General features: G+C 35.7%; 16 protein-coding genes across 18 annotated transcripts; 9 read left to right on the plus strand and 7 right to left on the minus strand.

The window, feature by feature from the left end:
• The first annotated feature begins 7,297 nt into the window (after nucleotides 1-7,297).
• LOC18020048 lies at nucleotides 7,298-8,322 on the plus strand. The gene is made up of 2 exons (XM_006402511.2): nucleotides 7,298-7,506; nucleotides 7,834-8,322. Exons 1-2 carry the CDS (start codon nucleotides 7,406-7,408, stop codon nucleotides 8,123-8,125), a joined length of 393 nt encoding a protein of 130 aa, XP_006402574.1. The 5' UTR covers nucleotides 7,298-7,405; the 3' UTR covers nucleotides 8,126-8,322.
• Nucleotides 8,323-11,827: 3,505 nt separating this feature from the next.
• On the plus strand, nucleotides 11,828-15,043 carry LOC18020049 (3-hydroxyisobutyryl-CoA hydrolase-like protein 1, mitochondrial). The gene is made up of 14 exons (XM_006402512.2): nucleotides 11,828-12,007; nucleotides 12,096-12,176; nucleotides 12,434-12,502; nucleotides 12,620-12,683; nucleotides 12,963-13,042; nucleotides 13,143-13,226; nucleotides 13,368-13,452; nucleotides 13,735-13,820; nucleotides 13,915-14,036; nucleotides 14,127-14,187; nucleotides 14,273-14,371; nucleotides 14,467-14,568; nucleotides 14,657-14,698; nucleotides 14,807-15,043. The coding sequence occupies exons 1-14, from the start codon at nucleotides 11,894-11,896 to the stop codon at nucleotides 14,921-14,923; spliced, it is 1,206 nt and encodes a 401-aa protein (XP_006402575.1). The 5' UTR covers nucleotides 11,828-11,893; the 3' UTR covers nucleotides 14,924-15,043.
• Nucleotides 15,044-15,454: 411 nt separating this feature from the next.
• LOC18020050 (exosome complex component RRP45A) lies at nucleotides 15,455-18,091 on the minus strand. Of its 2 annotated transcripts, none has more exons than XM_006402513.2 (10): nucleotides 17,988-18,091; nucleotides 17,684-17,833; nucleotides 17,287-17,496; nucleotides 17,105-17,200; nucleotides 16,881-16,995; nucleotides 16,695-16,775; nucleotides 16,406-16,594; nucleotides 16,064-16,317; nucleotides 15,928-15,986; nucleotides 15,455-15,826 (listed from the first exon to the last, which is right to left on the minus strand). In XM_006402513.2, exons 2-10 carry the CDS (start codon nucleotides 17,818-17,820, stop codon nucleotides 15,642-15,644), a joined length of 1,326 nt encoding a protein of 441 aa, XP_006402576.1. In that variant the 5' UTR covers nucleotides 17,821-17,833; nucleotides 17,988-18,091; the 3' UTR covers nucleotides 15,455-15,641. The 2 variants fall into 2 exon arrangements, with proteins under 2 accessions (XP_006402576.1, XP_024012848.1); XM_024157080.1 differs by having other exon boundaries at nucleotides 17,684-17,836; nucleotides 17,988-18,082.
• Nucleotides 18,092-21,599: 3,508 nt separating this feature from the next.
• LOC18020051 (ethylene-responsive transcription factor ERF035) lies at nucleotides 21,600-22,418 on the minus strand. Its single transcript, XM_006402514.2, has one exon. It carries the CDS (start codon nucleotides 22,416-22,418, stop codon nucleotides 21,672-21,674), a length of 747 nt encoding a protein of 248 aa, XP_006402577.1. The 3' UTR covers nucleotides 21,600-21,671.
• Nucleotides 22,419-25,766: 3,348 nt separating this feature from the next.
• LOC112087166 lies at nucleotides 25,767-26,565 on the plus strand. Of its 2 annotated transcripts, none has more exons than XM_024157188.1 (3): nucleotides 25,767-26,055; nucleotides 26,154-26,235; nucleotides 26,318-26,565. In XM_024157188.1, the coding sequence occupies exons 1-3, from the start codon at nucleotides 25,801-25,803 to the stop codon at nucleotides 26,341-26,343; spliced, it is 363 nt and encodes a 120-aa protein (XP_024012956.1). In that variant the 5' UTR covers nucleotides 25,767-25,800; the 3' UTR covers nucleotides 26,344-26,565. The 2 variants fall into 2 exon arrangements, with proteins under 2 accessions (XP_024012956.1, XP_024012957.1); XM_024157189.1 differs by having other exon boundaries at nucleotides 26,334-26,565.
• A 461-nt stretch (nucleotides 26,566-27,026) lies between these two features.
• LOC18020052 (UPF0481 protein At3g47200) lies at nucleotides 27,027-28,512 on the minus strand. The gene is made up of 2 exons (XM_024157146.1): nucleotides 27,381-28,512; nucleotides 27,027-27,301 (listed from the first exon to the last, which is right to left on the minus strand). The coding sequence occupies exons 1-2, from the start codon at nucleotides 28,510-28,512 to the stop codon at nucleotides 27,027-27,029; spliced, it is 1,407 nt and encodes a 468-aa protein (XP_024012914.1).
• Nucleotides 28,513-29,720: 1,208 nt separating this feature from the next.
• Nucleotides 29,721-31,047, plus strand: LOC18020053 (transcription factor DUO1). Its single transcript, XM_006402516.2, has 3 exons — nucleotides 29,721-29,920; nucleotides 30,040-30,304; nucleotides 30,392-31,047. The coding sequence occupies exons 1-3, from the start codon at nucleotides 29,721-29,723 to the stop codon at nucleotides 30,848-30,850; spliced, it is 924 nt and encodes a 307-aa protein (XP_006402579.2). The 3' UTR covers nucleotides 30,851-31,047.
• LOC18020054 lies at nucleotides 31,023-32,666 on the minus strand. Its single transcript, XM_006402517.2, has 4 exons — nucleotides 32,242-32,666; nucleotides 31,834-31,992; nucleotides 31,628-31,736; nucleotides 31,023-31,354 (listed from the first exon to the last, which is right to left on the minus strand). The coding sequence occupies exons 1-4, from the start codon at nucleotides 32,572-32,574 to the stop codon at nucleotides 31,134-31,136; spliced, it is 822 nt and encodes a 273-aa protein (XP_006402580.1). The 5' UTR covers nucleotides 32,575-32,666; the 3' UTR covers nucleotides 31,023-31,133.
• Nucleotides 32,667-34,834: 2,168 nt separating this feature from the next.
• LOC18020055 lies at nucleotides 34,835-36,392 on the minus strand. Its single transcript, XM_006402518.2, has 4 exons — nucleotides 35,997-36,392; nucleotides 35,617-35,775; nucleotides 35,392-35,500; nucleotides 34,835-35,220 (listed from the first exon to the last, which is right to left on the minus strand). Exons 1-4 carry the CDS (start codon nucleotides 36,390-36,392, stop codon nucleotides 35,045-35,047), a joined length of 840 nt encoding a protein of 279 aa, XP_006402581.1. The 3' UTR covers nucleotides 34,835-35,044.
• A 977-nt stretch (nucleotides 36,393-37,369) lies between these two features.
• Nucleotides 37,370-38,788, minus strand: LOC18020056. Its single transcript, XM_006402519.2, has 4 exons — nucleotides 38,411-38,788; nucleotides 37,993-38,151; nucleotides 37,772-37,880; nucleotides 37,370-37,658 (listed from the first exon to the last, which is right to left on the minus strand). The coding sequence occupies exons 1-4, from the start codon at nucleotides 38,750-38,752 to the stop codon at nucleotides 37,444-37,446; spliced, it is 825 nt and encodes a 274-aa protein (XP_006402582.1). The 5' UTR covers nucleotides 38,753-38,788; the 3' UTR covers nucleotides 37,370-37,443.
• Nucleotides 38,789-39,684: 896 nt separating this feature from the next.
• LOC18020057 lies at nucleotides 39,685-41,982 on the minus strand. Its single transcript, XM_006402521.2, has 4 exons — nucleotides 40,902-41,982; nucleotides 40,744-40,815; nucleotides 40,555-40,647; nucleotides 39,685-40,066 (listed from the first exon to the last, which is right to left on the minus strand). The coding sequence occupies exons 1-2, from the start codon at nucleotides 41,853-41,855 to the stop codon at nucleotides 40,747-40,749; spliced, it is 1,023 nt and encodes a 340-aa protein (XP_006402584.1). The 5' UTR covers nucleotides 41,856-41,982; the 3' UTR covers nucleotides 39,685-40,066; nucleotides 40,555-40,647; nucleotides 40,744-40,746.
• Nucleotides 41,983-42,660: 678 nt separating this feature from the next.
• LOC18020058 (transcription termination factor MTEF18, mitochondrial) lies at nucleotides 42,661-44,506 on the plus strand. Its single transcript, XM_006402522.2, has one exon. The coding sequence runs from the start codon at nucleotides 42,704-42,706 to the stop codon at nucleotides 44,384-44,386; it is 1,683 nt and encodes a 560-aa protein (XP_006402585.1). The 5' UTR covers nucleotides 42,661-42,703; the 3' UTR covers nucleotides 44,387-44,506.
• An 8,373-nt stretch (nucleotides 44,507-52,879) lies between these two features.
• LOC18020059 (homeobox-leucine zipper protein HAT3) lies at nucleotides 52,880-54,766 on the plus strand. Its single transcript, XM_006402523.2, has 4 exons — nucleotides 52,880-53,203; nucleotides 53,482-53,840; nucleotides 53,959-54,038; nucleotides 54,326-54,766. Exons 1-4 carry the CDS (start codon nucleotides 53,011-53,013, stop codon nucleotides 54,633-54,635), a joined length of 942 nt encoding a protein of 313 aa, XP_006402586.1. The 5' UTR covers nucleotides 52,880-53,010; the 3' UTR covers nucleotides 54,636-54,766.
• A 2,076-nt stretch (nucleotides 54,767-56,842) lies between these two features.
• Nucleotides 56,843-59,324, plus strand: LOC18020060 (enolase-phosphatase E1). Its single transcript, XM_006402524.2, has one exon. It carries the CDS (start codon nucleotides 56,997-56,999, stop codon nucleotides 59,214-59,216), a length of 2,220 nt encoding a protein of 739 aa, XP_006402587.1. The 5' UTR covers nucleotides 56,843-56,996; the 3' UTR covers nucleotides 59,217-59,324.
• A 156-nt stretch (nucleotides 59,325-59,480) lies between these two features.
• On the plus strand, nucleotides 59,481-61,354 carry LOC18020061 (peptidyl-prolyl cis-trans isomerase FKBP20-2, chloroplastic). Its single transcript, XM_006402525.2, has 7 exons — nucleotides 59,481-59,610; nucleotides 59,714-59,801; nucleotides 59,907-60,088; nucleotides 60,196-60,305; nucleotides 60,388-60,496; nucleotides 60,617-60,693; nucleotides 60,998-61,354. The coding sequence occupies exons 1-7, from the start codon at nucleotides 59,562-59,564 to the stop codon at nucleotides 61,115-61,117; spliced, it is 735 nt and encodes a 244-aa protein (XP_006402588.1). The 5' UTR covers nucleotides 59,481-59,561; the 3' UTR covers nucleotides 61,118-61,354.
• Nucleotides 61,355-61,669: 315 nt separating this feature from the next.
• On the plus strand, nucleotides 61,670-63,822 carry LOC18020062 (probable U3 small nucleolar RNA-associated protein 11). Its single transcript, XM_006402526.2, has 9 exons — nucleotides 61,670-61,836; nucleotides 62,080-62,153; nucleotides 62,235-62,325; nucleotides 62,545-62,636; nucleotides 62,767-62,860; nucleotides 62,959-63,038; nucleotides 63,179-63,259; nucleotides 63,345-63,444; nucleotides 63,574-63,822. The coding sequence occupies exons 2-9, from the start codon at nucleotides 62,098-62,100 to the stop codon at nucleotides 63,664-63,666; spliced, it is 687 nt and encodes a 228-aa protein (XP_006402589.1). The 5' UTR covers nucleotides 61,670-61,836; nucleotides 62,080-62,097; the 3' UTR covers nucleotides 63,667-63,822.
• The last annotated feature ends 786 nt before the right edge of the window (nucleotides 63,823-64,608 follow it).

Consider the following 64,608-nt stretch of genomic DNA (forward strand, 5'->3'; position numbering starts at 1 on the left):
TGTAAGTAGTCACCGTTGAGCACAAGTGAGTCGTCAGCAACAAACATGAATTCGTCCTTAAACAAACTCATTGCATTTGAGTTTGCTGTTGCATTGTCTACTGTGATCGAGAAGATCTTCCGGATGTCCCACTCAGCTAAACACTCCAGCAGTACAGCAGCTATGGTTGCTCCTTTGTGATCGCATATATGCTTGAACCCGATGATGAGATTCTTTAACTGCCAATTAGAGTCGATGAAGTGAGCAGTGATCACCATGTAGCTGGCCATTGTGGTGGGAGCAGTCCATACATCAGTCGTCAAGGAAACCCTCTGATTGGTGGCGCAAAGCCACTTCTTCAACAAAGCTTTCTTCCTCACGTATATCTCCACTATGTCTCGAGTTGCAGTCCTCCGAGAGTGAGGCTTCGGCAGCTTAACTCGATGGCAGAAATGCCTCCAGGCCAGACTGTCTACGAAGGACAACGGCAGCTCACCTAACACAAGCATCTCGTTGGAAGCTTCTCTGATCGCCGCATCAGAAACCTTACACACTTGGAGACCTGCTGCATTGTCTGCATCTAGCTGTTGTTGATCATCTGGTTTCTTTGCAGCTACATACGCCAGATGCTGCTTACAGAAGAGGAGATGCTTAATTAGATTGGAGGTCCCCGATGTTGATGCACAAGCCATCTCCTTCCCGCAGTAATGACAGTTACACTTGTGATAATCAGTCTTCATTCTTGTGTAATGGTTCCAGACATCAGACCGTGTTCTCTTTCTACCCTTCTTAGACCCAGGTGCTTTCTGCTTCCCTTTCCCTTTCCCTTTGTTAGCAGAAGTAGGAGTCTCAACTTCGTCATCAGTTTCATGTATCTCATCCTCCATAGCAATATCCGGTTGTTCATCATTGAGTGGTGGGTCTTGATTAGAATCCATCTGCATCACGATACACACACAATAAACACACACAAGTCATTTACATTGTAAAACATAAACATAAACATAATATCCTAATTCGATTTTAACCATTAAAACCTAAGTCCATTTCAAGTTATGAGACTCAAATTTTAAAGACCAATTTGTTTTATAAACGAATGTACACAGATGAAATGAATTCAATTTCACTATAAAAGAAGAGAAATCAGAAATCCCCAAATTTTTTAAAACCCTAAAAACCCAAAATCGATTTTGATTAGGATAGAACATTAATCAAGAGAAATTTGTTTAATTAACACATATACAAAGAGGAAATGAAGTCAATTTCATTATAAAACAAGCAGAATTAGAAAACCCCAAATTTTTCAAAACCCTAAAAAACCCCAAATCGATTTTCGATGTGAAATTAGCATCAATCAACATAAATTTGTTGTATGAACGATAAAATGAAAGAGGAAATGAAGTCGACGAACTAATAAACCCTAAGAATCAGAAATCCCAAATCGATTTTTACTCAGAAACCTATTTCGACTATCACCATGAACAGTAAGTGAAGGAAACTTACCTCCGATCGATTTTTTGACGTCACAGAGACAGCAGCCGACGAAGATACGCGACCGCTTGTGGGAGTGTGGGATTCCAGGTTTTCGGTTCTAATTTTGCTAGGGTTTTGAGAAGAAAGGAAAGAGATTAAAGAGAGATTAGAGAGTGTCGTTTTTTTTTTACCCTAATTCGTCTAAGTGTGTTTCATCATGTGTAGATGGGCTGGATTTGAAAGAAAATCAGCTTGGACTCATAAAATTGACGAGTGGAAACAAATTTTTATGGACCAATTAAAAATTGTTAAAGCCCAAAAACTTATCGGGTATTCGGTTCGGTATTTCGGTTTTCAGATATTAATCGGAACCGAACCGAGATCCATGGATATCAGACACAAGATCCATCGGGTATTTAGGCAATAACCAAATCCGATCCGAACCGTTGATTTCGGTTCGGTTCCGGTTCGGTTCTTCGATTTCGGTTTTTTTGCCCAGGGTGAATTCTTTCCATAACACATTCGAATATCATCATCATTCATCGTGGCTCAACTTCAACAATTCCTTGTTGTTTCCATTTTTCCATTTAGCTTCTTGAATCACGTGACGACGGTGATCCCAAAGCAAACACGTGCAACCTCATGTGCCCATAATGATAAACTAATGTTCTTTCATTTGTTGTTAACTCATTAGAGTACGTACTTTAATCACCTCTTAAGTAAATATATAACCATATATTAATTTAATTGAGATAATGTTACCCTTCTGACGAATAACATGCAAATATGATGACCTTATGCTCATCCTCTGTCCTTCTTGTCCCCCTTTGTTTAATATTACGAATAAATTGTTATGAGTTTGTGTATAGAACATATTAGTGGCGGAGCTAGAAAAAAAAATTACGGAGGTCAATTTTAGTTTATAATGTATTATAAATAAATTTTACAGAGGTTATTTAAATAAATTATCATATTTTATCTTTTTTTTAATAAAAATACAAGTATATATTAAAAAAATTTTGGATTTCACCTGGGTTATTTGACCCCTTCCCAATATGCTCCCTCCGCCACTGGAACATATTCATGTTTTGTTATTAAAATTCGCTTTCTCGAAAGCACTTTGTACGTCTATGCAGGATTTTAAAAGACAATAATAATAGATACTGGCAATAGCTAGTGATCAGAGCCGAATCTGATCAATGGGCTACTCAATAATGGAATAAGTAGTCGTAGTTGCTTAATTTAATAAACGTAAAACAGTATCAGTGCTTAATAAATTGCACTTAAGTAGTTAAGTTGTGATATTGTGTTAACAACCTTAGAGATATATTGTACTAAACACAAATAAAAGATTGATTCCTAGTGACGTACACTCAGCCATTGTAATCCAATCAAAAAGAAAAATCTTCATTAAATTTGTGGAATCTGCAGCCAAAGGCTTGCACCAAAGTACTATAGTACACGTCGATGATTTAGTGATCGCAAGCTTTATAGTCAACAGTTTCGAAGATTGGTCTCCGAGAAGATGATGTAGAGTGGGCTTTTATGTTTGTATTGTGAATATAATTATGGGCCGTGGGGCCTAGTCTTCCATAGATTGCGACAACGACCACTTGCAAAAAATGCTTGGCACAAAAACATGTGCCGTAAAACGTTTACGCCGTCGGATAACCATCATAAATGTTGCTGTTCGCTGAAAATTTGACAATCAAATTTGATCTTGATCGGTCCTGGATGAACCGGTACGTAACTATTGAAATTCGGTCTTATGGAGTAAACAGATCAGTATCCTTCATAAATTTAGAAAGGTTTGAGGCGAATTATAAAATATATGGTTCATGACTTCATGTTAAATAAAAGGTTACGCAAACAAAAAAAGACTAGGAGTTCTTTTCTGACTTTGGCGGTTAAAAAACTTAATTTATATATAGATATGTGAATGGACTCGGATGGTTTGGTAACTTTGGTTAATATTTTTTAATTTGGTATAAATAATACTCCTAGCATTATAGTTGTTTTACCTCCGGTCAAATATTTTTGTTGGGTCCCCCACTATTAATAAGTCTTTTCCCTTACTAAATTTCTGCTCTTCTCTATTCCAGTTTGTTTGCTTGCTTTTTGTAAGTTTTCATCAACAAACAACTATTCCATGTATATAAGTTCTCTTTTCTTTGATTAACAAGTTTCAGGATTAATTTAAATTAAAAAAAAACAATTCCAGTGATAAAAAGAGAGTAACAAAAATAAGAAAAAAAATTGAGTACTTGACCAACTGAAACAAACGATTTGCACAGAAATATCAAATGTGACCCTGAATTTTATAGACTAATTAAGTGGCCTAATTGCCTTATTGTTGGCGGTCGCCAGTCGCCACAACAATTTCAAAAAGCCACCATCTGAGTTAAGGAACTGAGTTGGGCCGTTAAGTCTAGGTCTAAAACCCATTTATGAAAATTAGCTCCATTATTGATGAAGTAGGATGACGCAATGTATTTGATTTTAGCAACATGTACTATGATTACTTTTCCGAATTCTAATTTTTATTTCAAGGTATTATCCAATTTCAGGTTACAGTGGCTTCCTCTATCCTCTGATTAGCCTGGATTTGACTTACTTTTTTATTGATCATAAAAACATATTTTTCCCTTTCACAATTTACAAATTATGAATTTTTGAATGTATTGAAACAGATTCAGGGATTTTGTAATTGCAGCACTACTTTAACTTCAAAACCCATTTACGGTAACATTTGCGAAATCAAAACAGAAAATATAAAACAGATTTTGTTGTTTAGATTTTAATACAACTTATGAACTTTATTCCGTCGAGCCAGCCAATCCACTAATATGCTGGTACTGCTCAAAAAATATTATGATAGATAATAAATCGAATCATTTCCTTTAGGTTAAGGTTAAGTAAATGTAGATTTTGATGAAAATATATTCTAGAATATGTTAGACCGAATTGATGGATGGTGCCAATGCCTTATGGGATGGAGATGATGACGTGTGAATGTGGTTCCCACACAAGGAATTGGGTGAACGATCACTAGACTCGATACTTCTTTCGCCGGACCCATTCGTCGCCGATTTGGTGCCACGGGGGTTGGGAGAGTGGGCCACACGCGCTGTGACTTGTAGTGAAACTTGCCGTTAACACAACGCCATTAAGCTTTTACGATATTTCGATACGCAGATGTTACGCGGATATGATGGACACGTGTAAGGTTGAGATCAATGGACAAAAAGGTGTTCAGAGAAATGGTCCCCTTAAAGGGTAATAAGAGGGATGCACGGAACAGAGCCTTCTCATGTCCATATCTAAAATTTATCTATATGTCCTCTCTCGCATACTTAGCCTCTAAGAGGGATTTATGAATATTCCCTACTTTCTCAAATTTATTCAGTGTATCTCTCTATCAACTTATCTTTTAAATTTGTATAGCAAAAAAAATTATCAAAATTGATAGAGGCATCTTTCTAATTAAAAAAAAAAAAAAACTCAAGATAGAGGTAACTGATCAGTTGATTCTTTTCACTGTTTTTTTTAACGATTGATATCTGATTTTTCTGTTGGATTTTAGATTCATACTTGTAACCACGTATAATCTAAAGTCAACTATTTGTTTAGCAGTTCTCTACAATGTACATCGATCGTTCATGTTTTTGAACCAAATGAACTCCTACTATCTATATACACAGGGTTTCCGAAATAAGATAAAACTAAATATATATCTATATATTAATTGTATACAAAATAGAGAAAGTAAATAATTGACAAAAGAAAAAAGAGTTAAACACTCTCAACAATTCTTTGACCATAATCAATTCAGAATTTTAGGGATATTAAATGTTAAATGAAAAATGTACACAAGTTATATTTGAATCATAAACTAAAAAATGATGTTCTAATTAGGATCGTATCTGTAAGTTTACATTCAACTTTTTCACAAAATTATCTTGACTTCAGATATAAACTATTTAAGCTAAATAATTCACCTGAGCTAAAGCCTAGGGTTTATGATATTTTGTTCTTGTATGAACACGTTATATAGATGTGTTCTTGTCGTTAAAAAAAAATATATAGATGTGTTCTTTGTTTTCTTGCGTGAATTGGCTAACATATTGGAAAATGCTGTCAGAGTTTGACTGGCATTATCATAGCATGATTCTCGAATTGGCTGTTTTTTTTCCTTCTATAAATATGTTTTACCATCAAAATTACATTTCCAAATATGTATATATACACATCCAAGAGCAATATAAATTCTCCAAAAACATGGGTTCTATTTCATCAACTTATACTAAACCATCGTGTCTCAGTTTGATAAAACACAAATTTTCCAAAAACTTGAACCGATCACATTTACAAACGTCGAATTACGCAATTGCATAAATTTAGATGGCACACGAAATTTAATACTAAGTTGTTATAGAAAAAAGCATAGCTTTACAAGATTTAGTTAAATAGAGAGTTAAAAATGGTGTGATGCAACTCAAACAACAAGATTAGTTTACTCGGTCATGTGAATATCAACTTCGATCTTGTATTTGCTAAGATTTTTTTTTTTTTTTGGGGTAAAATAGTTGCTTAGAAAGGCCCTTTAACAAAAAAAACAAAAAAAATAGTTGCTTAGAAATTTCATAAGTCATATTTATTTTATACGACTTTGGTATAGAAAGTAAACGAACTAAAGACTTAGGATTCGATAAAAGTTTATTTAAGAATTTAATGTTATGCACGAGAAATTGAATGAGTTGACTAGTCTGTACGTAGTCTCTCTTCAAATTTATTATCCTGTGAGTGCATATGTGTATAAACACATGGATTCATAAAAGTAGATATCTTCAGCTCGATGTCAAAAAAAAAAAGATATCTTCAGCTCTTTTTCATAGTTTTCTAACGAATTAATTATTATTTTTTGTTGAAATTACACAACCATACTACTGTATATACCGTGTAAATTAAACGGTGATCAAACTTATTTGAAAATAAACAAAAAACTACAAATCTTGGAGACTGATACGATTAGTGTTTTTTTGTGTGTCTTTCGCCTGATCACAATATTAAAAATTTATGAGAAAATTACTGTGGACGATTACAGAAATCAGTTGTGGTACAGTACCACATCATAATCAAACGCTCAAACAAGAAGAACAAAGCCGAGAAAAAACAAAAAGACTTATAAATGCATGAGAAACTTACAACAAAAGCAAAAGAGCAAAGCCAAAAATCAAAACACGTAAGGCCAAAATTATCCACGTTAGGAACAAAGGCAATGAAACCATTAGATTTCTATCTCATGTTTTTCAACACTTTCAGCTATACATTTTTATGTTGGTTATGCAATTCACTTTCATGATGAAATCAGATTTTCTTTCACCAACTACGACGTTTATTAATTTTTAATTAATAAAATAAAATGGAAATTGTGATTTATGTCTTGTGAGGCTTCTAACCAAACGAGAGTGTCTGTCACGCTCTCTCAATATACGGAGAAAAAGTCAAAGAAATGATATCCCACAAGTTTCCCTCTTCGTGAAATCCCGAAAAGGACAAAGAAAAGGCCCCGAAAATTATAGCCGATTATAAATGGCAAACAAAGTTGCAAGGATAAAATAGTCATTTCTATAAGTCGATTTTTATATTTTAAGGTTCTTTGTTTCTCCACCTCCCAAGCTCAACTGAAAACGACTGCAAAGCAACCTGCGGTCTCTACCCGCCTTATTACGCTATTATATATTTTTATTAAATGTATTTTCCTTGGTTTTATAAAATTATTATTACTTATGGACCGACTTGCGAATATAATATAAGATTAATAACCCATTTATACTCTTTTTCCATTCCTTCCTTTCAGAATCAATTCTCCTTTTTTTTTCTCTCGCTCTCTCTCTCTCTTCATCCTCACCTTCATATTCTCTCCATCGTCTGCTAAATAAGGAAAACGAAAATGGTGGATCTCGAAAGAAGAGTATGTTGCATGTGTGGTGATGTGGGTTTCTTCGAAAAGCTCTTTCATTGCAGCAAGTGCCTTAACCGCTATCAACACTCGTATGTATCTACATATATTTTGTATTATTATAGATTCTATACCATATGTGTAATATCATCATCATCATGATCATGCATATTAACAACATAGAAATAGATTTAACTCGCAGTGGACGCTGAGATTGCGTGCCACGTGCATTCACTGTATCGATTTTAAAACATGATCATCATACATCAAATCACAAGCATGCACATATCATGTAATCATGTATATGAATATGTAGGATGTGTGACAAAAGGCCCAAAACAAACAAGTAATGCTTCAACAACTACCATAAATACATAATACATATAAATTCATCATATATGTGGTAATTTTTGATACAGGTACTGTAGTAGCTATTACAAAGAGCAAGCTGATCCAATTAAGATCTGCGATTGGTGTCAGTTCGAAGCAAGGAGTCGAACCGGAGCAAAGCACGGTGTTAGCGGTGGATCGTCCAAGAGATCGTACCGGTCCGAATATTCTTCAGCACACCAGATTAAACAGCAAGAGATTAACCAAATTACTACAAGTAGTAGTAGTATTCCTCCAGCAGCCGACAAGGGTAAAACCGGCGTACCTTCTCCTAGACCGGCCACTCGCAGGTACAAGCTTCTCAAGGATGTCATGTGTTAGTAATGTTTTCGAAATAACCACGAGTTAAGAGGGTTATCGTGAGCGAATTAGGATCTGAGATAATAAGACACATATGTATATGTAAGATATAATTAGGGTGCCGTAGATTTTGCTATATAAGAGTGTGAGAAGCAATGTAACTTATGTCATGGTTGGTCAATTAGCGAGTGCTTTAATTAAAATTATAGTTTTTTGGACTAAATGATTGGTCAATTAGCTATGCATTTTGTTGTTGTTATCCCTCGGCATTTGATGACACTATTTAAAAGCAGGCTACTTAGTTAACAATCATTCTAAGTTTCTAACATCGTTTTCTTGCATTGATAACGATCGTTGTTTATTTTTTTTAATTTTCTAAAACCAATTAGTGTTATCTAAATACTATAGATGGAGCGAATTCTGCTAAACCTACGTTTGAGCCACTATAGTCTACTATTAGATTAAGTTTTCTTTAAACATGGAAAAACATGTTGCAAGGATGATAGTTTTGGTTATTGTAAATCATCTGTCGACTTATAATACAACAAACACAAGATTAACATGGAAAACATGTTCCGAAGATTGATAGTTTGGTCATTGTAAATCAGCTGACTATATATAAAACAAAACAAAATATTTGTTTCTACAAGTACATGATATTGTGTCTCGCTACCATTTTAAGAGAGGTTACATGAACTTCGTGTATACATTGTGAATTTGTGATGTTTTGATTTCTGAGAAGCTAGATAGGATCCATATTAAAAAGCCAGTTTCTCATCAAGATTAAATGGCATATGGGAGTGTGCATGATAACTCCAGTAATTTTTGCGAGGAGACTTCAGCCATTATTCATTAGTACACATGATTTATATGCTATAGATTTTCCGAGTGGCTATTGTACATTAAGTGGGTTTTTTGTTAGTTATATTCAAGTGATCAAATCGATATATTCATCATCCTTACACAAATATTTAAAATATCAACAGAAATAGTTGTTGTACAAAACTAGTAGAGTCAAGAGTGGTCATATCAATAGTCTTAGTAAAAAACGAACCACTAAAGAAATGATATAAATTCAAAACTGTGATTACATATTCTTTATCTCCATTTCTGTTTGACAACATCTCTAATTGGTAATGTAGCAAATCAAAATATAAAATCTAAACTTACTGAACATATGACCATTAGAAATTCGCATGGTGATTTTGCTTTGCATAAACTCGACTTAGATCCAAACAAATTTAGCTGTTCATGGACTCACCGTGTGCAGTCTAAAAGAAAGTTCCCAATCTGATTATCACAATTACATGGATTAAGTCACAAGCAAAGCAGTGTCACGAACATCGATCCACATATATTGCTGAGATTCTTCAGGAGAAGTTAATGCATCTTCTCTAGCCATTTGTCTTGTTTCCTCTTTTGGAGCAAATTATAGTAAAATATGATAAAACAAAAACTGAAAGCTGCCACCTTATTTCTCTGCCACTTAAATTCGTTCAACGTCCTTGCTTTTTTTTTTTTTTTTCCTTTTGCCACTAAATTAGTACCGCTTAAACGAGTGATAAACATGTGACTTGTCGAATGGCATCATATTTTCTTTTTTTAGAGGCATACATCAGATAATCACATGACAATTTTGGAATTTTCCAAGTTCATGATAATATTATGAGTAACAAAAAAATGTTGTCGATGCTTTACCAAAGAAAGAGGTGAAAAGAAAAAGAGAAAAAGAGCGGGGTCATTGCGTCACGACACCAAAACGTTGAAATATCCGAATATAAAGGATTGGTACAAAGACTACAAGAGTAACAACTAAAAGTAGTAAGGGTACTATTGGTAATATAATATTGATTGATTTATGGGAGGATAGATATGATAAAAAAAAAAAAAAAAAAAACGCGAGATTTTCGTGAAGATTAGATGCCATGGGACTGTCTATATATGATTATCCTAATACTTTTTCCCTTCAAACAATAGTAACATTTATTTTGAGAAAATTAGTCTCCTACTCTCATTAAACTAATTCCAAAATTAGTATAGTTAACCTAATGCCAAAACTACTACTGGTATCTGGTCTTCTTCTCTAGTGGACTAGTCGTACATTCCTTTTGTGTTCGAGAAATGAAAAAAGCTCCTAAACTCTTTCTCGTTGGACTGTTGTGTGTGGAAGGAGAGTGGAAGGGCATTTTGTGCTGGTGGCGATATTGTGTCTCGCTACCATTTTAAGGGAGGTTACATGAACTTCGTGTATACATTGTGATGTTTTGATTTCTGAGAAGCTAGATAGGATCCAGTTGCTCATCAAGATTAAATGGCATATGGGAGTGTGCATGATAACTCCAGTTATTTTTGCGAGGTATGCGAGTTTTCTATACGTAAACAGTTGACATTGAAAACAGAGTAATGAGCCATTTGATGAGTTATGTTTTAATGGTGACAAGGGAGTACGAGCTTGATTGATAGACAAGGACGAAGCACCAACGATATTGTTAATCTTTTCAATAACTCACTACTGTAGTCTGTATGATAAGTACATCATTATAATGTAATTAAGGTTTAACGATACAGATTGATATTAATCTACATATAAATTTCAATCATATCGCGCGTGCACATATAGCAAGTGATGAAGACATGACCACTGTAGCTCAACTTCATCATCAGTGCTGATTTTCATAATTTCATTGATCGTCGATCCTACTAGCATCATAATCCGTGGAACCTGACATGCATTTTACGCTTTCAAGTCTTTCTGCCTTTAGGATCAATATTTTTGTATCTTCGGACAAATATTGTTGCTACAAAAATCTAAGAGTCCGATGTTGTGTTTATACAATCTTTTAAATTAGATGGTAAAAAGTAAATAATAAAGATAATAAAATATGATATAAGAAAACTAAAAGTTGCCACCTTCTTTCTCTGCCACTAAAATTCGTTCCACGTCCTTTCTACTTTCTAATTTCCTTTTGCCACTAAGCTAGTACCGCTTAAGCAACTGATAAACATGTGACTTGTCCAATGGCATCATTATACTTCTTCTTCTCCTTCTCCTTTATTTGGAAAGCATACATCACATGATTTTGTTTTGGTTGTATTGCTACATATGCTTCTTTTTTTCAAAAGTTCATGATATTATTATTATTATTATTATTATGAGTTAAAAAGATCGTCATTCAACTAGCTGGGGATCTTCGCTACATGGAGGGAAGGTCACCTGGTTCGATGCTCGAGGAAGACAATAGATATTCGAAGGAAGCTAAAAGCCCAGGCTCTATGTTTTTAGATGTAATCATATTCCTTTCATATTATTTTCTTTAGAATCTCATATGTAATTTAACATTTTTTCAAAAAATAAAATAAAAAGATCGTCATTGCTTCACAGTCTACACTAACAGACGAATATGTTAAATATTTTAAATGGGGGTTGATTTGATAAAAATGGAATTACAAACAGACAAGATGAGGTCACGAGAGTAACACAAAAAAAATGTAAAGCTATTTATGGTAGGCGACTTGGTAAACAAAAGGCCCATATTAAAGGATCTGGTGAACTAATTTTAGATTCGGATCGGCCCATCAGCCACAAGAGCAGGGACACGTCATCCGAGAAGACGATCCAGAACCTCTATTTCGTCGAGAGGGTTTTGCCCTGTGGGATCGGAGCCGATAAACGAGGCCACGACACATAATGATCCGCCATTTTTAATTTTGCCAAATAAGAGTAGAGTTAAGCTTTTAGAAATAAGAAGAGGAAAAGGAAGAAGACGAAGAGGAAGAAGGAGAAGAAGAATGCATAACGCGAAAGGATTTTTGGCGAGAATCGTTCGAGATAAGCTATGGAGATTCGGTTATCGGAGAAGCTTCTGCTCGGTTAAGGTCACCACGGAGGATCTTGATAACCAGGTTCGTGTCGTCATCATTATTCGCTGCATCGTTCCTTTATCTGTTTGCGGGAACTTAAAAAGTGATGATTGGCTCAATTTTCGATTAGGTTCTCGTTGAAGGAAGCGGTTGTTGCCGCACTGCGATTCTCAATCGACCACCTGCTCTTAACGCGCTCAGCACTCACATGGTCTTCTCTACTTTTTGCGCCTGTTTGTATATGCTTATATATATATATATACTTGTATCTTTACTAGCATTGTTAGTATATTTGAGGCTGGATTTTCATTTCCGTAATAGATTTGTATATTTTAGTCTGTCTCTCTCAAATTTGAATTTGGTGATATTCCCGGTTTTGTATGGTACATTGACTATTGGTTCTGATAGATGTGATTTCGTGGCTAGAGAAGTTTATTTGACATTGATTTGTCTTTTTTTGTCCAATAGGGAGTTAGGTTGCAGAAGCTTTACAAGAATTGGGAAGAAGATCCAAATATCGGGCTCGTGATGATGAAGGTGATTTGTGCAAGACATTTTTGCTTCTCCATCTTCTTTATTTCTATCGACGTTACTTGTGTTTGATAGGTGAAAAAGCTCCTAAACTCTTTCTCATTGAACTGTTGTCTGTTGAAGGGGAGTGGAAGGGCATTTTGTGCTGGTGGCGATATTGTGTCTCTCTACCATTTAAGAAAGAGAGGTACAGGAAATTCCAGTACGCATTCTGATGTTTTGATTTCTAGGAAACTAGTAGGATTGAAAAAGGGAGTTTTTTTTTTCTATTCATGAAGATTAGATGGCATGGGAGGGAGTATGAATAATCTACTTCTTGCCAGTTTTTGTGCTCCACTAAGTCTTGGTATACGTATTGGGGTTGGGAAATTATTATGCTAGGCACAATAGTCTTGCCTGTACGGTATCTTGTTTACTCTCCCTATTCACAGATTTGTTTCACTTATTTATCCATAACTCAATGTAGGTAGCCCGGATGCTATTAGGGAGTTTTTCTGGACTTTGTATAATTTTATATACGTGTTAGGCACATATCTAAAGCCACATGTAAGTGTTCTTTACCTTTTGATCCTTGACTCTGCAACGAGTAGGCAATAATAATGTCACCAAAACACACAAATGACACCATGGTTTTCTCTGTATGCAGGTGGCAATTCTTAACGGTGTAACCATGGGAGGCGGAGCTGGAGTTTCGATACCTGGGACATTTCGCGTAGCTACTGATAGAACTGTATGTACTTTTCCTCTATATGCTATTCTCCACTTTTCACCATCTATTTCCTCCTTCCAATTAGTCGTCTTAGCTGGATTCTTGTTTGTTCCCTTGTCGAGCTTCATGGAACAAGCAATAACTAGCTCTTGTATATTGTAGATTTTTGCTACCCCTGAAACAGTCATTGGTTTTCATCCTGATGCTGGCGCTTCTTTTAATCTTTCCCACTTACCTGGTCGCTTAGGTATGCTTTTGATATGTTTTGAACTGCTTTATTTCTCTCTAGGATTGTCATTTCACAGTCTTATCAATTGCCGAACAAATTATTCTAGATAATTACCATAGAAATTACTGATCCAACAGTGATGTTAAATAAGAAATGCTGCTGATAACTACCAACTTACCCCAACTTGCTTTTCTTTCTCTTTAAAATTTTCGTATTTCATAGTATGCATTATGTCACGGACTGATTCCGGCCTTGAAAATTAGCTCCTCTAGGACGGATGATTAAATAGAGTATATGCAGGGGAGTATCTGGGTCTGACTGGGTTGAAGCTCAGTGGCGCCGAAATGTTGGCATGTGGCCTTGCGACACATTATATTAGTAGCGAGGTAATATAGATGACATCAATCAGCTTTTTTTTTCTGTTTTTTCATCAAACTTATCTTACATGCTAGGTAGTGATGATTTGTTCTCCAACAACAGGAGGTTCCTGTATTGGAAGAACAGCTCAAGAAGCTGCTCACTGATGATCCTTCTGTTGTTGAAACATGCTTAGAAAAATGTGCAGAAGTTGCCCATCCAGAAAAGACTGGTGTTATTCGCAGGTTTGTTATCCTTTATCCTGGAGATAGAAAGCCCTGCTTTGTCTTCTCATATTAGCTTCTAAGTTTTGTTTTGTTCCCGAATTTTCTTAGGATCGATTTACTTGAAAAATGCTTCTGTCATGACACAGTGGAAGAAATTATTGATTCTTTGGTAAGTCTCTGTACAAATGTTTCGGCTAGTGTGACCAACTCGAGTCACTAGAAGTAATGGTGTTTCGGTTAACGGTTTTCGCCAGGAAACCGAGGCTGGGAGAACAAAAGACATATGGTGCACTACGACTCTACGTAGGCTTAAAGAAACCTCGCCGTTGTCCTTGAAGGTCGCATTGAGATCTGTAAGTTCACAATTGACTTTGTTAGTAAACATCTTTAAAGATCTCATTTTTCCTTTTCTCGACTTATATATAGTTTATTTAACCGAATCCAATAGATCCGAGAAGGAAGATTTCAAACACTTGATCAATGCTTGATTCGAGAGTATAGAATGTCGCTACAAGGAACAATCGGAAGTTTTTCAGGCAATTTTTGTGAGGTATGTGAGTTTTCGGCAGATCAAATTTGGACATTCGAAACAGAGTAAGTAATGAGTGATTTGATAAGTAACTTCTTAATGGTGAAAGGGAGTACGAGCTCGACTAATAGACAGGGACGAGGCACCAAAGGTATTGTACTATTGTTAATCTCTTCATTAACCCATTACTGTAGCACGTCATTATAAAGAGATTAATAATATAATTAAGGTTTAAGCGATAGAGATTGGTGTTGTGCAGTGGGATCCACCAAGCTTGGAGAAAGTTTCAGAGGACATGGTTGATACTTACTTCTCTCCCTTGACTCCTTCTGAACCTGATCTTGACCTTCCCATCAAACTCAGAGAAAGCATTTAGTCTCCATATTCCACTCTTAAAATAGAGTTCATTTAGACTCCATAATTCATTCTAAAAATAGAGAAGAGATTTACTTTCAATGGTTTACTTACATATTACACTCGAAAAAGAAATCTTAAATTTTTGTCTCTAGTTATGTAGTTTTAATTTTATTGATTGTTCTGTAATTGCATTTAATACATGTCATTGTTGCATTTTCAAAATTAAGATATATAACTAATTATTATTAATATAGTTTTAATTATAATATTGTACGAGCGCGCAGATTTAGAATTCTAGTTTATAGTGAAATGAAAATTCCAGTCACAATTTAATAAAAGGGAAACAGTAATTGAGACCGTTGGATCTGAGAAAAAGCACAACGATACAGATTTTGCGCCAGAGTGACGGCGGAACGAACGTGGGTAAAATACATGATCTATGGCTTTAAGATTTTTTCAAAAAAAAAAAAAAAGATTGATTGATATATATACGTTTTTACATATTGCCTTTTTGCTCCTGATTATCCTAAATTTTTAACAAGCATTTGACTTTTCAGAAAAATAGGTTCACCTTAAATCCGTATCCAGAGTCTCAAGGGAAGAAGATAGGTTTAAACGAGTGATTGGGACACATTAAACCTGGAATCTATTTTTGCTTTGGTTTGGTCTTTCCTATTTCCTTACAAAGGACAAAATAAATTTGTGCTCAGTGCTCACTACCAAAAATAAACAAAACACTAGACCTTTTTCACTGCTTTTGTTTTTCGCTTCTTCTTAGGTTTCACAGCATCTTTGAGTGTCAGCTCTCCATCCTTCCCTAAATCTTCGGTTAGATCCTCCATTGAACTCTCACCATCTTTCTGCGTATTTTCAGAGCCGTCCATCTTTTTCTTGATCGGTGACTTCGTCACGGGAGAAGCCCCTGGACAAGAACAAAACACGTTTCAGTTCCTCATCTCTCTCTCTAGGAGAGACAAAATTAGAAGGAAGAAGCTAACCAAATAAAAAAGGAACTTATTTTACCTTTTGAAGCAAGAGAAGCTTTCAGCGAATCAACATCCATAGCTTCCGTGTAAGGATCCCTGGAAATTTGTTCCATAACAAAAGAATCAGATGTCCGGTAGATGAAATACAGAACATGAGCGATTGAGATGATTACCAACTCGATGGACCGCCTTTGAAATTGGCAGGAGAGGCAGCAGCTTCTTGTTTCTTCCTGCCTTTTAGTTCGACTGAAGACAGGTTTAACCTTTCGACGTCTTCCCGAGATCTCTCTGCAGCTTTTTCCTGATCTGCGGTGGACTTCTTGTGTCCCTCCTTCACAACTACCATTGGTCCAGAAACTTCAGATTTAGCCATAGTAGGATGTCGCTTCACCTTCTGTAAGTTCTTCTCACGGTTATATGCTTCAACCTGTACCATGAAAACAAAACCACAACAAAATGTGAGTGTTTTTGTTTTTAGCCAAAAGAAAAAATGCTTTGGATTTCGCAACCTTTACCTCTTCTCTAATTATCTTAGTTGTTGCAGCAGCTCTTGAAGAAGCAAGACGCAGGCAATGTAGGATTACACTCTGGTTCACGCCTTCTTCTCCCGGTTTTTGGATTGCGCATATATCGCCATTGGCATTGACTGTCACAGTCATTCTCCCACACATAACCGCTTCTTCAACATAAGTTGGGTCCATCACCTGCATCACAACACAAAACCCGTTTCTTATCTCAGAAAAAAAAAGAAAGGGGGAAAAAATAGCTAAACTAGATTCTCAATAGAAAACACAAATCTTTTACCACGATGTTGCCTTTATTGAAAAATCCAAACGTGAAGGCTATTGGAATATGATGTATTATCAACGGAAGTGGCTCCCTTTCCTGCAAGACAAAGCAAAGATAGAACACACAGTTGAAGTTGAGAGCTTCCTTCTCTCCTTAACTGCTTTTAACAAGTTCCTCCAAACCGAAAAAAATGTGACTAACCTCCGGTGAATGTATGATCACGTCTTGACTGTTCTCCCCTCCTACAGTGCAGTCAGGTCTCCTAAACGTCATGAGCGCTGCTAACGCAGCAATATTTGCAGCATCAACCAAGTTCCTTTACAAGAACGAGTGATTAAAAACACACATAACACACCATCTTAAAAAAACCAAAACTTTCAATGAACATCAAGGAGAGGAGAAGTACTGTAGCCAATAAAACCTACCCTCCATTGTCCAAAATGTGAAGATCAATGCGAACGGACCAGACCATCTTTCCAGCTAGAACGCAGAGTGACTCTGTATCTACCGCACGGCTTTCTCTACAACCATTACAATGACCCATTTACCATTAATCCAACGAGAACAACTAGTATAATAGAGATAATCCAAAGGAGAGGGAATTTACCTTAGACCGCGGTCTATAATACGGCCCAGCTCCACAGCAGATTCGCCAGGACGACCTGGCTCAAACGATGGATCAGCCATTGGAGAAAATTCAGTGAAGATAGAGAGGGAGCCTTCGTTAGGCCTGTCTTTGTACGGTTGAACCAACTGAGCAGTCACAAAACCCATCACATGAGTCTGACCAAGTTGAACTTCTGAGCTACCATATTCTCTGTTGATTCACACACAAGATTACAAGCTCATCCAAAGTTCTCACAAAACCCCACACACAAAAAATAAAAATTGAAGCTCTACTGAGCTCAAAACAGCAAAGCTTAGAAATCTCCAAAGTGACAGAAACGGTATCCATAAGCAGAAGAGTAAAGTAAATGGAATGTGAAGAAGTAAAGAGCACTTACTTTCCAAATTTAATTGTGAGCTTGCGGTAATCATAAAGCCCACGACCATCAACTCTGAGCTCAGATTGCAACGCCGTTTCCACGAATTTGCTTTCGTTCACGGTCAACCTCCACATATTAGCCAATCTCCCCTCCATTATTTGCTATTGACTACTAACACGAATTCAGAAAAAAACAAAAACCAAAAAAATTAAAGTTTTGCGCAAATACAATATATCGAGCCTGCAAACTAAACACTCCATTGAATAAACATCTCCTCCTCTTAGGGCTAGAATCAACACGGCGAACTAAAACCATATCTAACCTATTGGAGAAAATGGATGAGAAAAGACTTCAACTTTCTTCTTTCTTTTTTTCCCTTCTCGCAGAATTCTTACCTCCGGCGGTGCTGGCACGAGGTTTTGGGGGTGAAACGACGTCTGAGAAATTTGATTTGCCCAGAATACAATTTAGGGTTCTTCAATTTCCAGGCCCGGCCCATTAGAGATTATTGTCTGGCCCTTTTGTGGTATCTGACATATGTCGTTTCCAGTAGTGGTAAAAGAAACCACAAATATTTTGGAGGAATAGTATAAAAGATAGAGGAAGGAGAGTTTTCAAGTCTTGATCTCTAATTCTAGGATCACCAGAAATTCAAAAGCAAAGAAGTTATCAAATTGTAACAATGAAGGGGTCATGGAGATGTGTCAAAGTGACTGAGATATGGCTGTATGACTGTATCATTGTCATCTTAATTACTTTACAGTTTGTTTACTCATACTTCGTTACGAAGGAGACGAATGTTGGTACTCGAACTCAGAACCAAAATTACAATACATCTGATCTTAGACATGTTTATGTTTGCTTCACGAACACACAAACCACATGGACTAGAGCAGGAGACAACTTATAAATATAGAAATGTTCAAATTATGTTCTAATTGGCTCTATTGGCTTATTAATCATTTCATTACTCAGACCAAAAACAAAAATTATTATAATGGAATTAATTGAGGTACCATTGTTTTCAATTGGTTTTAATTTGTGAGTTCGTTATTTTCACAGGCAATTTTAGTTTTCCCCCACATGCTTTCCTAGATTTCTCTTTTTCTTTTCCTGTTCTTTTGATTTAAATGCGAGGAAATAGTTAATTAAGTGAACAGTATGAATCTTTCATTATTTTCTTCTTCTGCTGTGGCTTTCACTTTTCTTCTTTCCGCTTGCTTGTTTTCTTTTTCTTTTTTTTTTTTTCTTTTTTTTGCCCACTGTATTCCAAAGATAAAGATCGCATGTTCTCTTTAACAACAAATAATATATCGCATGTAATATATATCTTTATTTTTAATCTGTTTTTATGATGATTCTTGGACTAGTTTCTGTGCATAACGCAAGATGCCAAAAGACGAAATTAGCTCCTTGTAGTTTGTAAAATTGTCATCTGTAAGTTTTCATTTATTGTTTTGCCCAAAGTCAAGTCATTCGTGTGGAAACGGTTATAGCTATTGTAAATTAATATATACAAAATAATCAAATTTTTCCCCCCCCCCCCCCCCAAATGGTAAAAGTACAAACATAATTACTTCTGTAAATATACATTCAATTCAAATCCTAACATCATGAGAGAGTAGAACAAGTATACACCAATTACACGACATGTTTAATATGCATGTAGAAATAATGTTATCGATAGTGATCTCACTACCACTTCCACTATCTTTATATGTTTCTTGATCAGTGCCCGCAACAAACTCATAAGTCTACCAAAAGAATATGCATGTATGCCTATAAAATTCTCTTGAGCAAAATAAAATAAAATATATATGCCTATAAAGTTGCTTTGTATGTGTTTAAGAATATAACTTGTTCTTAATAATGATTTTTGTGTGTTCCGGAGTCAAATTCAGGCTTCGAATCAAATTCGAATGAAGTTTGGTTTATCTATATTTCAAATCTCTGATTTCTCTAGGTTTCGTTTTAGGTTTTTACATTATATGGTACCTGGATTAAATATTCTAAAGGAGATATAGATTAACAAATGATTTTTAAAGGTAAGGATTTGATTTTGTAATTTGTTAGAATTTCACGATTCTATTCAAATATGCATTGTTATTATTATTACCACTTGTTGAATATCCGCACGTAATTTTTTTCAATTTTTTTCAAAATTTTTTAATATTTTTATAAAAATTAATATAATCATCACTTGTTACTTACTTACTTGTTAATATTTTATTTTTTATGTTATTTACTTACTTATTAATATTTTATTCTAAATTTTTTAAAAATATTAATTTAAAATACATATTGAATATTATTTAATAATTTAAAATTATATTAAAATTAATAAATATCACTCAATATTTTTAATTAGTTATAACATAAAGTTTAGTTCAACATTTACAAAAATATTAATTAATAGTCAATTAAATAAAAAATTAAAATTAATATAATCATCATTTCATTTGTTATTTGTTAGTATTTTATTATAAATAATCTTAACAAAATTAATTTAAAATACATCATGAATATTATTAAGTAATCTACAGTTATATAAAAATTAAATACATATCTATCAATATTTTTAATTAGTTATAACATAAATTTTTGTTTAACATTAATATAAATGTTAGTTAAGAGTCAATTAATAAAACAAACTTTCTATATTCTTTTAAGTGTTTTAAAATTTAATATTAAATTTTAAGTGACAAGTATCCACTTCTCCAATGCTGATGTGTCAAACATATGGAGAAAGTTGAACAACTTTTATATATAAAATTAGTATCGGATCCAATGAATGTGTTTGGGAATCCATAAACAGTCCTGCTATGCCTCATAACAGTGGAGAAAGTAAGATGTTGGGCAAAAGCATTCCCATTGTTATAGCATATATCCTTTCACCTTTTACGCAATTTAAAGAAATGGAGGAATGAAAAAAAAAAGTGAAAGGTTATACATTAGCTTATTATAACTTTAGAAAGAAAAGAATGCAAAGATGAACATGTGAGTCATGTTATATTCCCACCCTAAATAAAGCGATAATTTTTTAAAAAAAGCTTGTCTCTCCTTCACTTTCAATTTCGCAATCATCGTCTCATCAATTATGCACAAACTAAATATGACATATACATATATAGTATACCTGCGCTAAGCTCACTATCATTACTTGAAATATGTTTTATATATTCAGGACTTTATAAATTAGTTAGGAGAACCGGCCGGATTGGGATCTCATCGAGTAAATTTACAATTATATTGTAAATAATCTTAAGATAGCTAGCTAGGATATGCTTATATCTAACCAAATACATGTTTGCTTAAAATATTTCTATGCACTTTTTGTTAAATGATGTTAGTAAATTGTGAACTTCAAAGATATTAAATGAAGTATATGAATTTGATTTTATTGATTCGTATAGTTATATATTGAGAACTGTTTAATGTTAGAAATTTATGAATTTATAACTAAACATTAACTGTTTCTTGATTTCTGTTGTGATGAAAACCCTATTATAAATTATTTATTTAGGAATATGAGTATTAGTTAAACTAGGATGTATATGAGTGTCGTCGTCGATAACAACATAGATTAATAACGTTGTAGAAAACAAACACAAACTAGAGAATAATCCCGGTTCAGATATTGATATATAACATTCATAAACTAGTGGATGCTTGGGCTCTCGAAGTCAAAATTCGTCTACGTGCTTTAAGATTATTTTAAGTCTAGCCTTCTAGGGGCCAATTACCAACGAAAATACAAAAAGACTTAAAAGCTCGAGAGACTGAGACTGAGAGTGTCACCATCAACAAACGTTGCCTTCTTGTTTTTCAGTGTATTTACTTTAAATTACGTTTTTTGCCACTGCCACTCATGATTATATTCATTCTACATTACTTGAATTTCAAATTACAGTCAATTATTCAAAACGAACCTCGTAGTAACATACTCAAAAATGTAGAAAACCATATTGGAAAAACTGTACGTTAGTAAAGCAAACAGAGGGTGGTTTTAATTATTCCGCCAAGTAAACGGCTCTTCGAGCCGAAACCAAACATCATTTTCATAAAGATGCCACGTGGAAGTGTCGTCGTAGTAACGAAACGCATCGTTTTGGTTCATCAGCCCATCGGTGAAAAGATCCGGCAAATCAAACACAGTCTCTTCGTTGCTTTCTTTATCATGAGTACTTGAAGTCTCCGACGTGTCGGAAGAAAACACAACACTGCTCGAAGCCGACGACTGAGCCGTGGACAACTCGGAATGGCTTAGCTCATCAGTTCCCATGAGCCGCTTGGCTTTCTCATGATCATGAACCGGTTCTCGCCACGTGGCTTCTGCTGCTTTGGCAGCTGCGATTTGGATATCCTTGGGGGAGGAACTAACCGGACGAGGAAGCAAACCGGATAATTCAGGGAAATTGAGATAACCGGAGTTGCCTCTAATGGCTAAAGCCGCCACGTCATGAGCTCGAGCTGCCATCTCAGCCGTTGGATAAGTGCCAAGCCATATTCTCGATTTCTTCTTTGGCTCTCTAATCTCCGACACCCATTTTCCCCAGCTCCTCTTCCTTACTCCTCTATATGGCGTCGTCTGACACTTATCGTTGCTCCTCTTCCGCCGTTTGCCGTCGGCTTCATTGTCTTGCACTAACGATCTTTTGGAGGAAGACCAAGATTCCGACGAAGACGTCGCGGTGGTGGCGGTGGAGGTTGTTATAACGGAAGCACTACTCTCTATGTTGATTTGTTTTTCCATTATTAGAGAGAGAGAGAGCGAGAGAGAATTCAAGGTATCTGTTACACCCTGAAGTGGGCTGCTATTAATATTCTTCCAAGTTTTTTTATTTTTTTGTCCGTTTTCATACTATATAATAAAGAAAAAACATGACAGTAATAAGGTGGGTCCCGATTGTCATTCTACTGTCCACCATCTTCAGCGAATAACTTACCCCATGTGAAATTAAATGGAAATAAACTTGTCTTCTTAATTGATACTTCCTCTGTTTCATTATACTCCCTCTATTCAGAATTATTTGATGTTTTATGATTTTTTTTTTTCAGGATTATTTGATGTTATCACTTTTCAATGTAAAACTTAATAAATTTTTATTGTTTTTACTTTTTATATTCTGCAAATTATTTTCTTATTGGCTAAATAATATTTAAATGAATTATAGATAAATTTTTTAGTGTAGAAAAAATAAATATTAAATGCATCATTAATCTGTGTGCAAAAACCTTAAACATTAACTAATTCTGAACAGAATGAGTAATTGATTTTCTAGGTTTTTTTTCTTGTTTCATAATATTTGATTTTTTACATCTAATTAATGCATATCTCTTCTTTAAATTGAATGAATAATATTAATGCATGTTGCTTTACTCCATTAATGCACAGTTAGAAAAGAAAAAGTAATAATAAAAATAATGAAATTAGTTGTAAAAGTAACTTAATTACAAAAATAAACATTAAATAATTAAGTATTTATAGCTTTCTTAATTTATGTGTAAATATTTAGAAAATCATGAAACAGATTAAGTATATGATAAATTGATATTCTAAAAATAGAGCCTAATACATGGACCAACGATCGTGCACGTCATCTTCATAACCCAATAAACTGTGTCTTGGGATTGTGTGACGTCATAATAATCAATTTGTAGAGTGTCTACTCTTATTTTCTCCATTTTTAGACTTCTCTACTACGTAAAAAGGTTTTATGTTGACCCTCTTTTGCTTTACAGTTAACTGGCATCTGTATGTTCTAACTTCTAATTAACAACAGACAATTAGATAAAATATTTCAAACCACGAGAATCACGTTACTAAGCGGACAGTGCCGTGTTTAGAATATTAGAGACCTAAGACAAATAACAAGAAAAAATTTCCATTTTGCTCTAATTATTTCTAAAAAATATAAATTGTAAATCAGATTTAAATATTATTTTATAAGATGCTTTTTATTAATTTATAATAAATTTTCAACCACAAAAATATATATTAACTAATATACTAATTTTCTTTTTTTTTGGACACCAACCAATATACTAAATAAAAATATAAAATTAGAGGCCTAAAACTTGCTTAATATTAAAGGGGCCTAAAGCAAATGCCTTATTTTTTGTTCATTAAGCACGGCTCTGTAAGCGGACACTTTAATTCAACCATGCTAAATACATTAGTATTACTTTAAGTTATTTCTAATTTCCCCTTTGTAACCATTATTTTATTTATATAAGAAGGCCCGTTAAAAAAAAGTTATTTTTATTAGTGGAATCTTTTGGATATGTTGTTCTATAGTGTAAATTTAACTGACAGAACTATATTACACTGAACTACGATGACTAAGTATGTATTGAATACCTGAGCTGGGTCTAGATTTAAAGTTATTAGTAATACGCTTAGGCCTGGACTCTGGATATTAATTGCAAGGTTACATGTATGCCAAATAGGAGTATATAAATTTAGCCAAAAAAAAAAACAAAAAACAAAAAAGGAGTATATTTTACATTTATATTGTATTTTTCCATTCGGCGCCACTATAACTAAGAAATACTTTAATATGATTAATGATAAAATTTGTATTACTAAAATAAACACAGCTTTTCTAATGAAAACATTGAACAATGTACCCCATCATTATTGTTGTTCATTATTAACATATGTATACACATTTATCTTGTCATTTTGTTGTTGTTTTGGGAGAATGATGAAAAATTGAGTACTATCGAGTGTCACCTCTTTATTGATATAGAATATTCATAAACTCACATTGATAAATATTCATTTGAAAGAAGAGTAAGACTGTGACTGACAATAAACAATCACGATTGTCAGTATCAAGAAAAAAATATGGCGATCTAAAACATATATATTCTAGTTACACTAACTGTCGAGTAAAAAGCCAAAGAAACCGTTAATTACTTTTAATTGAAAAGTGCACAGCTACAAATCAACATTTGTTTGTGAATACCAAGATAATAGGTACGAACAACGAATATAAAACATCAACTTGATACGACACGGAAGAAATAGTTGCTGTATAATGTGTTCGTTTTTATATTCTCCACAAGGGGATACTAAAATATATGCCGAGCTGTATATTCATCCAAAGAGAACATTTTATACACAGAAACAGAAACATAGTATAGGATAAACTTTTTGAAGATTAATCATAGTTGTATATGCCGAGCGTTTTTTTTTTTTTTTTTTTGTCAAAGGAGTTTAGTAGAAAAACACATAACTAAAAAGTCTAAAATACAATTCAAGCAGAGTGAAATTTTGTCGTATATCCGACGCCGGAAGGGGAGGTCAAGTGAGGAGATTATTATAACTATAATATGTAAAATACAAACACATACATGAATCCGAGTATACATTTAACAATGATGACCAGAATTGGTTGAATGTAGCATTTTTCTGGGCCATGCCAAATCTTCCCTTGGCCCGACCTAATATTTTATATTTTTATTATTTTAACGTAGTGAGTAGTGACACTATCATCCAACAGAGATGGTCAGCCTTAATGAAATGTTTTCGAACTATATATGATTACAAATATCGCCCAAATATAGCGCCTTACAAAATTAACAATATTATTGGCATGATAAATTATTCTGTTTTTTATATATTCAACCTGACATAATAAACTTTATTGTGCACTTGTATGATAATTAAGTTATTCGTTAAACCAGAAGCAGTAAAAACAATTCTGTAAAACATAATAAGCCAATAAACAAAGGGGTGCGAAAAATAGATGTCAAAAAAAAAAAAAAGGAGTAAAATATTTTGAACGAGCTCGTGGTGATGGCTTATATGTACATATCTTCCCTTAAGAAGCAATTTGAAAGGTACATTCACAACCTTTCTTCTTCCTCTTCCTTGGCCTATATTCCCATGGCATTCCTCTGTTCGTCAACTGAAATTATTCTGTAAAACCTTAATGACTTATATTTGGATATTGGAAAGAAGAAGAGCCGAGAAGACTGGACCGGAGATCTCACACGAAAAAGGCCTCAAGGACAAATATGGGCCGTAAGCCCAAACTCGAGCCTATGGAAACCTGCAACGATCGCGACACGAAAAAGGAATCTCAAAATCGGATTTCACCATCTCCGAAGAAACGACGGGGGCGAAAATGGAGGAACAGAACGACGCCGGTGGCGGTGGCGGTGGCGGCGGCGGCGAGAGCAGTTTGTTGGATGGATCGGGTCACTGGTGGTGGGCGATGGGAAGCGGAGCCCAGATCATGTGGGGAGTGAGATGTATTCGCAGAGGTTACGCCGGTGACGTTCGTTTAATGCCGCTAAAAGCCTTCGGAGTCGCATCACTCTTCGTCGGCGCGGTAGCCACCACCTCCGTCGCATTTCTCAGCGCCACGGGGATCCACACGGTTAGTGTTCATGAAGTCTGTTAAATCATTGATCTCTTTCTCTTTGTTTTGGCAAATATCAGAGAGATTGATCCAATTGATTGCTGGACACAAGACAGGTCCAAGATGCGATGGAATTGGGAGCTAACATTAGAACCAATTTGGGGATTACTCCTCAAATACCGGAAAAGCAAATCACCGGTACGACATTTTTAGGGGTTCTAACTTCTAAGTACAGTACAAACATTCAAACCAAGATTGGCTGTCTCTTGATAAACCGCAGCGTTTGGTTTTTGCAGAGGCGGATGATCTGTCATGAACGATTTCGAGCTTGGTTCTTACCGGAGACGATCCAAGGACTAGCTCTCCGGTAGATTGGAGACCTGCTTAATGCATCGGAGCGATTGTCTTTAGTTGCTGCTACCGGTTCTTGTATTTTCTGTAATTTTTTACACATGAAATTTTGAGTTTTTTTTTTTTTTTCTTGTTCCTACTTGCTTAATTTACAAATTATTATTACTATTTAGCTAATTTATGAATCAACTATGAATATTCATTCCTTTAGTTTCATGTTTTTTCTCCGATCGATGGGATTACACAAACTTCCAATTTAAATTTAGTTTTAGGTTCACTGCTCTATCTTTAGTTTGCTATAATGATCAATCAATGATATGTACACAACAAAGCATAACTTGTGTTGTTCAATCTCATTATGAAGAATTGCCAAAATTTTATATAAATGGGTACCAAAATCAACGAGTCATATGCAAAAAGAGCTTCAGGATACAATGCAGTACTCTATCAGAATAAAAAAATGTGCAAAATCACAATCCAAAAAAAAAAAAAGAAACATCACAATCAGTTTGGATCATTAAGCATAGATTGGTAAGACAACTTCTTCTTGAGAAAGAGAAAGCAGAAGCTACATCATCATATGAACAAGGATGACATAAAAAAAATTTGGAGGTGAAATTGGACAACAAAAGTGCGTTTCACTTGTGAATAATATCAATGATGGAAGTCACCGTTTGGATGAGAGTCAATAGCAATATAGAGGCAGCAGTAACGGTGGCTGTCCCTCTCCACACGTTGCTGAAATACACACGCCTGAGGATGGAGCGTGACGTATTGCATCTGTCACTGTAGTAATCGATGACGTCTGATGCGATTTTAGAATAGCAAGAGTCATCGTCCATCACTCCCACACCCAGCTTGTTCACTAACATTGATACTGCTCCATGGTGCCCTAGCAAATTCTTTATTATCCCTTTATTACAAATATCAAAACACACGTATAAGTTAGTATTTGGGCTCAAAATACAACATCTAGGGATGATTAGTGTTACCTTTCTCAACGAGCAAGTCAACGTCTTTCTCGGTGTCGATGAGGAGATCAAGGAATGTGATGTAGTCGCAAACGTAGGCATTGTAAGGGTAATGAGATTGCTCAAAGGCCATTATATTTCGAAGTAGTGTCTCCATATCGTCATCAGCCGAGAAACAAGGTATCTTCAAAGAGCCAGTTTTGATGTCGAATTTGACCTCGACCGAAAACTCTTGCTCTACAGCCTCGAATCTCAGTCCCCTGCTGTCTAGCTTATCCGCGTTATGCATTTTGGCTATGGGACCGCAATCCTCTACACCATGCTCCGGGAGTGTCTCTACGCGAACACACCTCAACAAATCAGTGAAATGTCTGAACGTTGAAGTCTCTTCTTTCATCTTCTTGCTCTTGTCCAATTCAAAGTAGCTGATAACAAGTGTGCGTAGTGTCTGGTTCGGGAGGAGTATTTTGACGATTGGATCAAAGAGTTTCTCGAGGATGAAGTAAGGAAGTTGGTTCTCTAGCAAGATGAGATCTCCTCTGATTGTGCTTTCAAGACAAGGCTCGTCCATGAGAGGATCTCCTATTTTCTCTTGCAATCTTGAGGAATCTCTCAACATGAGCTCTATTATGAAAACAGAGTCGTAGAGGACCATATCCACGAACTCTTGAGATTCAATCCAGGCCGTTGATTCCGAGTAGCTTGCCCTGATCATATCTTCGTCTTCTTCGATCATTCTCCTGAATCCTTCAACAACTCTCTTCTTCCCTTCAACTCTTTTTGCGAATTCCGCTAGGTAAATCTTCTTATGAGCCTCCGTGTTCAAGTAGCCCATTGACTTTGTCTTTGTGATATCTCCACGAGACTTGAGAGCTTGAGATCTTAAAGAACGGTGAAGTGGTCCAATGAGGACCAACTGTGGAGTGTATGCTTTTGGGTTTACTTCACGTAGACACTCTGGGACCCTGTAGATACAGCAAAGATTAGGATTTGTAGGAAACCGCCACATCCCAGGAACCGGTGGTTTCTCCAACTCATGAATCATGCCCGTTTCAAGATCCAACATTCCATCCATTGTGTCCGTATCGGAGGATCCAGTCTTGCCTTCAGAATCTGAAGCCTGTCTCAGAGTTGCAAGTGTTGATGAATCCATGGGAGTAACAAGCAAAGGAAGAGGAAGAAGAAAGACTACTTACTTAATTTTGTGAGAGATGGAGAAGAGGTCAATTAAATGATGTCTATCTTATATACATAGGCCATCTTCGCATGTGCTTAATCCGGATAAAATACGATGGAATCGATTCCAAAACCTTAATCATATTACAAATCGGTTAAAATATACATACTTTTATAGATTCTGAAATTAATTTAGTTTTACCCTGTTCGACATCAATTAATTATGATATTATAAGTTTGAAATGTTAATAATTACCTTAACGAGGAGGAAGGTACTAGATGGAGCTTTCAAAAACCCACATTTCACGACTTGTATCAATTGTAAGAAAAAGGTTATGTTATAGCATTTTATTATGTTTATATATCATCGTACAGTAATGATAGATTCTTCTACTTTTTGTGTTCATTTCAATTTAATAAGAATTTACTTTTGTTCGTCATGTGCTTTCTTATTTTGTGAATATATAAAATAAGTTTGACACGTTTTGAGAAAATTAAAAGACTCTATTAGTAGTTTTGAGAGATTTAACCCATCAATCTTATTAAAACCCACATTTTCAATTTTTTTTTTTTATCGTAGCTAATATTATTTCTTTCTTTGACATCTTTCATAGTGCCAAAACGCCGGGTAAGCGTTTATCACAAAGTCCTATATAACTGGCGATGTGTTTTTTCTTTTTTCTTTAACCGATTCTGATATACGTCAGTGTGTGCATATACATCTGATAACGTTCTTGCTCGGTAGGAAAAGTTTCCAATCTTAACTCGAATTACCTGATATCTCTGTACAGTTCAGCAATTATTACAAACACGTAAAGGTTATTTTACCAAAAGAAAAAAAAAACACGTAAAGGTTGCATTGCATCAATTGCATATGTTGCATGAGATGTGTATCTAAAATAAGTAAATAGACTAACGAGCGAAAATCGGTGGGCTTACACGGGCTCGCTTTTAATTGGGCTTAATTTTAGTGGGCTTGAATTCAGATAAATAAGACGAGGGCATTTTAGTAATATACACAAATTCGAAAATGCGAGAGAAACTTGGGAAGTGGGGTACTGAAAGTGGAGGGTAATGGCCAAATGGGGGCATAACTGCATCCAACCGTCACTACAAAAGCGAAAAAAACTTCTCCTTTTTGAAAGAAGAACACAAAAATTACCAAAAAATCCGAATATATCGAAGATGAAGAAAATGGAAGGAGCGAAGAAGGAAGATGTTAAGAAAGGGCCATGGAAAGCCGAAGAAGACGAAGTACTCATCAACCATGTGAAGAGATACGGTCCTCGTGACTGGAGCTCCATTCGATCCAAAGGCCTTCTTCGACGCACCGGAAAATCCTGCCGTCTCCGTTGGGTCAACAAACTCCGTCCTAATCTCAAAAAGTACTTTTAACATTCTTTCACACTAATTAATCCTCCTCTTCTTCATCCATTCATTCACTTTTGGTTTTTGTTTGCTTCAATTTTTTAGGGTTTTTTTTCTTTCTCGTTGATTGTTACAGTGGATGCAAGTTCTCTGCGGAGGAAGAGAGGATAGTTATTGAGTTGCAGTCGGAGTTTGGGAACAAATGGGCCAGAATCGCTACGTATTTACCCGGAAGAACTGATAACGATGTCAAGAATTTCTGGAGCAGCAGGCTAAAGCGTCTCGCTCGGATTCTCCATAACTCCTCTGAATCCACTTCTGGTCTCAATCCCAAATCTTCTTCTTCTCATCGAACCAAGGGCAAAAACGTCAAACCTATCCAATCCTTCAATCCCTCTCAGGTTATTGAAACACACTCTGTTTTTTTCTATAGAGGATTTTTATTTCTCTGTTTTCATTTTTCAATTGTGTGTGTTTGTGTGTTACAGCGTTTTGGTTTGGTTGATCAAGAGACTACAGCTTCTTCCTCGTCTTCCAAGATTATTCCTTATTCTTCGGACCAAGTTGATGAAACCTTGAGATTGCCGGAATTGGGTATTAAACTAGAGCATCAGCCTTTTACTTTTGGGGCTGATCTTGTTCTAGCAGAGACTACTTCTTCTCTCTTCTCTGAGTCGTCACAGATTCCAAACCAGCAACAAGTTAGCCCTTTCTCTCCAGAAAGCAGAGAGCTTCTGGCTAGACTCGACGACCCTTATTTCTACGATATACTTGGACCAGCTGATTCTTCTGAGCCATTGTTCCCTCTTCCTCAGCCGTTTTTTGAGCCGTCTCCAGCGCCCAGAAGATGCAGACATGTTTCAAAGGATGAAGATCCTGATGTTTTCTTTGACGATTTCCCAGCTGACATGTTTGATCAAGTTGATTCAATTCGGAGTCCTCCTTAGATTGTGCTTGAAGTTTGTTTTCCTGTGTGTTTAGGTCTAATTTGACGCAGACTCTAACTAGCTTCGTTTTTAGATGGTTTCACAAGCAACAATCTAACTACATTCTTATGTAATGACAACTTTTGTTTGTTTCCCTGTAGTGTGAAAGTTGTGTTTTTTTTTTTTCTTTCAGCAGAAACATAAAATCTTATTTGATTGAATCAAACTTTGAAACCATGTTTTCATACAGAAGCAGTTCAAATACAATCAAAAATACAGAAACAGAGACATTGAAGACAATTGACTAAACAGGTGTTCGGCTTATGACAGGATCATGACTGACAGGGTCATGACCAAACCTGATTCCAGCTTGACCATGACTCAAAACCACCTCATAGTCCCCAGCTTTAACAGACCCATCTTTACTTGAGACCTCTCTTCTCAATTCAACATAAGCACAGTAGTCTACTTCGTACACGGTTGTATCTTTATAGAACGTCGAGAATGTGGTTCCTACTCCTTCCCCTGAAATTCCATCAAAATTGGTTCATAAGGTAACAAACATCAAGACTGTGGAAGTTCACTTGTTCACCAAAGAAGCACAAACCAAGGTAGAAAGGAGAGTGAGAACAAAAACAAGATTTTTGGTTCATACCCGATTAAGTTAAGACAGTTTGAAATTTGATCAAGACAGAACGTGGGAGGATACACAAGATCCATACAAGTTTTCATTTTACAGATACTCACAAGTTAAATCAAATGGGTGAGGAAACAGCTAAAAGGCAGAAACTTGCTTACCATGGGTGACTAAGAGCAAGTTCTCTGTAGGATACTTATCGGCAAGAGCCTTTACAACTTTAACATATCGTTCTCTGCAACCCTCCACAGACTCCTCCCATTTTGGCATCTGAACAGATCCAACGAGGGATCAAGTTAACTATTACTGGATATAAAAAAAGTAAGAAAAAAAAAAATCGAAACTTGAAAGGTCCTAGATACAGCACCTCTTTATAAATCCGATCCACATCATGGTCAACCATTCCCTCAGGAAACATAGCTTCAAGATCTGAAATATCGAAATCAAATTCCCCATCTTTGGGAGCAAGCTCACGCCTAATAGCCACTGAGTTCAACATCTCACACAAGCCATATTCAATAGCAACCTGTAGAACAAGAGAAGAATCAAGCATGATGAACATCTCAGCTGATTGTATTGTATATACAACATCGAATGATGATGCTTATCGCAATTCGGCTCAACTTGCTAGACTAAAAGAACAAAAATGATCAGCACACTACTATTGTGATCAGTGAGCAGAACAGATTTCAAATGTTTCTGCCTAAATCTTCAATTTTTTTTAAAAAAAAACAGGCGAATTTCGGGTGAATCAACAATACGCCGATGAACTGACCTTGAGCTTAGATTGATCAATGAAAGGGACGTCTTTGGAAGACATGGCGTTAGGGTCGACATTGACGGCGGAGAGAGCTGCGACGACCTCGGAAGCTGTCTGAATGCATCGGAGGAAAGGGGAGACGAAGACACGGTGAATCGGAAACCCGATCTGAGATCGGATCCTTTGACCGGTTCGAAACGCTCGAATCATGCCGTCTTGAATGAGAGGAGGATCCCAAGGTCTCGCAGCTGTTGAAACCCAGAGTGGCTCGAAATTGTCGATTCGATCGCCGTGACGCATCACGAAGATGTTTTGGTAGCCATCAATGTCTGATTTGGGAGACTCCATTCTTCTTTCTCTTCGTTTGCTCTGGTGGTGTGCGACTACAATGGAAAAGTATATATATAAGGACGTTTTTCTTTTTCGTTTGGGAAATATCATAAAATGGTTTTTTTTTCTTAACGTCATTATATCTCGAGTATTGAAAACGTTACTGTATTTTTACTATTTTACTTCTTTTTTTTCAAGAAATTATTTACTTTTTTATTACCATTTTAAATTAAAAAAAAAAACTGTGAAACTCTTTGGTTGGTAATAGGTATAATGCAATTGTGTTACTAGAAAAAAATAGGATATAATCTACCGAAGGCTACAAGTACAAACTATATTGTTTTACTTTAGATAGATATATGTATAATGACTTTTGAGATTAGTATTATTTTAATGATTTTTCTCCCACTGATGGAATTACTGTCGGTAATCGACATAGTCTAAGACTAAGTTTCGACTACCAATAATGAAAAATTTAACATTGTTATCTTTTAAAAGGATAATATATTTTTAGCGTTTTATTACGTAAAAAATTTGAATGATAAAACAAAAGGCTAGACACGTAGAAGTGGTGATGAATGAAGTGACGAAAGAAAGCTATGGTAATTCTAATAAAATATGAAATCAATTAAATGGGATAATACAATGGATTACTTAATCTTTTTTTTAGGCATTCTTAATCCAGATTTGGATGTTAATAAGTCCTTATCATATAATTCATTTTTTAACACTTAAATAGAAGTCTAGTCATTACTTAATGGAGGCGTAGTTGAATACAAACCCAACCTGCTGCCAACACAAATGCACTTCTTCATCAAATAAAATCATATTAATATAGTTGACCAATAAATGCACTTATTCATCAACACAACACAATGCACTTTTCTTTTATTCGAATGTTTAAACGAAGTTTGGTCGATTCATAACAAAGTTACATGTAAACGATCTATTAGATGGGTTTTCGATTTGTATGGCCAGCGTATACCATGTTAGATTCAATGAACCGATAGACTTAGTCATGAGGAAATCATTTTGATATTGGCTAATGAGGATTCTTTGTCAATCTCCACTCCAATCCCACACATCGAAGTCCACAAATTATTTCTTTATCCTAATCTCATATCTATAGGATCAAAAATAACTATACAAATAAAAAGATTTTCTTTTTTGCTAATGGCATTAAAATGTTGTATTTATTGTACATGTTTTTTAATTTTACTATTGGTTACGATATGACAACATTTTGGACATAACTGGGATGCCCTTGACCTATCAGAATTTACCGGTTTACTTAGTCACCAATACATTAAAAGAGTCTATAGATGTTCTGCTAGGTAACACAATAACCAAAAATGTGATTTTAAAGGTATACATTCTTATATTATTTCTTCAACTAATAAGTATTTTCTTTTTGTATCAGGTTTGGGTGATTAGCTCTGGTTCACTATGTTATGTTTTGAAGATCTCATCTCTGTATTTTTTTCTCTCTCGGTTTGATAGATAATACAATAAAAAAAGTTTGTTATTTAAAAGAAATAGGTTATTATATTATTTCTTAAACTAATAACTATTTATTTTTCTTTGTCACGTTTGGTCGATTAGCTCTGATTTATTTCTTAATCTAATAACTATTTTTCTTTTCTTTGTCAGGTTATGGCTATGTTTAGAGATCTTATCTTTTCTGTATATTTCAATGACTTTTTTCTTCGTTTTGATAGGTAATACAATAAAAAATTATTATTTAAAGGAATACGTTATTTTATGATTTCTTAACTAATAACTATCACGGTTTAATCATCAATAAAATAAATTAGTTAAAAAAAATAACTATTTTTTTCTGTATCAGGTTTGTGCGATTAGCTCTGGTCCACTACTGCTATATGTTTAGAAGATCTCTTTTCCGTATCTCAACATTTTTTCTCATTTTTTCCGTATATGTGAAGAACATTTTTTTGTTGTTGTACAAACTTTTTTGTTTTAATGTGTAAATACAACTAAAAGGCAGGTAAGTTATTCTACTTGAACAAGTTATTTTATCCTTGTAAACCTTTGAACCAAATGATTGCAGACAAGAATTCCTCTTTACTTGTTCAAGTATAATAACTTGGCTGCTTTTTCAGTTGTATTTACACTTATACTTTTACTATGGTTATGGCTACAGTATACATTGTATATTGTCAAGTTATCTTTTATTTGACTCGTTCAAAGAAAAACTTTGTAGGCTAATAATACAACAATTAACCAACTAAAAGTTTCCACAAACCCATAAACTAAAAATAAAGTTTGAATCACTCATCAGCCTTTAATTTTCTTGGACTGGGTACAATATTATTCTTGTTTTATATATCCGTTTGTAATGAAGGCTAATGGCAGTTTCTAAGTATCCAGTATCCGGTTTGATACCGGTTTTCCAATGCCATGATGATCTTCCGGAGGCATTGACTAAACCCGAGTTTGGCTTAGGACATGATCATTGGTCGGTAGTGCTCTAAGAATGGTACTTGATTCCAGCTTGACCAAGACATGTAATTACCTCAAAGTCTCCAGCTTTAGTAGACCCATCTATACTGAAGACCTGTCTTCTCAGTTCGGCACAAGCACAGTACTCGACGTCGTACACATCTACGTCTTTAAAGTTTGCAAATGTAGTCCTTACTCCTTCCCCTGCATTTCCAACAAAGAGGTAATCACTACTCAAAGACATTGAAAATGTGCATATCATAAACTATTTGCTTTTAGTGAAACCAATAGACAGCTTTGCTATCAGAAGAGATATTGAAGCTGATAGTCAAGAGTGTGTAATTGATTCACAGAACCCAGAGTGTTGTGCTTTACCGTGAGTGACTAAGAGCAAGTTCTCGGAAGGATAGTTATCAGCAAGCGTCTTCACCAAATTAAGAAATCGATCTGTGCAGCCTTCCACAGTCTCTTCCCATTGTGGCATCTGAAAACAGAACCAACAAGAGATAATTAGAAGAAGCAGAATCAGATTGATAGATACACTTCAATTCGCTTCCAATAAGAAAAGGAAGATGGAGAAACAGAACAAGAAAGGACTACCTCTTTGTAAACCGGATCAACATTATGATCCACCATTCCATCAGGAAACATAGCTTCAAGATCCGAGATCATGAAATCGAATTTCCCATCTTTGGGAGCAATCTCAGGCTTAATAGCTATTGTGTTCAGCATCTCACTCAACCCGAATTCAATAGAAACCTGTAGCAGACAAGAAGCATCTATAACTATCTATTTTATATCATACTTAAACAACAATTACGACGATTGTTTATCTCGCATTTAGCTCAACATTCTAGATTAAAAAAATTGATCAACACGAAGAGATTTCAAAGTCTCAGGCCTAATTACAAGAGAGTATCATAAAATCTTACATAGTTCAACATATCTATATACGAAGATGATCTGGATCTGAAACTGACCTTGAGCTTAGATTTATCGACGGAAAGGACGTCTTTCGACGACACGGCGTTAGGGTCGAAATCGACGGCCGAGAGAGCGGCGATAACTTCGGAAGCGGTCTGGATGCAGCGGATGAAAGGGGAGACGAAGACCCGGAGAATCGGAAACTGGATCTGAGATCGAATCCGTTGACCAGTTCGAAACGCACGAACTATACCGTCGTGAACGAGCGGAGGATCCCAAGGTCTCGCGGCTGTATCGAGCCAGAGAGGCTCGACTTTGTCAATGCGATCACCGTGACGCATCATCAAGATATTTTGGTAGCCATCGGTATTCGAATTAGCAGACTCCATTGTTGCTCTGATTGTTGGTGGTGGTGTGCCTTTTGCGAGTACGTTGGAAGTTATAGTATACATGGTTTACGACTTTTTATTGTTCCCTTTTTTTTTCCGAGCTATCTTTATTTGTTTTGTACGACCAACGAAAACAAATATTCAAAATTGATATTATAATATTATATACTATACTCTTTTTTAAGAGACAAAATTGTTGAGGCTTGACCACGTATACTATATCTTTATTTTTATTTTATTTTTATTTTGTGCACAACCACGTATACTATACCTTACAATAATTTTTAATGCTTTAAATTACTATAAAAAAACATTTACATTGAAACGAAAATAATATTTGCTTTCGATTGATTTGTATGTGAAACCATTAAACTTGCTTTATTGGTGTTTTCAGCGATTAATTTCTTTCAAAATCTGCAAGAAACTAAAATAACTACATTTATATCTACCTAATATGTCCAACTGAAAACATGATACCCTATCGTTGAAGTATAATTATATACAATTGGATATGTAAAGATTGGTGGATAAAATAAAACAAACGAAAATTTAAGTTGAAGAATGAAGGTGGTGAATGGGGCGACACGCAACAATGACATGATCCTCGATTTAACAGTTTTGTTCCTGTCAACGGTCTTTATTAATTATATAAATAAACAAGGAAAACTCTGCATGCAGATTCGGTCCTCCAGAGCATAGACAGAATAAGCTATGGTTTTAAACCTTAGATTTATAGAAGTTTTGTTTCGATTTTTTTCTTTTACATCAACGACAAAATCATATGAAAGTAACACAGTTTCTTCATTTTATATTTGGCCCCCAACAAATATTAGTGAGCTCTGTGCTAAAATACATGCAACATATGTGCACAACCGGGCCTCCACTGCGTGGAGTTAATTAAAACATGAGTTGATTGTAGATCGAGATTTCTTAAGAAAATTCAATGACAGTTCTTGTGTTACATAACAAATAACAAAAATAAGTCTTTTACCTTTGTTATGTATGTTTTGTAAATTTTGTGGAAGAGAAGGAACATTTACTGAACCCATAACAATCTTATTTTTATTTTACATTAAAACAAACCGTAGAACCAAATATGCATATACAAAACCGGCTAAATCGGTGATTGGGTTAAAAGAGGACCATGGATTGGGACTTTGTGGTCCTTGAAAGACACACCATGACTAGTAACCACCTCAAATTCCACAGATTCACCAAACCCATCACTATTCAAAATCTGCCTTCTCAATTCAACAGAACCACAGTAATCTACTAAGTACTTAGTTGCGTCTTTGAAGTACTTGTAAAGTGTAGCACTCACTCCTCCCCCTGCAAATTTCCCAACACACACATACATAAAAAAAAAAAAAAAATTCGGTCTCAAGATTAGAGAGATGTCGGTTTTTGAGTTAAAAGTAAAGAGCCATAATTTTCTTGCTTACAATGGGTGACTAATAGCAAATTCTCAGAAGGATACTTGTCTGCAAGAACCTTCAGTGTGTTAACATATCGATCCTTGAAGCCTTCCACAGATTCTCCCCATTGTGGCAACTAAACAGAACCAAAATGGAATCAAGGAAAGTATACATGTATCAAGATTAATAATACTCAAAAGAAATTATGAAGATGGTTAAGAAGGAAGAAAAAAAGTCGTAGAGAGCACCTCTTTATAAGCCATATCCACATTAGGATCCACAGTTCCCTGAGGAAACATAGCTTCGAGATCTGAAAAGTTGAAATCAAACTTCCCATCTTTGGGAGCAACCTCACTCTTAATAGCCACTGTGCTCAGTATCTCGCACAATCCATATTCAATAGCTACCTGAAAGCAGACGAGACAAGGCATAAGCATCTCATCAAATGTTTCAATCAAAGTGATCAATTCTATAAGGTTAACTATAATAACGTATATACTCACATATCCGTACTTAGTGGGTAAATATTAATTATTCTAGGCCCTACAACTCACATCACCAACATTAGTTAAAAAAAAACTAAAAACTACTTTTATAACAAACCTTCGGTTCGATTTCAAAATGAATGGAATATACACGTAGAGCGATTATTAATTGTTGTCTGACCTTGAGCTTAGAGTTATCGATGGAAGGTACTTCTTTAGAAGATAGAGCGTTGTGATCAAGATCGACGGCGGAGAGAGCGGCGACGACTTCGGCAGCGGTCTGGATGCAGCGGAGGAAAGGAGAGACGACGACACGATGAATCGGAAAACCAACCTGAGACCGGATTCTTTGACCGGTTTGAAAGGCTCGAACCTTACCGTCGTGAAGGAGCGGCGGGTCCCACGGTCTCTCAGCGGTTGAAACCCAGAGTGGCTCGAAATCGTCGATGCGATCACCGTGACGCATCACGATCACATTTTGGTGGCCTCCTATTATATCCATGTTTGGTTTAGCAGACTCCATTGCTCTTTTTCTTTTGTGGTTCTCTTTGCCAGTAGAAATGGAAGGTATTTATACAAGGAATTATTGTCTTTCAAATGCAATTTTATTCCACGTTAGGAAATTGCGACGAATATCATTTTTACAAAAGAAATTTCTTTAAGTTTTTGTTTTACTTGAGTCTGTGAAATTACTACGAAGTTTACATTTATATAATCCCAACACAGTTAGAAATTAACCACCAAGCATGGACCGATTAAATTAAAACAAAAGCATTAGCATGGAAAGAGTAATACAATTTAATGGCTAATGGGATATCTTCCTTCTCTCTAAAACGTTATAATTTGATTGAGATATATTGTTATTGTTTTGGATGAAAATATTGAATTTTTATATTAATTTATTGGATGAAGTTACCATTTTCTTAATAGTTACTGAATGATATAGACTCTCTTCATTTTTGGTCAACTACATCTTTTAACTTTCTACAGTAGATGTAATGCATATTAGCATTAGCATGCGGTAAAATCAATTATTGTAATTAATGTGAAATGCTATTAAGTAGTTGAAATACGAAAATGTGTGTGGACGTCAAAAAGATACTAAATGTATAGAGGTAGCAAACAAATTTTAAATTTTTATTTCTTTTGAGAAAATGGCTACATTTAAAAAAAATTGTTATTGATCCGTAAATTTATGGTTTTACTGCATGAAGGGGTGATAAAACAAAAGAAGACAAAGCAAGTGGAAGTGATGAATAGGATGACGTAGCAAGGCTTATGGTCCTCCTATAAGTATAAACAAATATTGCAGCACGATTCTAATATTTGAAAGTCCAGATTATATTCTTTATTTACTGAATCCGAGTTTGAACATCGAAGAGCGATATTTTTTTAAAAAAAAATTGGTCGGCAAAGAGGGATTTAATTTACAATTTGTGGAAAACGCTACAAATATTGCTGTAAATGATATTTCTGTTTCGTATTTGACCAATATATCGATCTTTTACACATTTAATCATGAAAAAGAAAAATGGTTCTGATCCAATTTTACACCTTTGCAAGGTCAGCTAATGAAAATCAAAATTCTATTCACTAATTAATTACAAAAGGATCAATAAGTGCATAAACGGGAAAAAAATAAATGGCCTATTAAATCACACAAGTCGGCTGGATCAGAGCCGGTCTGGGTCACATTTCAAACTGCCACCGGTTCCGGACCGAATATGAAGCTGTAATTAGGAGTTGGACTGGATGCTTTGAAATCCTCGAGACAGTATTCACACTGCTTGGAGCACGCCCAAAAAATGAAGCCAAGGCTTTCGAGCCAATTGCATTTCTGGACCATCACAACACAAGAGAGAGGAAGGAGGTCAAGGTTTATACAAAGTGGCTCCATCTAAATCTCGTTAACACTGCAACTTCAGATCATTACACTCTAATAAAGCTCGATCGTTTTGACCACACCAGGAATTTTGAAAAAAAAAGTTTCTCTCTTTACAAACAAAGCCAGACGCAAATCATTAACATTGAAAATGGGAAACTTCTACCTAAAGAAGTCATTCATACGTAAGTACTTATATTGGGAACTCTCCAATTCTTCAAAACTCTTAAGATATCATATATCCCTAACTGTGTGGAATCTAAGACACCAAATGTAACCACATCATCCAAGCAAGCAAATGCTACAAAAAAAAACTTCATGGAAATCAATTCCACAGGCCAAGTCATAGCATTGCAAAAAGCTGCTAAGCTACACAAGATCACCAAGTAGAATACACTAGTCCGAGTCAAATGGCAATCAGTATTGAATCACTACTTTTATACCTTATTCTGTGAGAAAAGCTTCTTCAGTGCCCCAATCTGGTTTCAGTGGAAGCCAATTCAACGAGATTAACTTAACATCGTCCTCAATCAACCCTACAAGATTCAGAAAAGAGTTCACTTTACCCAGTTCTACTACAACTTACAGCAAACAAAAATAGATATCCAATTGGATTCATCAGAAAGTGATACCTTTCAAGCATGTTCTGAGACCTTGTAAGCGTCTGGAGAAACGTTACCCATCCACAAACCTGGGAAAAGAACCTGAAAAAATTCATACAAAAATAGCCAATCTTGTTAGGTTAAGGTTGTGAAATTGGGGAATCCAAAAAGAGGTGTGAGATTTTTACATCGAGCTGCTTCTGCACGTTCTTGGCTCTCTTCTTTGGTCTTCTGCTAGGTTTTGATCCGGTCAACGCGTAAATATCCTCATCTATCTCCAACTTTGAGAGCGCGATCGATAACCTTGGTTTCTTCTCCTTTCTCTCTGTCGTTGCAATCTTGGCATCCACACAGTTCCTGGATCGAATTGCCTCTGTTCGAACCGTTCCCTGAGCTTTGTACTCCGGCAATGAATCGCTGCAGCTCTTCAATACCCCACCTCCGTTTCCAATTGAACGCTTCTTAGTCGGCGGTGGTTTCCTCGGCCTCAGATTCCAAGTCTTCGGTCCAAACTCGTCTGCTTCCTGACCACCACCATCGGAGATCCGTTCACCAATCGATGCATCAGCATCGATCGCCGGCCCGGCTGAATCATCAGCCACGTGGACAGCGGAGACGCCGGTAGCGGTGGTGATATCAGTCGGTGAGGCGGAGACCGCGGCGGTGGAGACATCAGCTGTTTCTTCGTTGTTCTTCGTGCGGATCCGGATAAAGATCTTCGATCTACCGTCCGCCGTCGTTGACTTCGTTCCAGATCGATCAGCGGCGGAGTCACTGACACCAGACGCGCTTCCCTTCTTCTTCTCCGGTCTCAATTCAAAAGAAGACGAACCTGATGCTTCGTTCACCTCCTCAACGGCGAGATTCCCTTTCCCAGGATTAGCTTCGCGAAGTGGAGATCTACCGGATGGTTTGCGGAGCCGATGTGTATTGGCGTGATTCATAGCCCACCTGAGATCAGAAAGCGGGAAGTTATGAAGCGGATGAGATTTCACCGGCGACGAAGAAGCTGCAATATGTTGCCGTCTAGAGCTCTCACTCACGTTCACAACCGGTGGTGGCTGCGGAGATGGGTGCTGCTGTCGCGGCGGCGCATCAGAACCATGGTTCGGCGGAGGAAGCGCCATGGATTGACGGAGCATCTAAGAATCAATTGATCGAAAAGAAGTAGAAAGCCCTAATGACGGAGGAGAAAGAGAATTAAAAAAAAAAGAAAATCACAGAGCGAATGTTGAGAGAGAGAGAGAGAGAACCAGAAAATGAAGGGAGCGGCAGTTATGTTACTGCTGAATCCCCAAACCAAAGATTTAACCAAAAAAAGAAAGATAGAAGAAAATTAAATGTCCAATTTACCCTGCCTAGATCGTCGGATTTACAGCCGCTGCCCTCATCGAGCACAAGGGCTCCAAACGTAAGCCGCACGTGACTTGCACACACCCAGTTGCGTGCTTTACAAGACTTTTTATAAAACAGTACTTAGTCAAACTATCCGGATGTTATAGAACTCAAGCAATAAGGTTCTTGGTGTTCAGGTCCACACAAATGGTAAACTTGAAGTAGGCATTGCTCGATCTGCTGCAAGATCCCAAAATGAGTCTTTTGTTGAGTTAGGATTCCGTCATTCTCTGTATCGGTAACACCATCTTCAACATCTCTGGAGGCTGGAGCTAATTATGATAACTCGCTCTTCATGTCGCTGGCCAGAGAAGGAAAAAAAAAGCTTTAAATGCAAGCAAATACTAATCTCAATTTCAATTCTGAAAACCAGAGAGTATAGCCGAATTTAACGGTGAAGCAATCTGGACTTAACCGGTAAATTTCTCCCGGTTTAATATTATTTATACTGGTCCGGCTCAATTTATCCTTCGGTCCGAAACTAAAAATGGCAAAAGAGTAAAATTTTCAGCTTCTACGGTCTTTTCCGTTAACGTAAAGACGGCACGGGAAGTGAAGGCACACCGGTGGAGAAACCCTGATCCCCAAATCGACCATGTTCATGGTCAGATTGAAATTGGCACTGATCTCGCGTAGTTTCAGTACGGTGGCGAATCATAGAAGAGTTCCGTCAAGGTACAAGTCTTTGGCCATCGGACAAGCTCAGCAAGCCATCACAGACTATCTCCACACCATCAGGTCACTCTCGTACACTTACGCCGAACACATCGCCACAAACGCCTCGGCTTCGACCCGAAATCTCATACTGAAGCTTGATTTCTCTGTCGCGACCTTCTCCAAATCGATTCGGAAGCATCTCAGGTATCATCCTATTAACGAGTTCGAGTTCTTCTTCGAGAGCATCGGCATAGATTACAGCGAGGTTGGTGAGTATTTGCCTGAGAAGAAATTCTTCTTCTCTGAGGATCGGAGTGTGTTGGATGCAGCTTGTGCGTTATCTGGATTCGGGTTTCCTTGGAACAAGCTGGGTAAGTTGTATAAAGAGGAAAGGTTGGTTTTTTTGCTGAGCCCTGAAAAGATTGAATCCAGGTTGCTTGAGTTGAAAGATGTGGGATTCACTACGGTCGCCGTTATTGGTATTTGTTTAGCGATTCCTCGCACTCTGTGTGGCAATGGTGAATTGGGTGCGGAGATCCGTTGTTTGTTGGTTAAGCTGAAGACACTTTTTGAAGAGTTTGATTCACAGCATCCATTTGAAGAAAATGTGGATTCTTGGTACGTTTTTAGCAGGAAAGTTAGGGTCTTTTACGAGATGGGTTTTGGGAATGAAGAGATGTGGGAGTTGTTGGGTAGAAACAGATCACTTTTTATGGAGTGCTCTGAAGAAGCTCTGGTGAAAAAGACGGAATTTTTTTGTAGATTTGGTGTTGGGAAAGAAGATGCTGCTCTTTTGATTCTTAGAAATCCCGATATTATGAGTTTTGATCTGGAGAAACCGGTGATCTCAGTCAGGGGAATGCTTAAGCATTTTGGAATGAGCCAGGATGAAGTTGATGTTGTTGCTCAGAAATACCCGTACGTTTTGGGTAGAAACAAAATGAAGAATCTGCCTCATGTGCTTAGAGCATTAGATCTACATGACAGGATCTTCGATAGGTTAAAGAACGAGGCCCATCATTTACTCGCTAGCTATTCGTTGATGGATCCTGACGAAGATGTAGACATAGAATATCACGAAGGCGTGGAGAAGCTTCAACGCTCAAGGTACAAAACACACAATGTTCAGAAATTGGATTTCTTTCATCAAATAGGTTTTGGGGAAAACGGTATGACCACGAAGATACTACAACATGTGCATGGTAGCGCCATGGAACTACAGGAGAGATTCCAAATCCTACTAAACAATGGCATCGATTTCTCAAAGGTATGCATGTTGATAAGATCAGCACCAAAGAGCTTGAACCAACAACCGCATAGCATACAAGATAAGATAAGGTTCCTTTGTGACGAAATGGGATATTCGTTGGAAAAACTAGAGATTTTTCCAGCTTATCTCTGTTTTGACCTGGAGAACAGAATCAGTCCAAGGTTGAGATTTCATAAATGGCTCGTAGACAAAGGGTTAAGCGAGAAAAGCTATTCAATCGCAAGCATTGTAGCTACCAGCGAAAAGGCCTTCATAGCTCGTCTATATGGGATTCATCCAGCAATCCCTAAACATTGGTTCGAACGTTTCTCCTGCAGAAAAACCAGATACACAAGAAAAACCGTGTATTAATATAAATATTGTATTAAAATTTAGATAAAATTGGTGGGTCTAATTGTTATTGCCCTGATTAATTGTCCCGTATGTATCAAAATTGATTTCTACGTCTCTTTCTATTTCTATTTTTTTTTTATGACTCATTTCATTTTCAGCATGGAAAAACGAATTTTCTAAGCCATAATTGCAAAATCTTTATCTGATTTCCCACTATTTCATTAATGTAAAAACTCTAACGATAGTCTCAGACAAACCCGCAATGAGCATAGATCGGCCGGGGTCTTGTTTTGTACACTCATGGCAATCTTGCAAATTTTTCATGTATGGTCTTTATTGGAATCTACAAACTCAGCTTGGTCTTTGTAGAGAATTTGAACATCTGCAACTTCAAAACGGCAAGCAGATTTAGTTGTTTCGTTGCAGACGTTATCAAAGTTTAACGAGATCCACTGTTTGCTTGCTTTTTTTTTTTATCAGATGAGATCCACATTGTTTGCTTGCTTTGTTGACGCTCGTTGTGCATATATATTTTTAAAGTGGGCCGATAAAAGGCTCAAAAAACCATTGCTTTAGCTCTTTTCTTTAGTCAAACAAAATTGATTCGATGATATCTTAGTGGCCACAAGTGGGATTTTGTTTACTAGTCCGGTTTACTCAAAACCCAAAAAGAAGCTACTGTAGTGTAAAGGAGGAGGAACTTTAGCTTTAAGCGGATAGAGACGACGTCACGTGCGAGTCGCGTGGAGTACAGCTGTAAATAATGTGTAAAGAACGCAAACCCATGATTGAGGCTTTGATAAGCTCATGAGTGGGTGATGGCCCAAGGATAAAAGCGTAATTTCAAGGAAGTAACTGAAAAAAAAAAGGAGCAAATCGCATCAAATGATTGGGAAAGAAATTGGGTGTCCGGTGAGAGAGGGACAATGAGACACGCGCGAGGGGGTAAGATGCTAGGACCACGTGTCCTTTTCTTTTCTCTTCTAAGTATGACACGTGGGCGTTATATCATGTGACTGCCCACGTGATTAGTCTGACATACAAAAATATTTCCTTTTTCTTTTTTTTTTTTGTTGATAAATCTTTTTCGGTTTTTCCGCTTAAACCCATGCTCTTTTACACACCTTCCTCACGTGGCTTTCACTCGCTCCTGTCCCTTGCAACTGCATATATTAATTAAAGTATTCATTGAATCAAATTATAATTAAATACTCTAAATAAAATGTACCTTAGAGTGACAACATCTTTTCTACAAATATCTTAATAACATAAAGGCTTCAACTTTCCTTCTAACGACAAATCTTCAAGCCTTGCATTCATTTTTGTCATAAAAGACATACATAAAAATTACTTACAAAGCAAATTATAAATATATTGGTTATGTTATATATGTATATCGAACAACAGTATTAGGAAATTTAATTTTATATATTGTCGGTACGCGTACGCCATATGTGAATAGTAAACTGCGAACACACATGTATGACGTTACGTTCATACTTATTTTGTCAAAGAAGAAAAATTAGCACCATGTGAACTTGAAGTCAAGTTACGTTTAATGGGTACAAAGTTCAACCATCAAAATTTGGCTAAAGCCTTAAAAAAAAAAAAAAAAAAAACCATAAACACTTTAACCAAATTAGCTAAAACAGTCAATTACGTTACGTTCATACACTTGAAACTGTATATCGATGTATAATTTCTCCCGGATAAACAAAACAAGTACAAATTCGGGTCTCTATATTAAATACTGATATTCTGAGAGAATTCAGAATAGTACAAAACATGATTATATATGTCAATATGTGATCGTTGTATTCCTAGAAAATGGTTTTATGGAGTAATTTAAAAAAGAGGCTACGAAAACGAAATGGGAAAGATATGAAAAAGGTTTAGCACATGGATGGGCACAAACGTGGGACCATGGATACGGATTCAGTATTTCACGTAAAATTAACATATTAATATTATAGTACTATTTATGGACGTGAGCAATTAATAATATGACAAGCTAATTAATTTTAAACGATGCCATATACATTAATCTCACGACCTCATTATTGGGTAATAGGTTTGTTGGTCGGCTGGCATTGGATCCCCGTCCTATTTGTTCCTTATTAAAGTCATGATATGACCAAACTTTCATAATTTATCACTAAGTTTTCCTTTCTCTATTAGAAAGAATTTTATCTAGAAAGATTACAGATTTTAACCTGAAACTTTCTGGCTGACAAAATTAAAAATCGTTAACACTATACAATATTTTTGAAATACCAAAACCGTGGCAAATAACGGATTAGATCTGAAAGATATTAATTGAAGGTTTGAATTTCTTTCCCCATACATCAAAGGTGTAATTTCTACTTTTAATGATTTGGAATTCAGAAAAAGTCTGGACTAAATTAATTTAAAATATGGCATATAAAGCTGCTATAGAAAAACTATAAAATGATGAGAACAATGGTATTGTAAGTGGTCTTAGCCAACATACGTATAATGATTGTTACAAAACTATCAGCATGCTTATTGAAATGAATATAAAAAAAATACGCATATGATCCCATTATTACTCAACACTGAATATGGACAAAAATTAATAAACTATAAATTTGTACGAGTTAACAAATGTTGATATGATTTGTACGTAGTACATTATATTAAATCTGATTATTGTTTGTTCAACATCATCTTTAAACATCAAGAGGAAAGAGGAAAGATTAACTAAATTAAATTAAAAGTAAAGACTAACTAAATTAAAAGTAGCTAGTCTACTTCTTACAAAGTAAGGAAATACATCATTTTTGGATTTAAAGTATATTTTTAGAGTTTTTTTTTTGGGATAAAATGTTAAGATTATATTATCAATTTTCGATTTTTTACAAAATTACAGAGATAGCAAAAAACGAAAAAAACCGAATTCAGATATTACAACAAACGGAACCAGCAGGCTAAACTAGAAAGACAATCTAACCTAAACGAACTGAAAAGGAAACAAGAAAAAGGCTACACGAGAAACAAACTGTGGGAAGGGAAAGCTTTAAAATCTAAAAACTCTGCTGATGTTGCCACGAGATACATGTTCCAGGGCCGTCCTCAAAACCTAAAGAACACGAAGCCTACAGCTTCATCACGAGCCAAGAAGATCTTCATTGAAACTAACGAGCCAACTGCGTTATGAGACTATTGGTGGGTAGAAATTGGCGTACCCCACACTCGAGAACTAAAATAGCAAATTCGAAAAAAAATCGCCGAAGTCAAAACTACCAAATACCCCCGTAAAATAGCAAATTCAAAAAAAAAAAATCGTCAAAGTCAAAACTACCAAATACCCCGCGAGACAATATTTTTAGAGTTTACAATTATTATCTTTTATTTAGTGTTCAGAATTTCGAATTTAAATTTTTATTTGAGAAGGTTAGAGTTTTTTTTTAGAATTTAGGCATCATTTTTACGGTTTAACATTAACTTTATAAAATTTAGGTAAAAACGATAAGGAATATTCATTTTCCACATTACGTAAACCAAAACTTCAAACATAAAATAAGAAGGTTTGGGAAGAAAAGATTCAAATTAAAATAATAATAATAATAATAATAATAATAATAATAATAATAATAATAATAATAATAATAATAATAATAATAATAATAATAATAATAATAATAATAATAATAAGGCATGGTGATGTACACGCGGACATTAGAGCGCGTGAGGAAATGGGTCCAAATGATTGTTGAGAAGTGGGATGTCTGGTCGACGAGGAACAATATTACACCGCACGAATGTGGTCACTGGGGACCACATGTTGCCACGTAGACAGCTTCTCACATGCTCATGCACGTGACGCCGTGACCTCTATTTGCATCTTTCTCATGAGCTCCACTTCCTCTTGTTCTTAGATTTTGCCTGTCCTCACCCTGCTCACTTTTTTCTTTTTCTTTCCAGGTTCCTATATTCGACTTATTTGTTTATGATTTTTTTTTTAAAAATCACATAAACTTTACTTCATTTGTATATTACAAAAACAAAAAAAGAACAATTTCTCGTCGATAACTTTGATTTATATATCCATTAACATATCCATACTATCTATATTGATATAATTAAATAGTTTATAGTTAGGCAACCATAATTTAAATCACAGTAGAAAAAAGTTGAATTTTAAATTTTAAACCATTCAACTATCATAATTGGTTTATATATATATAGATATATATATATGAATTTTTTAACGGATCCAACTCACATGTATTGGTAAATCTAATTAAAATAATAATTTTAATTTGGAATCTAGATTTGTATACGCTGAAGTTTTAAGGTATTTGATTCGGGTCCAACATTATCATTATTATAAAAAAATAATGTCGTAAATACCGCTTCATTAATAGACTCATTAATAGACGGTGTTTTTAATGTCTGAAAATATCTGTGAACACACACCCATGCTCGTTATTTATTGTAAAACATGATCTCTCCACTATCAGTAAATAATCTTTTATATTTGTCTGAGGATATCGAGTTATCGACGCGTCTCTTTCGTACGTGTAAATAAAATATCCTTATACGAACCAAATACTAGATAAACATCTGACGTAATTTTACAAGATTGACGAGTTTGATTTCAGCAAAACAAACCTTTACATCAGTAATTTAATCTTTTATCAGCTTTTGTTTATTTGAGAAAGCAACCAACAACAAAAAAGAGACTACATGATTGTATCTCTCTTCTATATCGTCTTAGCGATGCGTCGATGCCACAATCTGTGTCTCACCACCTCATCGCTAAATTCTCGTAATGGTCGTAGTAGTCAATTCAGTTGATTGAAAGACTTCAAATCATGTACCTTTTAAAGCATAACAAAGTATATAAAACAAAACGACCCAAGTTCTGTGGTTATTAATATATTAATTTCTTCTCTCAATTCTTATCATTTTACTGTAATTTTTATCTATTGATTATTCGAAAACCCTCCATACCAACAAATAAAAAACAGTAAACAATGAAACTATGATTTCAATTACTTTGGAAAGAAAATATTACTGAATGTTCGGAATTATGAAACAATTTGTAAACTCTTTGGGAACCAACTCAGTAAAAGATTTTGAGGATCCCATTTCTTAAAACTATTCACATTTACAAGGAAACTCTTCGGTTGTTAATATGTTCTTTTTCCCCCTCGGTTCTTAGTTAGGGTTTTCATGTACTCTGATAAAAAAAAATATAGATGTATGTACTGTCCTAAAAGTTGCTATCAAAGGAAACTTTAGATGTCGATGCTAAAATTGAAAACTAACCCAAATATGCTATTTGAAGTGTCTCTATTTTTAATAGTTGAATTTATCACAGGGCCATGTAAATCTAAAAGGAAATACAGAAACAAATTTGAAATTGAAGATGTCAAAACAAAGGATAATTCATTTTACGAAGTCCGACTCAAATAAAAATAACACGGGCTTAAAGTTTCTCCAATATTGGATCTCTTTATATATCGCGTTTTGTCATTTTTTAATTTGCACCATAGCAATAAAAAAAAAATGATGAAACTACGACTCATTGCCTTCTGCCTTCTCGGCACATCCCCACTTCCTTTTTGTTCCATGTGGTCTGTCGAAATGCCAAATGATTTTTCTCCTTGTAATTTCAAAGTCGTGGCTGGATCAACACTACCACCTACCCCCACGAATTCTTCTTCTCTTTTTAATTTCACAGGGTAGAAATGATAACAATAATTAATGAAGTGTTTGCGCAAAAAAAAAAAAATGTATATATACTAGAGGTAGAATCTTTCTTTCCCTTTCTTGTTTTTTTCTTTTCAAAATTTTAAATTTAATCACATAACATAAGGCAGGAGAACACTAGTGAAATGTCCTTTTCTCTTCTGTAAGAACAAAAGAGGTTATTACGTAATTGAAGTCACATGCTTAAATAGCAACGATTTTCTAGAGATCTGAACCGTTCAGTTTCAGATCCACGATAATCTTCATATTTGAACACAATCTATTACGGTTTACGACCTTATAGTTTTTGTTTAGAATTACTATGCTTCCCTCTTTTTTTGTTCTTTTTAATATTCGCTCGTTACAAAAGCCAGCTAAATAGATATTTCTCAATAATCAATAGTCATGGGTAAAAAAAAAACCATCGACGTACGGAAATGATGAAAACAATGGTGATTTACTGGGGATTTTCTTCAAAAGTATCTCATTTTCCCCCCTTTTGTGGTAAGTCCAGTAGTGTTTCATATTGGTCGATCAAAGTAATCAATTTTGTTTTATTCGGCCAATACAAATTGTCAAATAAAATTACAGAATCTATGTTAAGTACTATGTAAATTTTTACTTCAAGAGATTCAAGTGATCGATTTTATATAGATTTTATTGAATACATTGTACTGTTAACTAAATTAACCTTTATAGTAAAATAAAAACATCTCGTTTTAGCTAGCCCAGAGCTGATGTATGTCACTACTGTATTTAAACTATACAATATTACTAATCTTCTAAAACTATACGAATATTAAGAGAAAAATCACCTGAAAATGTCACAAATTCCGAAATGAAAAGATGAGCACATATTTTCGTTTAGTCATTTGTTAAAAAAGGGTTTTGGCCTTTTTCTCCTTTCGCGAATGCTTTTGTGTTTTGTCTGAGAATCTAGGCAACTGTTATAAATGGAGGAAACCAACGAGAGAGAATGGTTACGTTAGATTGTTTGTAAATGTAAAAACAAAAATATGATGGAGTACTAAGTTACATTTGAGAAATTAAATTAATAAAAGCTGACCTGTCTTGTCTGTGAAACTGCTGAAAGACTTGAAGAGACTGAAGGCAGAAGTAATGATGGTATTATCAATACCAAAACAAATAAAAATAAAACAGAGCTAATTAAAAGATCTAATAACTTCAGCCATAAAAAATCTACCAACACACCACTTGTCATGCGTTTTCTTTTATTTATGTTTGACTGACAGATGAAATTAATGACAAATTAATTAACTCATTATTATTACTAACGCAAAACATATATTAAAAAGAAAAACAGTATAGAAAAAGACATTTGGGAAAAAGGAGCAATAAATGAAGGAGGAGGAGGCATGGAATGGGAATGCATGTTGGATTCACAGACAACTCCAATCCATGCAGTGTTTAGGTCTCTCTTAGGCTCTCTGTAACCTATCGATACGACACCGTATCTCTCCTGATTTCATACCCATTTTGAGCCCACCGCCTCTTTTCTCCCATCTTACGCTCCCACACTCGCGCGTGCTTCTCACGCCTTCTTCTTTTTTTGCTAATCGCATATTTGGCATTGGAAAATAGAAGAACAATGCAAATCGTAACAGCACCTAAATATATTAATTCAATAACAGAACTAAACTTCAATTTTGTAAGATATCGACTGTAAGCCTAACTAAACATTAAACCAAACAAAAAAACAAAGCCGAACGAGACAATACATCTTATCTCATAATTACTAAAAAAAAAATTCGAGTGAGTGTGATTCATTAGAGGATATAAATGAAAGTTATCTATCACATGTTAAAAAGTACTAGTACCATATTATTGTAATTTACAAAATTACGCTAAAATAGAAAACATATTAAAGCAAAGCTGCTAAAAAGGTGGTCTTTGAGATACGTAGGACCCGCCTGGTTCAGAGAGATATGATGATAACAATAAGGCATGATATGATGATAATGTTATACTGATGATGCTGATGATTCATTCATTATTATGATATTATTTTTTTTTCAACCCCTAGCCAGCGCGTGGACTCGACCGTCTGGTCTATTTTCAACCGCAGCTTTTCAATCCCTCTCTCCTATTTCTTATTGGTCAACGGTCAACGAGCGAGAAAGCCGCTTTCGTAATGAAAGCTTTGTATACGAAAAAAAAAGCCATTACGCTTGTGGGTTTTTGAAAAAGAGCTTTCTTTACATTTTTTCCACTTTGAAACTCGGGTAACTCAATCCCTTTTATTTTTTTCAAAATTACTTTTCTCTTCCACTGTAAAAACTCAGGTTTTTTTTTTTTTTATAATAGAAAGATAGAGAAATAAGTAAGTACTAATGATAATCCACATATAGTAAAATCTCAGATGATGGATTCAGGAAAGTTTTATGTCACCTAAATCTAATCAGATTTTGAAAACGCTTTGATAAGTTCCTATATTATTTAAAGAATAGTTACAACTTACAATTTACAAAACGGCAAACGAGAGAGAGAGGACAAGAGACTTGGACTTTCTCATCAATTAACTATGGTTGAGAAAGGATGTGAGATGAAAGTAATAACTCCTGGATTTATCTTTAACCATGGTTAAGTTAAAAAAGCAGGTTTTTTTATGCAATATATATCATCATTGAGGTAACAGAGGTCTCTCTGACACAAGTCATCATTGAAACCCTAAGCCTCCCCACAACCCCATATCTCTTTGTCTGAATAACTCTTTTGCATATAAATACACACATAAGCCATATCTTCGAAACTGTACTGCTGCACAAGTGTAGAGGCAGTGGCACAACATCTTTAAGATAGAGAGAGAGAGAGCAGAAACGGAAGACATTTATTCACTTTCTCTGGAAAAAAACTTGGGAAAAAAAAAAGTTTTTCTTTCTTTTCTTTGGTTTGTTGTTGACAAAATGGGTGAGAGAGATGATGGATTGGGGCTAAGCTTGAGCTTGAGTTTAGGTTCAAATCAAAACGAGTCGTCTTCGAGGTTTAATCCTATGCCTCTGGCTTCTTTTCCATCTTCATCACACATGCATATGCAGAACCATTATAGCCATCCTCAGAAGATTCAGAACAACTGGATTCAAATGTTTCAATCTTCAGGTACTTCCCATTTATTCCAGATTTTCCTTGATTTAGCAATGATTTAGTCATCTTGTTTGAATCCAAGTCTTAGTTAATATATCATATATATAGAATATCATATGATATGTTTATGCTTGTAAAATTTCTTTGTCCTAGATCTGATCCGATCTTTTTCCGATAATCTATTCCATTTTTTTTTAGATATTACGTGATCTTTATTCTTTTAGATGAAGCACGTAATCCTGTGGTAATGCAAGATTCTGGTCTATCAAGAAATTAATTGAGGTAACGTGCAGAGAGGAACTCCGACGTGAGATCTTTTCTCCGGGGAATCGACGTGAACAGAGCTCCATCGACGGTGGTGGTTGACGTTGAGGAAGACGCCGGAGTCTCGTCTCCGAACAGCACAGTCTCAAGCGTGATGAGCGGGAAGAGAAGTGAGCGAGAGCTGATGGCTGCGGCGGCGGCTGGAGGAGTAAGAGTAATAGAAGACAACGAGGCGGAGAGAGCTTCTTGCTCGCTAGGCGGCGGTGGTAGCGACGATGATGATGGTGGCGGGAACGGAGACGACGGTTCGAGGAAGAAACTCCGATTGTCTAAAGAACAAGCTTTAGTCCTCGAGGAGACTTTTAAAGAACATAGCACTCTCAATCCGGTCAGTGGTATTTCAGTAATTTTAAAGTGGCTATTTTTTTTTATGTTATTGTAATTTTCTTTTAAAATTTGACTTTTTGTTTTCCGTATTGACTTTTTGTTATTGGTGTTGGATGCAGAAGCAAAAGATGGCTTTGGCTAAGCAATTGAATCTAAGAACAAGGCAAGTGGAAGTGTGGTTCCAAAACCGAAGGGCAAGGTAATTTTTTTTAATTATTTCTTTAAAGGGTAGTTTTGTAGTTTCCTATTGTCTGAAGAAAAAACAAATTATTTAGTTATTGCTATGTTTTATTGTCCTTTAAGACCCATGAAGACTTTTCCAAAGGATTAATGCCTTAATGGGTGTCTTATCTTAATGAGGAGGGTTTAGTTCGAGTTTGACAGTTTTCCGGTTTAACAAAAAGAATAGAAAACAATCGTGATAACGGTTTATTTTGGATTTTCGGTTTAAGCATTTGGACTCTTGTTTTGTGTGTGTGTGTATAGGACGAAGCTGAAGCAAACGGAAGTAGATTGTGAATATCTGAAAAGATGCTGCGAGAATCTAACGGAGGAGAATCGAAGATTGCAAAAGGAAGTGAGTGAGCTCAGGGCTTTAAAGCTTTCACCACATTTATACATGCACATGAAACCTCCCACTACTCTCACAATGTGCCCTTCTTGTGAGCGAGTCGCTGTTACATCGTCGTCGTCATCGGTGGCCCCTCCTGCGATGACGTCATCATCTCCGATGGGGCCAATGAGTCCTTGGGCTGCCATTCCTCTCCGGCAACGACCTGCTGCTGGTTCTCATTAGAAAAGGAGTTTCTTATTTTTTTCCTTTCTGTTTTTTTTTTTTTTTTTTTTTTTTGGTAGAATTAGTTAGTCTAAAGCTTAATGGGTTTGGTGATTTGGTTTTAATCATAATGTAAAACGATCTTGGAATGTCTTTTCAAGAGTTTGTGTCATGATGCTCTTCTTGCTTTCTTGTCTCCTTTGTTTTAACGTCTATCTCTGTTGATAGCTGTAGTAAAGGAAAATGGAAGAATCTACGAATTTTATAATTGTAGAATGATTAAGAAAAGACATGTTTCGGGAAAAAGATGTACCTTTTTATTATTCTTTATCGTAACATACATTGTGATTTTGAAACACACAGATCTAGATTTTTCAACAAATCCAGAGTTCGATTATGTCTTGTCCAAATGAGAATGTTAATTGCATTTGCATTAAAACTTATGTCAGTAAGCATCATTATTTAAAATTTTTAATTAATTAGGATATTTCCTTGTCACTTAAGAAAGGAATTTTGTGAAGATGATTATTACAGTTAGGAGTTAGGACTAAAAAGTAAAGAAGCAATGAAGGCGTTGTGATTGAGCAAGCGTGTGTTATTTGCATGTACATGTGAATTGTAAGTAAATGTTTTAGCCAATACGAATATCGAGACATGTACGTGACGTTACATAACATTTGGTTTGTATTTGGACATTATTGGGTCCACATAAGACGAAGTCAGACCATTAATTAGAATCTCTTGCAGAACACTGAAGATACGATTTTCTTTTGTTGTATGTCAAAAGATCTCAACCGACAGAGAAAGAGAGAGAGAGAGAGAGAGAGAGAGAGAGAGAGAGAGAGAGAGAGAGAGAGAGGGGTACGAAGAAGAAATCTCGATGGCTAAGTTGTTGGCAGAGGTGAGAAAGGCAAAATTATACAATAGATGGGCCTTCCACATCCCTACTCACATGTGGCTAGATTATAGTATAGACTCTGTGGACACTTCAATCAAACTGAAACCGAACCCATTTTCATCTAAGCTGATTGTTTTTTTTTTTTTTTTTTAATTCTATCCCCAACAAACCGAATAACAATCAAATTTAGTTTCAATCAAATCATATCCGATTCCAGTTTGAGTTTCTAAACTAAGCAGAACCTGGAATATAATAATAATATTTCAAGTAATACTCTATTTTTTTCCATTATATAATATTTTTCTTTTAAATCGCCGATTATAAGAGGTACATAAATTCTAGGTTAAAAGAAAAATAATTTTCTACATTAAAACCCTATTAGACACCTAAATAAACATAAATCAATCAATTAAAAGATATAAATGGTCACAAAACATTAATTTAAATCAGCTTTTGTATAGAAATCTGAAAAATTCAGAAAAAAAAAATGTAACAAAAAAGCTAAAAAATACCTTATATATCACAGAACAGAAAAATATATTGTAATTTAAAATATATTTTAGGTCTTCAAAGGATTTGTCGAGACATCTGAACTTTCAACCTGACTCCACTGAATGTATGGCATGAGCCCTGAGATGACTCAGAAGACATAATTCCCTTGCACCCAACTTGTTATTGATTCTGCTCAGGACCCTTTGTGCGTAAATGATTGCAAAACCAAAACATGGCCAACTTTTACAATACAACTTAACAAGATTGAGGCTTTCCGTGGTTTCTCTCAAAATGTCAAATTTTTTTTTTGAACCAATGACATATAGTTGACGAACAGATTTTTTGTTGCCAGGAACACGCTCACTAATGTTTTCTTTCTTTTTTTTTTTATTTATAAAAAAGCACATTGGGTAGACGTTGAACATTGACCTTTTGTTAAATCTTATTAATTTATTATATATACCGAAAACAACAATTTAAAACAACAATTGGTTTTAGACAATACTAAGGAACAAAAAATTCATGATTTCAAACCGCATAACTGAATAAACCGAACGAAATCACAAAACCACCACTTAGACACTTGAGTCACGACAAAAAAAAAAAAAAAGACACTTGAGTCGAGCTGTTCAACGGATGTCCGAAACGACGACGTGTTCGAAGGTTGTTGTATTATTGTAAGATGATACGGCCTGAGCAAATAATGCCAAGGTTAATTCCGTAAATCTCGGCAACGATCTTTGAGACGAGTAAACTTCTTTTCTCTTCTTTATTAATTTGTCTTTTTTTTTTTTTTTTAATTGGTTTCTCTTTTGCTTGAAGGTGTTGGTTGCAGATAGTTTCCATTCTCACTCTTTGTCTACAGCTTTAATGTTGTTAGATCTGTCTTTTACGTCGCTTCGAAGTCTCCTTTCCTTCCTTGACATACCCTACGAATCCCTAATAATCCAACACTACACTTCCTTCTCCCACTCTAGATCGAGATCTCTTCAATGTCGTCTCCTAATCCCTACTCCAAGCGTCGCTCTCCGCCGTCTGTCTCCCCTGCGCAGCCTCGGTCGAAATCCACCGGAGGTTTCTTCTGTAAGTCTGTTCTTTTCGCTCTCTTCCTCCTCGCCTTGCCCTTGTTCCCATCTCAGGCTCCTGATTTCGTCGGCGAGACCGTACTCACCAAGTTCTGGGAGCTGATTCATCTCCTTTTCGTCGGCATTGCTGTCGCTTATGGTTTGTTTAGCCGTAGGAATGTGGAATCCGCCGTTGATTTAAGGATGAGCCGTGTAGATGAGTCTTCCTTGTCTTATGTATCTAGGATCTTCCAGGTCTCCTCGGTTTTCGACGAGGAGTTAGGAGAGAATTCGTGTGATTTTGTTGATGTTAGGAGTGAGTCTCATTCGATTAACGTGAGTTCTCGTGACTCTGTGGTGGTTAGGGAGAGAAAGTCCGAGTCTTTTGCTGTTGAAACCGAATCGGAAGAATCGTGTGAATATGGTAAAATCAGTCAAGTCCAACAAGCTTGGAACTCGCAGTATTTCCAAGGAAGATCTAAGGTTGTGGTTGCTCGACCTGCTTATGGTCTTGATGGCCACGTTGTGCATCAGCCATTAGGCTTGCCTGTTAGGAGTTTAAGGTCAGCTTTGAGAGACAATGCAGCTCCTGAAGATGACTCTTTTTCTGATACTTGTGATGGAACTGTGAATGGGGAAGCTGATGAGTCGTTGGCTGATGAGAATTTTGATGAGGTCATGCCTGCTCCTCCTTCACCTGTTTCATGGCAGTCTAGACCTGAAATGATGGGAATGGGAGAGAATTATCCATCAAACTTTCAGCCTCCATCTGTAGATGAAACTCAGTTTGAGAAGACTCTTAAATCGAGGTCTTCTCGGTCTACTGTTTCTTCCTCGTCACAAACTAGTTTTGCATCACACACTCAGAACAGATTCTCGCCTTCTCGTTCTGTTTCTGAAGAGTCGTTAAACTTGAATGTGGATGAATCGGCCAAGGAAAAGAGTCTTCAGGGTTCTTCACGGTCTACTTCGCCATCCTTGCCCCCATCACCATCACTGTCTCTATCACTAACTCCACCATCGCCAGAATTAGTTGCCGATGATACACACAGGCGTGTCTCACATTCTCGGCATTATAGCGATGGTTCCTTGTTAGAGGAAGATGTAATAAGGCGGGGATTTGAAAATGAGTTGGAGGTGAAAAAAGTCAGAGGCAGAAGAACAGAGTTCTCAAGTAGGAAGGAAACGGGATCTAAATCACTGAAATTGACTGCTGAAAGTTCTCGGAGAGGGAACAAGTCTCGCAGATCCTATCCTCCTGAGTCCATCTCATCTCCTGTTGGTGGTGCTGCCTCTTCCACAACTAGAAGACGGGATCTTCAGCGAAAGAGTGATGACCATTTGTTTGAAGACAATATCGGGAAAAGATTGGAGGCTGACCATAGCAAGCTGAGAGTCAAGAAAGGACGGAGTCACGACTCTTTGGAGCTAACAGCAGAAGACTCTGCAAAGGACGAGAATTTCAGTGAATCTTTTCCTGCTCTTGATGTACTGTTCCAACCAACGAATGCTAAAGCTTCAAGGCGTGCAATGCATTCTTCACGAGGGGAACGTGACACTTTGCCGGAGAAAGACATCACAAGAAACACAGAGGATGACTCTGTGGATAAGTCCAGACAGAAAGACCATCCTGGTAGTAACAAGGAGTTGGAATCAAACAGTCCGAGACGTGAATCACATTCTTTGAGAGCATCTACTAAAGCTTCATTGAGAGGAAAGTCCGTGAGGACCATAAGAAGTGATCGTCGCGGGAAAGATTTAAAGACAGATGGAGGAGATTCATCTGATGACAGGGCAGAAGCTAAAGTAGAAAGCCGTGGAAGAACCAAAACGAGAAGAAAATGGCAAGAGGAGCTATCAATTGTACCACACCAGGAGAAATTTTCAGAAACTCTCGGTAAATCAGAGGCAGAAGATGATAATGTTAGGGAGGAGACAGAGGCAGAGCAACCTCAAGTAACGTTAGAGGAAGAAGAAGCTGCTTGGGAAAGCCAGAGCAATGCAAGCCATGACCATAACGAAGTTGATAGAAAAGCCGGTGAGTTCATAGCGAAATTCCGAGAACAGATTCGGTTGCAGAAACTCACTTCCGGTGAACAACCTAGAGGAGGAGTCACTGGTATTATCAGAAACAGCCATTTCAGATGACTATCACCATTGCTTCATTTTACTTGTATTATTATTTGATGTAATATTTATTTATCGATGCATTGTTGATGAGAATCTGGAGTATCCCATCTGTTTGAGGTTTATATTGTTGAATAAAATGAATTTTTAACTTTACTATTACTGAATAATGATGGTCGGAGTCAAGTCAACTGTGTTTGACCAATGTTTGACACTTGGATGGATTGGTTTCAGAAGGAATGTTATTGGGTCTAGACTATAATAAACTGAAAATAGAGTGAGTAAAACGAAATTATCCATGAAATTAAACGCAGAAGAACTTAGGATAATACTGGGATTTTGGAAGAATCGCCGGACGGAGAAGTTATGATGACGATTTTATCAAATCCTCTCTCTCCGAGACTTACATTTCTATGTGAGTTGCTCTTTCTCTCTTCTCTCTTAGAAATTTCATTGAAATTTCGATGTAGTAAACTGTTTTTGGGGCAAAATAGGATTAAGCTTGTGAATTCTCGTAGGTGAAAAACTGTCGTTATCACTTTCTCCACAATCTCGGAGTAAACGCTCGGTATGTTGTTCATTGAGTAAAGAACCAAGATACCAAAGGTAAAATTGCTTTTTTGAGGGATGATTATCTTCGTTTTGGTTTTATTCTGGAGATTGCTTTTGCTATATAGCTGCAAGTTTGTTTTTTTTTTTTTAATTCTGCAGCTTGAGTCGGAGAAATCTTGTATATGTTTTGGTTTCGTCTTCGTGTTTGTTCCCGGATTCACCTTCATCTGCAAAGAGTAAATCTAAGAGCCCTTATGATGAGAGACGGTTACTAGAACAGAACAAGAGGATACAGAGAGAGAACAATGCTCCAGACGAATTTCCCAACTTTGTTAGAGAAGGTTTAAGCTTTTATTACCCCCTTAGAAACTGTTTCTCTTTGAGTGAGAAGATTCTTACTGAAAGAATATTGGAACTTATTGTTGTTTTGTTTGCTGATATAGTGCAGGTTTTGAGGTTAAGGTAGTAGCTTCAGATAATTACATAAAGGCTGATTCAGGACTCATATATCGGGATTTCAATGTTGGTGAAGGTGATTACCCAAAAGATGGTCAGCAGGTACTTTCTCTATCTTCGATTAGTTAACTTATTATCTCTAGTTAAGATCATTTCTTGAATGTCGTTGTATGTTTTGTTTCAGGTGACTTTTCACTATATTGGATACAATGAGTCCGGAAGGCGAATAGATAGTACCTATATTCAGGGCTCTCCTGCCAAAATCCGCATGGGAACCAATGCACTTGTTCCAGGCAAGATTTGTCAGCTTTTATCCTCTAAAAGTAATATGATCATGATGTTAACTGAAGAATCTTCTCTGAAAGGAAACATATTGAAGATATATTTTTCTTTTGCGGAATATGATGATGCAGGATTTGAAATGGGTATTCGTGACATGAAGCCAGGTGGACGAAGAAGGATTATCATCCCTCCAGAGTTGGGACCGCCGGTTAGTTCCTATTTTTTTTATATCTTACACCAATGTTCTTGACTCTACATTTCTCTTATCTATAAACTTGATTAGTACCAAACTTTTGCTCAACCATTCAATTGAATATTACCATCACCTCTATCAAAATCTTTTTCAAGTGGAAGTTCCTAGCTTGAGCCTACTCGTTTTGTGGACATTTAAAGTTCGTATGTAAATCAATATAGATCATAAGTCTATTAACCGTGTATATTCATCTAACGTTGATCATATTTTTTGACAAAAAAAGCAATGTTCCTATCTTAATCATTTGGCTCTAAACCAGGTGGGACCTTCGACCTTCTTCAGCTCGAAGCAATTTGAAGTTTTCGATGTGGAGTTGCTAAGTATCCAGAACTGTCAGAGGAGGACAATAGGATTCTACTCAGATGTCACATGCAATTAACTTCCTAGTGGTGGTGTTCATCCCCTAACCTTCTTCATTGCCATTCTTCTTAAAGTGAAACTCTAAAACTGCAAAGAAGCAAAAAGCTAAAATCTGTTTTGATTAGGCAAAATATCTTATGAGTTTCATGATGAGGTAAAGATCATGTAAAAAATCTCGACCTTTTCAAAAATCGCAGTTTACTTTTTGTTGCTTGGTTGATCACGTTTTAAGCGTTCGAGAATTTGTTTTCTTTCTGTTTCGGTTCCAAATCTATGCCATCCCCAACTTTTTTTTCTCTCCTTTACCATCATCTTTTATTTCGTTTGCTTTATATTTTCTACCCCAACCTTTGGCAGTCTTTAGCAAAGACCCCAAACAATCAATAAATTGTAAACAGATACAATGGAATTTGGAACGGTAGGTAGATGTTCAATCCTCCTCGTCACATTCGGAAACTATTAGTAAAACATATAATTATTTGTGGAAACTATTGCAACGAAATTGATTGAAAGGGCTAATGAGTAAATTGTATGGAACCTTTAGTATTAGCCAGAAGGTTCGATTTTATTTATCACAAAATACCCTAAAACACTTCTTGCTCGCCGTCTTCTCTACTCCCCTCTGCAAAAAAACTCGAGTTGCAGGTCATCGGAAAATCGTCGTCTCCTCGGCAACTTCGTCTTTTCTCTTGTTTCTCCTTGACGTTGTTGATTTTCTTGTGTTCCCCTTTATTACAAGTGAGAGACTTTGGATTTTTCCCTTTTCGTTTCGTCGATTTTTTTTTTTTTTTTTCAATTCAGGTTCTGTTCCTAGTTTAGATTTCAGAATGTTGCATAGTTGGATTAGATTCAGACTTGTGATTAGGATTCAGTTTCAATTAATGAAGCACATGGACTCGAGTAGGTTTAGTTGGCTAGATTAGGTTCACACGTTTTAAGGTAGCTTCTCTTGACTCTACGGCTTTGTGACTGTAATTGCAGCGTTGAAGCCGTCTAAACATGTCGTCGCTGCGTAATGCTGTTCCACGGCCTGCTCATAAGGAGCGATCTCAACCGTAAGTGTTTGTTCTTTCTTCTTCATTGGTTCATTCCCCAGTTTCTCGTGAATTAAAGTTTGGATTTTTTAAATCTTTCAGACAAGCGAGGAAGAAATATGGCCTCCTCGAGAAGCATAAGGATTATAAAAGACGAGCTGAAGCTTACCACAAAAAGGAAGCGACTATTAAGGTATGCTTTTCAACTTTCTATAGCATCCCTGCTTATGATATCTTGTTGACACCTCAGGCCTTTTATGTTCATGGAGTTACACATTTTCCCTTAAGCATTTGTTGGTGTATGGGATTGATTGATATCTGTGAAATAGCTTCAGAAACCTTGCAAGGCATCGTAACTCTCCTGTTTCTCTTACGCCTTTTGTTTGTTTGTTTTTTTCTTTATTTTCTGCAGATACTTAAGCAGAAGGCGGCATTCAAGAATCCAGATGAGTTTTACTTTAAGATGATCAATAGTAAAACACTTGATGGAGTTCATAGACCAAAGTAATCATATCGAAATTCCTTGTTTTTTTTTTTCTTTTCCTTTTTTTTCATTATTTCCTTTGCTACCTTCATGGTTTCTCTTATTCTTATAATTTGTATATATTGACAAAGTTATTGTTGTTGTTTTCAGGGAAGAGGTAAATAAATACAGTGCAGAAGAGCTCATGATAATGAAGACCCAAGATATAGGATATGTGTTCCAAAAATGGCAGAGTGAGAAAAACGTAAGTTTTGTCTTTCCCCATTAACAGCCCGTCCAAGAGCTTTTTGCTTACAATCGTATTTATCCATCTCTCTCTCTTGTTTCGTCTATCTTTTGTAGAAAATTGACAAGCTTACTGCATCACTGCAATGTACTGAGGGTCAGTCGAGCCGTAGACATGTGTACTTTGCAGAAGACAGGTTACTTCCCAACAGTTTAATCCTTTCTTTACTTTTGTTGTAGCTTTCACAATTTTATCTTTCGATGTGAATCTCCTTACCGTACTATTTGAAAGTTTGTGTTGTCTTATGATCTATATTACTGGTTTTTTCTTTATCAGAGAGGAGGCAAGAGAACTGGAGTTACAAAATAGAAGCAAAAGTGATATCTCTGCGATAGGGGTTCCTAAAGATATTAAAAAGTATGTATTTTGAAATGCATTAGATGTTTTATGAAGGTATCAAATGGACAAGCAATACTCATTTATCTTCCATCTCTTAAAACAGGAAAATGGAGAGATCATACAGAGATCTCGAGGCACGGAAGAGCAGGGCAAAAGATTTGGAGAAGTTATACATGGATATGTCAATGCAGAAGGAATTACAGGTAATAAAATTATCATTCATCTTTGACCAAAAAAAAAAAAAATTATCATTCATCTCAAATCATATGACTGTATCTTGGTATTGTTTTTACGCTATGGAACACCTCTGATTAAACTCGTTCAATGCGTAGAAAAAGGGCCGCAAACGTAAGCTACGTGAAGACGAGATACTCAATCCAAATGGTAAACCTGTATACAAATGGCAGGCAGATCGAAAACGCTGAAGAAAAAGCTTTCATGGTTGTCTTCACATCATAATTCTGATTTCTACTAAAGTTTATTTGTCAGAGTTTTGTTGTAGAAATATACTTTTTTCTCTCTAGAATTTGCAGAACTTTATATGGAAAATTTTGGATGGGATATTTTTGTTTAGTCAAAAACTCTTCTGTTGCATACTTAGAAAAGTTTTGCTAATTGTGATCGATGAAATTTAAACACATGGAGCTAAAAGCCGGTCGCAAAAGGAGGCTGTTATTAATAGCAATCAGCAATGACAATGCGCCTCTTTCTCTTCTACTCTGCCTTTACCCAAAGTACGCAAAATCTTACTTGAAGGAGTGTGTGATTCGCTTTGTTATTTTGGTTTTAGTTCGCTTTTCTGATTAGCAAGAAAACAAAAAAGCTATTGTTACAGCTTTTGCCTTTTTGGATTTTTACACTAAATTAACCGGAAATTAAAATGATTTGGTACAACAATTGCCGTTTCGTTACGAGTTAATTTTGAATCAATCCCAACTTATAGAAGAAAATCCCTCTTTGGCGAAAACACATGTCTCTCATGCTTTGTGATAATTGTTATTTTTTCAAACAAAACAAATAAGTCTAAAATCATTTAAGAAACATCATAAAAGCTATTAATTAATTATATATAAAATCTTAACTATTAAAGGTGTAAGACACATGTCATTTATGATATGCGTTAATACTCCTAAGAAATTGATTTGATCTCAAATATCAGCTTCACCAGTCAAAGAAACAAAAAACTCAGATATCAGAAAAATTAATTATGTATCTATCAATTTTATATAAATTATGTATTTACCAAAAAATAGGTACATATATCTTGAAATTTATGATTGAAAAATATAATCATTATATTTTAAAGATTTGACCGTCATTTTTTTAAATTGATGTGAATAATTCCAAATTAGTTACTCTCTCCGTTT

The sequence above is a fragment of the Eutrema salsugineum genome, unplaced genomic scaffold (assembly GCF_000478725.1).
Source record: "Eutrema salsugineum unplaced genomic scaffold, Eutsalg1_0 scaffold_19, whole genome shotgun sequence".
In the NCBI taxonomy this organism is placed as follows: Eukaryota; Viridiplantae; Streptophyta; class Magnoliopsida; order Brassicales; family Brassicaceae; genus Eutrema; species Eutrema salsugineum.

What these genes read in the sequence shown, in the direction of transcription:
- LOC18020048 (XM_006402511.2), top strand. Translation starts at nt 7,406, where the DNA reads ATGGTGGATCTCGAAAGAAGAGTATGTTGCATGTGTGGTGATGTGGGT. An exon ending in CTTAACCGCTATCAACACTC is followed by an intron (nt 7,507 to 7,833) that starts GTATGTATCTAC and finishes TTTTTGATACAG; the next exon opens with GTACTGTAGTAGCTATTACA.
- LOC18020058 (XM_006402522.2), top strand. Translation starts at nt 42,704, where the DNA reads ATGTTCATGGTCAGATTGAAATTGGCACTGATCTCGCGTAGTTTCAGT.
- LOC18020062 (XM_006402526.2), top strand. Translation starts at nt 62,098, where the DNA reads ATGTCGTCGCTGCGTAATGCTGTTCCACGGCCTGCTCATAAGGAGCGA. An exon ending in GTGTACTTTGCAGAAGACAG is followed by an intron (nt 63,039 to 63,178) that starts GTTACTTCCCAA and finishes TTTCTTTATCAG; the next exon opens with AGAGGAGGCAAGAGAACTGG. An exon ending in GTTCCTAAAGATATTAAAAA is followed by an intron (nt 63,260 to 63,344) that starts GTATGTATTTTG and finishes CTCTTAAAACAG; the next exon opens with GAAAATGGAGAGATCATACA.
- LOC18020056 (XM_006402519.2), bottom strand. Translation starts at nt 38,752, where the DNA reads ATGGAGTCTGCTAAACCAAACATGGATATAATAGGAGGCCACCAAAAT. An exon ending in TCGATAACTCTAAGCTCAAG is followed by an intron (nt 38,152 to 38,410) that starts GTCAGACAACAA and finishes GTCTGCTTTCAG; the next exon opens with GTAGCTATTGAATATGGATT. An exon ending in TGGATATGGCTTATAAAGAG is followed by an intron (nt 37,881 to 37,992) that starts GTGCTCTCTACG and finishes GGTTCTGTTTAG; the next exon opens with TTGCCACAATGGGGAGAATC.
- LOC18020057 (XM_006402521.2), bottom strand. Translation starts at nt 41,855, where the DNA reads ATGCTCCGTCAATCCATGGCGCTTCCTCCGCCGAACCATGGTTCTGAT. An exon ending in ACGTGCAGAAGCAGCTCGAT is followed by an intron (nt 40,816 to 40,901) that starts GTAAAAATCTCA and finishes GAATTTTTTCAG; the next exon opens with GTTCTTTTCCCAGGTTTGTG.
- LOC18020054 (XM_006402517.2), bottom strand. Translation starts at nt 32,574, where the DNA reads ATGGAGTCTCCCAAATCAGACATTGATGGCTACCAAAACATCTTCGTG. An exon ending in TTGATCAATCTAAGCTCAAG is followed by an intron (nt 31,993 to 32,241) that starts GTCAGTTCATCG and finishes CTTGTTCTACAG; the next exon opens with GTTGCTATTGAATATGGCTT. An exon ending in TGGATCGGATTTATAAAGAG is followed by an intron (nt 31,737 to 31,833) that starts GTGCTGTATCTA and finishes GGATCTGTTCAG; the next exon opens with ATGCCAAAATGGGAGGAGTC.
- LOC18020060 (XM_006402524.2), top strand. Translation starts at nt 56,997, where the DNA reads ATGTCGTCTCCTAATCCCTACTCCAAGCGTCGCTCTCCGCCGTCTGTC.
- LOC18020051 (XM_006402514.2), bottom strand. Translation starts at nt 22,418, where the DNA reads ATGGAAAAACAAATCAACATAGAGAGTAGTGCTTCCGTTATAACAACC.
- LOC18020061 (XM_006402525.2), top strand. Translation starts at nt 59,562, where the DNA reads ATGATGACGATTTTATCAAATCCTCTCTCTCCGAGACTTACATTTCTA. An exon ending in TCCGAGACTTACATTTCTAT is followed by an intron (nt 59,611 to 59,713) that starts GTGAGTTGCTCT and finishes GAATTCTCGTAG; the next exon opens with GTGAAAAACTGTCGTTATCA. An exon ending in AACCAATGCACTTGTTCCAG is followed by an intron (nt 60,497 to 60,616) that starts GCAAGATTTGTC and finishes ATGATGATGCAG; the next exon opens with GATTTGAAATGGGTATTCGT.
- LOC112087166 (XM_024157188.1), top strand. Translation starts at nt 25,801, where the DNA reads ATGGAGGAACAGAACGACGCCGGTGGCGGTGGCGGTGGCGGCGGCGGC. An exon ending in GCGCCACGGGGATCCACACG is followed by an intron (nt 26,056 to 26,153) that starts GTTAGTGTTCAT and finishes GACACAAGACAG; the next exon opens with GTCCAAGATGCGATGGAATT. An exon ending in ACCGGAAAAGCAAATCACCG is followed by an intron (nt 26,236 to 26,317) that starts GTACGACATTTT and finishes GATAAACCGCAG; the next exon opens with CGTTTGGTTTTTGCAGAGGC.
- LOC18020055 (XM_006402518.2), bottom strand. Translation starts at nt 36,392, where the DNA reads ATGTATACTATAACTTCCAACGTACTCGCAAAAGGCACACCACCACCA. An exon ending in TCGATAAATCTAAGCTCAAG is followed by an intron (nt 35,776 to 35,996) that starts GTCAGTTTCAGA and finishes TGTCTGCTACAG; the next exon opens with GTTTCTATTGAATTCGGGTT. An exon ending in TTGATCCGGTTTACAAAGAG is followed by an intron (nt 35,501 to 35,616) that starts GTAGTCCTTTCT and finishes TTCTGTTTTCAG; the next exon opens with ATGCCACAATGGGAAGAGAC.
- LOC18020059 (XM_006402523.2), top strand. Translation starts at nt 53,011, where the DNA reads ATGGGTGAGAGAGATGATGGATTGGGGCTAAGCTTGAGCTTGAGTTTA. An exon ending in TCAAATGTTTCAATCTTCAG is followed by an intron (nt 53,204 to 53,481) that starts GTACTTCCCATT and finishes GGTAACGTGCAG; the next exon opens with AGAGGAACTCCGACGTGAGA. An exon ending in AACATAGCACTCTCAATCCG is followed by an intron (nt 53,841 to 53,958) that starts GTCAGTGGTATT and finishes TGTTGGATGCAG; the next exon opens with AAGCAAAAGATGGCTTTGGC.
- LOC18020052 (XM_024157146.1), bottom strand. Translation starts at nt 28,512, where the DNA reads ATGGATTCATCAACACTTGCAACTCTGAGACAGGCTTCAGATTCTGAA. An exon ending in TGACTTGCTCGTTGAGAAAG is followed by an intron (nt 27,302 to 27,380) that starts GTAACACTAATC and finishes TTTGTAATAAAG; the next exon opens with GGATAATAAAGAATTTGCTA.
- LOC18020053 (XM_006402516.2), top strand. Translation starts at nt 29,721, where the DNA reads ATGAAGAAAATGGAAGGAGCGAAGAAGGAAGATGTTAAGAAAGGGCCA. An exon ending in CTCCGTCCTAATCTCAAAAA is followed by an intron (nt 29,921 to 30,039) that starts GTACTTTTAACA and finishes TGATTGTTACAG; the next exon opens with TGGATGCAAGTTCTCTGCGG. An exon ending in AATCCTTCAATCCCTCTCAG is followed by an intron (nt 30,305 to 30,391) that starts GTTATTGAAACA and finishes TGTGTGTTACAG; the next exon opens with CGTTTTGGTTTGGTTGATCA.
- LOC18020049 (XM_006402512.2), top strand. Translation starts at nt 11,894, where the DNA reads ATGCATAACGCGAAAGGATTTTTGGCGAGAATCGTTCGAGATAAGCTA. An exon ending in ACGCGCTCAGCACTCACATG is followed by an intron (nt 12,177 to 12,433) that starts GTCTTCTCTACT and finishes TTTGTCCAATAG; the next exon opens with GGAGTTAGGTTGCAGAAGCT. An exon ending in CCACTTACCTGGTCGCTTAG is followed by an intron (nt 13,453 to 13,734) that starts GTATGCTTTTGA and finishes GAGTATATGCAG; the next exon opens with GGGAGTATCTGGGTCTGACT.
- LOC18020050 (XM_006402513.2), bottom strand. Translation starts at nt 17,820, where the DNA reads ATGGAGGGGAGATTGGCTAATATGTGGAGGTTGACCGTGAACGAAAGC. An exon ending in CACATTTTGGACAATGGAGG is followed by an intron (nt 16,996 to 17,104) that starts GTAGGTTTTATT and finishes GTTCTTGTAAAG; the next exon opens with GAACTTGGTTGATGCTGCAA. An exon ending in CTAAGATAATTAGAGAAGAG is followed by an intron (nt 16,318 to 16,405) that starts GTAAAGGTTGCG and finishes TTCATGGTACAG; the next exon opens with GTTGAAGCATATAACCGTGA.